This window comes from Rattus norvegicus, chromosome 4 (assembly GCF_021556685.1).
Source record: "Rattus norvegicus strain SHRSP/BbbUtx chromosome 4, alternate assembly SHRSP_T2T, whole genome shotgun sequence".
Lineage (NCBI taxonomy): Eukaryota > Metazoa > Chordata > Mammalia > Rodentia > Muridae > Rattus > Rattus norvegicus.
The window spans coordinates 153,094,541-153,165,218 of record NC_141537.1 but is presented as its reverse complement, the minus strand read 5'-3'; the positions used below and the strand labels follow the sequence as shown (position 1 = coordinate 153,165,218).

The 70,678-nt window shown below is 46.0% G+C and overlaps 2 protein-coding genes and 1 long non-coding RNA gene across 13 annotated transcripts; 2 read left to right on the top strand and 1 right to left on the bottom strand.

Moving 5' to 3' along the window:
* Positions 1–3,510: 3,510 nt before the first annotated feature.
* Positions 3,511–7,486, top strand: Fxyd4 (FXYD domain-containing ion transport regulator 4). Of its 5 annotated transcripts, none has more exons than XM_087659159.1 (9): positions 3,511–3,655; positions 4,159–4,201; positions 4,990–5,098; positions 5,906–5,938; positions 6,061–6,084; positions 6,557–6,631; positions 6,706–6,742; positions 7,173–7,210; positions 7,298–7,484. In XM_087659159.1, exons 3-9 carry the CDS (start codon positions 5,059–5,061, stop codon positions 7,312–7,314), a joined length of 264 nt encoding a protein of 87 aa, XP_087515285.1. In that variant the 5' UTR covers positions 3,511–3,655; positions 4,159–4,201; positions 4,990–5,058; the 3' UTR covers positions 7,315–7,484. The 5 variants fall into 5 exon arrangements, with proteins under 5 accessions (XP_087515285.1, XP_087515282.1, XP_087515284.1 ...); XM_087659156.1 differs by having other exon boundaries at positions 4,981–5,098; XM_087659158.1 differs by having other exon boundaries at positions 4,956–5,098.
* A 5,300-nt stretch (positions 7,487–12,786) lies between these two features.
* On the bottom strand, positions 12,787–33,937 carry Hnrnpf (heterogeneous nuclear ribonucleoprotein F). Of its 7 annotated transcripts, none has more exons than XM_087659161.1 (4): positions 33,516–33,937; positions 20,672–20,803; positions 19,130–19,190; positions 12,787–14,701 (listed from the first exon to the last, which is right to left on the bottom strand). In XM_087659161.1, the coding sequence occupies exon 4, from the start codon at positions 14,650–14,652 to the stop codon at positions 13,405–13,407; it is 1,248 nt and encodes a 415-aa protein (XP_087515287.1). In that variant the 5' UTR covers positions 14,653–14,701; positions 19,130–19,190; positions 20,672–20,803; positions 33,516–33,937; the 3' UTR covers positions 12,787–13,404. The 7 variants fall into 7 exon arrangements, with proteins under 7 accessions (XP_087515287.1, NP_001032364.1, XP_087515288.1 ...); NM_001037287.1 differs by having other exon boundaries at positions 33,886–33,922; XM_087659162.1 differs by lacking the exon at positions 33,516–33,937 and adding an exon at positions 32,814–32,916.
* A 10,627-nt stretch (positions 33,938–44,564) lies between these two features.
* Positions 44,565–50,536, top strand: LOC120102375 (uncharacterized). The gene is made up of 4 exons (XR_015686132.1): positions 44,565–44,655; positions 44,688–44,753; positions 48,147–48,326; positions 49,501–50,536. It is a non-coding gene; the product is annotated as an uncharacterized LOC120102375 (long non-coding RNA).
* The last annotated feature ends 20,142 nt before the right edge of the window (positions 50,537–70,678 follow it).

Sequence of the window (70,678 nt, the reverse complement as noted above, 5' to 3'; positions counted from 1 at the left end):
ACTTAAACCTAGACATTATCTGGGAGGAGGGGATCTTTACTGAGAGCATGGCTTCATATCTAAGGAGAAATGGAGACAACAGCTCTGTAGGATTGACTTCCAGACAAACCTGCAAGGCTCTTTCTTGATTAACAGTCAATGCCGGAGGGTCCCGCTCTCCCGGAACGGAACGACATCATCACCCTGGACAGGTGGCCCTCGGTAGTAGCATAAGAAAAGAGTCTGATGCTGGGTGTGATGTCACACGTCGTTAATCCCGGCACACCGCAGGCAAAGGCAGGTGGATCTCTGTGAGTTCGAGGTCAGCCTGATCTACACAGTGAGTTACAGGATAGCCAGGGCTACATAGAATAACTCTATCAAAAAGGGGGGAGTCCGGGGGAGAAGGTGGTGGCACACACACCTTTAACCCAACACTTGGGAGGTAGAGGCAGGCACATCTCTGAGTTCAAGCCCAGTCTGTCTATAGAGCAAGTTCTAGGGCTACAGAGAGGAAACCCTGTCTCAAAAGACAGAGAAGAGGGGGCTTGGGATTTAGCTCAGTGGTAGAGCGCTTACCTAGGAAGCGCAAGGCCCTGGGTTCGGTCCCCAGCTCCGAAAAAAAAAAGAACCAAAAAAAAAAAAAAAAAAAAAAAAAAGACAATGAAGAGGAGGAGGAGGAGGAAGGAGAGAGGCGAGAAACAAAGACTGAATGAATCCAGGATGGGTAAGCCATGAGGAATAAACCAATAAGCACTTCTCCACGGCCTCTGCTTCAGGTCCTGCCTCCAGGCTCCGGCCCTGACTTCCTTCAGGGACAGACTCTTACTGGAAGTGTAAACTTGATAAACCCTTTCCCCACTGAGTTATTTTGGGCATGGTCATTATCATAGCAATAGAAACCTTGACTAATACACCGGACCTAAAAGAAAAATGCCAGGTGCATTCTTCTTCACATGTGAATCGTGGCTTTGTGTCTTTCGATTTACATGGTTAAGAGGGAGTGTCTGTAGGGACCAGGAAGCTAGGAAGGGCCCATGAGGGGAAGAGTGCATCCCAAGGAGTTACAGGTCAGTGAAGCTCTCGGGGGCCCCAACCACACAGGCTATTGCTGTTGGCACTTGGTTGCCCAGCAGAACCAGGCAGTGAGACACTAATGCTGAAGACACCACACAGTTTGCTTGCAGGACAGAGAGAAATCAAGCTGGATCTGACCTAAAAAATGTCCTTCTGCTGACTAGATTTCATAACGCCAGAAGGCACCATGCAGGACGCTCGGGGAGAAAGGCCATCCATGACATCCCTGCAGTCAGCCCTTCAGCTGTAAATCAACCTGCCTAGATGTGTGACAGTGGCATGACGTTCGTGAGGTAACCAAAGTGCGTTTGGATTTGATTTGAGGCCTGCTCTGAAGGAGGGAATTCAGACCTGGGGCTTTAGACCTAGCCAAAAGCCCTGGCTCAAGAGGTCACAGGTTCTGGGAGGAACCTACTACGGTTGTTTTGCTTAAATGGATGTTTGTCGAGCCACATTTTAACTATTCACGTGTCTACCTGTAGATCACTGCTTCCCTCAACCTTGGCCAGAGAAGCATCTCTCTTCAGTGGTCAGCAGTTAGGACAGACTTGTAACTGGTCAGAGTTCTGAGGCCATCTGACTGCCAGAGTGCTCAGCCCTTGTTTGTTTGTTTAGTTAGTTGTGTTGTGTGGTGCTGTGTTGTTGAGATAGCGTCTTACTATGTATGTAGTCCTGGCTATCCTAGAACTTTCTATGTAGACCAGGCTGGCCTAAAACTCCCAGAGATCCTCCTGCCTCTGCCTCCCAAACGCTGGGATAAAAAGCACACACCACACCTGGCAGAATGCTCTTAACAGGGACTTCAGCATCAAGAAGGTTTGGGGAGCCCTGAGGAAGAGAAGTGGAAAGAATATTAAGAGCAGGAGGATGAGGTGTGGGGAAATGTGCTCTCTCGGGCATAACACAGCCCTTGCAGTCATGAACTTACTGCCGAGTGTTTACCTGCACAAGAGGAGTTAACAAAATCATTCAACAATCCAGCAGACAGTACTAATGCAAGAGAGAAGAGGAGAGGGAAGAAGAGGAACAAGAGGGCAGAGTTTGGATGGATATGATTAAGATACATCATAAGCACCCAAGAAATTGTCAAAGAATAAACAAAAGACATCCTAAAAAGGAAAACGCTGAGCGGTGGTGGTGGTGGTGCATGCCTTTGATCCCAGCGGAGGCAGAAACAGGAGGATCTCTGTGAGTTCAAGGCCAGCCTGGTCTACAGAGCAAGTTCCAGGACATCCAGGACTACACAGAGAAACCCTGTCTCAAGAAAGTATAATAATAATAATAATAATAATAATAATAATAATAATAATAATAAAAAGTAAAGGACAAACTGTAATGAAGTAATGAAATGCAATTTTGTGAAGTGTTCCACTTTTTAAAAAAGTACTCAAGGGAGGAAGGGTGACTGGAGAGATGGCTCAGCAGTTAAGAGCACTGACTGCTCTTCCAGAGGACCTGGGTTTGATTCCCAGCACCAACATGCCTGTTCACAACTGTCACAACTGTAACTCAAGTTCCAGGGGATCTGCCACTCTCTTCTGGCTTCTGTGGGCACCAGATACTTCAGACAGTATAGATAAACATGTAGGCAGAACACCACATCTACGAAATTCAAAAAAAGTTAACTGTTGAATCCTTTAACAACCCTTTCCACACCTACCCAAGACAGACAACCTCAACTCTTCTTCAGTGACCTCCTACACAGGAACAAGTCCCCCTCACTTGGAAAGGAGCAGAGAGGCCAAGTGTCATCCAAAGGCATGGTAGGATGATTCTGGCCAGCATCAGACAAAGCCCTCCTCTGCCTGGCAATGTCCCTCCCTCTGTGTGAGGCAGGCAAAAGTCTACCTGGGAAAGTTTCTCATTTCAGCTTAAAGAAGGTTCCCCAAGTCACAGGGTATCCAGGTCTAGCAAGAAGATGGTAAATGAACCAATGGGTCCCCATCAGACCCAGCCCCCTCTCTCTCTGAACACCAGGTTCAAATAAAAATAGTGTAGCTGCCAGTCTCTGTTATCTACGTCACTGTCCCCAAGGTACTCCACACAGCACAAGCAGGCTGGGACCCAGGGCTTTTTAAATTTTTATTTATGTGTGTGTGTGTGTGTGTGTGTGTGTGAGAGAGAGAGAGAGAGAGAGAGAGAGAGAGAGAGAGAGAGATCAGAGATAACTTCTGAGTAAGCTTTCATTCTAAATTGTAGTTTCTGGGCTCAAATTCAAGTCTTGGTAACAAGCACTTTTACCTCCCAAGCCATCTTACCAATCCTGGAGCTTTAAGACCTGGGTAGACTAAGGAAGCCCCTTTTCCTCTGGAGCAGGGACTGAAATCCAGTAGTCCCAGTTCTCCCTTCTCTCCCTCATTCCTTAGCTCTAAGTAGCCAGGACCCAGCACTGGCTCTACCCTGGGTGTGGTAAGTGAGTTACGGCCTTAAGAGCAGGTGGGGAGGGCTGCCTACAGGAGCAGAAGAGGTAGGACCAGTTCCCTCCAGACTGCTGGTGTGTGGTCCAGGGCGGAGCTCCTGGGTTTAAAGAGCAGAACCCAGCCAGGCTATCCTCAGACTTCCTCTCTGCACCACTCACCTAGCTCGGGTCATCTCCAGGGTAAGTAGATATTTGCAAGGACTTAAGTGTGCTCCTTGGAAGAGGTGGCCGAGAGACCATCTGAGGAAGGGGTGGTGGGTGCCGACTCCAGGACTCTGAGAACTGAGCAACTATTTGGGGATTGTGAGAACAGAGATGGCCTCTCCAGGCCTGGAGAGTTCTGACTTTGTAACTGTGTGGCAGCGAGTTCAGGACTAGGGGAAGTAAGAGCCAACCTTTAGCAGAAGCAGAAGCAAACAATGAGACTTAATTCAGGAGCTGTGGGTTTATAGGAAGCAGGAGGAGAAACTGATGAAGGGCAAAAGAAAACCAACTTCAGAGACTGGCCAGACCAAAAACCCCCGCGTCCAGAAGAATTTTTTTATCCAGTTTTCCATCTTCAGGTCCATGCGGCTCATATATACTGTAGCCGACTTTCAGGGCTGGGTATATGTTTGAGGATTGGCATATCATAGCTCCCTCAATTTCATCTGCGTAATTTACAAGGTTGCTATTATTTCCAGGGCACTGAAACACAGAGGCATTACCTACTAAGTCACACACCTGGTAAGTGGATGTGAGGGAACTGAGCCCAGCCAGTAGGTACTGGATCTGTGATCTCATTAGTAGACCAGAGCTAAGTACAGTAGATAGTAACCGGGACTTCAGAACGGAACCTTTGACAACAGCTGCCATTATACAGAAAGAAGGGATAGGGCTTTTTCTAAAACTCAGCTACACAAGGGCTATCACATACAACTTGTAAATGGGGCCTGGAGGAGGACCTGGAGGAGGAGAAGGGGGCTATGTCTCACACACTAATAGACCTTTCTAGCAGGTACCTGTGCTCTGAGTAGATCTGAGGCTGCTTGGAGCAGGCAGAGTTCCTGGCTGTAGACATGGAGGCTGGAACTGCACCCTCCAGACCTGTTGCTAAATTCTGAGATAATGTGTGACCCAACCTGGTTCCTCTGGGGCCAGATCTTTTCAAGAGTCAGGACCCAGACACCTGGTTAGGAAAGCCTAGCTTAGGACAAGACCTCTCACTCCTAGGGAGGACAGACATCTCCCCTGGAGTGTTTGATTTTACCTTTGTGAGTTCCCACCTCTGAGAAAGAGATGATAGTATCTTTATAAAGCTCTTCACGAAGCCCAATGTGGTCACTACAGGGTGTTCTGAACACGTAACTAGAATTAAGCAATCCACATACCCAGGTAATTAATCACTAGTGCCATCTGTAGATGTTAAAGCGGAAAGCAATCCTTTTCTTCAGATAAGCGCTTGCCCATGTGGAATTCGCATACCTAATTTTCACACCAGTTCTGCCTCCTCCTAATGGCGTGAGCTGTGGCAGGTCACAGATCCCAGACCCACCTCTGCTCTGCAGCCCACCCAGCAGCCTGCAGCCTCGCCCTGGGTTGATATGGAGGGAATAACCTGTGCCTTTCTCCTGGTGCTAGCAGGTGAGTTCTCCATACACTCCACCTACCAAGGCAGTAGACACCAGACAGCCTCTCCCCAGAGTAGGACTGGTGCCCAATAAATGTGTTCACCTTTAAACCGTGTCAGCTGCATGAAACGCTAGTACAGGAGGAATGAGGATACTGAAAAATTGCTCAACGGCCACTGAGTTGGTGAACTGTGAAATGGACAATGCTTATCAAAGTAGACTTGTTCCCTCACGAGGCGAAGAGCCTGGCTCTGTCCAACACTTCTCAGACAAGGTTAAAAATGAATCGGGGTTGGGGATTTAGCTCAGTGGTAGAGCGCTTGCCTAGGAAGCGCAAGGCCCTGGGTTCAATCCCCAGCTCCGAAAAAAAGAACCAAAAAAAAAAAAAAAATGAATCAACCATCCTGTTCAGAGCAGACTAGCAGGGCAAGCTATATGAAGGGCGGGCTGGAGAGATGGCTCAGTGGTTAAGAGCACTGACTGCTCTTCTAGACGTCCTGATTTCAATTCCCAGCAACCACATGGTGGCTCACAACCATCTGTAATGGGATCTAATGCCCTCTTCTGGTGTGTCGGAAGACAGCTACAGTGTACTCATACATAATAAGCTTTGTTTTTAAATCCACCTCTTTAAAAAAATAAAAAGATATACGAAGGGCTGTGAGTGGGAAGCCATGGGCCTCAGGATGAGTTAAAAAAGCCAAGGCCTGCCTGCTTGGGATCTGGTAGGCCTAGGGTCAGGGTCACTTCGCAGACCCCTCTAGATGCTGGTCTTTTGACCCCAAAGTGACAAATAATCACTTCTACTTCTCTCACGCAGGTCTGCCTGTCTTGGAAGCCAATGGTCCAGTTGGTGAGTAGCCACCATTGTACACTCCAAAGTGACACCTGCTGCCTGCCTGCATTTCCCTCCTGAGACCCCATATCCTATCTCCTAGATCTGGTACTTACTTCCTTATTTTTCATTTACTGCAGATAAAGGCAGTCCCTTCTACTACGGTAAGAGCCGACACCAACCCCCCCTCCCTACCCACGCTATCATAGTCAATCCTTATATCAGAGTCAATGCTTTAGACCTCCTTCACCAGCCAACTGATGAGGAGGGTACATGATCCAGTAGTCAAGGTGGGTGGGACACAAAACCTGTTCTTCGATAAGAGCTCAACAAAATGAAGGGAAAAGGGTACCTTGGGTCATGGAGCTAGGGTTGGTCCAATGAACCTTGTCCTCCTTCCTGTCGGTTTGTCTCCTTTGTCTCTCATGGCACTTGTCCCCACAAGGTACTACTATATGATGTACCTATTAACCCACTGGGTCTTTTTCACAGCCATGTGGGCAAGCACGTATTTATAGGGCAAGTGGGTGCTTGTAAAGGTGCCCCACAAAGCCACACTCCCAACCCATAAATACCTTTTGAATGAATGTGTGAGGGTACCGTGAAGCAATGTCTCCTCTTTGCTCCCACCCCTAGACTGGGAGAGCCTGCAACTGGGAGGAATGATCTTTGGGGGGCTCCTGTGCATCGCTGGAATTGCCATGGCCCTGAGTGAGTAGAGGGATTGGCGGTGTGGGGAGAGGAAGGTTCAGACTCTCGATGAATCTATGTTCTTCCTCTCCTAGGTGGCAAGTGCAAATGTAGGCGCAACCATACGCCCAGGTAAGACAGGGACCCAGTTGAATGCATCTTTGGCCCAGCACTTGTACATGGTGATAAAGTTCTAGGGTCAGCAGAGCCATTACACCTTGCCTAGCCATTGGGCTAAAAGTGGGATTTATTTGAAGATTAAACTCTCATAGGCCTCAAATGAGAGAAAAACCAGTCCTTTGATATTAAGTCACTATGGAAGAGTATTCCTGTTTGTGCCCCCATGGTAGTACACACCTGCTATCCTGGCATTTGGTAGAGGTAGGGAGATCGGCAGGCCATCCTTGGTTACATACCAAACATAAGACTAGCCTGAGCAACTACATGAGACTACGTCTCAAAAGCTCAAATACATAAATGTAAAGTATGCCCTTGTAGGAGAGTGACATGGGAAATCCTGAGGAAATGTCCTGATGCTTATCTGAGTGTTTCCTTTCTCTAGTTCCTTACCTGAGAAAGTCACTCCACTCATCACTCCAGGTGAGCTGGGCTTCTGGTGGGATTCAGGGAGAACAATAGGGTGGCAAAGGGAATAGGTCACTGAAGAACTGACCCAATTCTCCACAGGCTCTGCCAGTACCTGACGAACTGAACACAGGACCAAGTTTGGAGGCAGCTTTTTGATGACTTCCTGCTGTATCTCCCCTCTGGAGATCTTCCTCTCCAAAATGGCTTCCCTAGAGCACACTTAAGTCTTCAGTGACAGGGAAGGGTGTTCCAAAGTTGATTTTATATTAAACTGGTCTTGCTGCTCTGTCCTGTGGTCTTGTGACACCCCCCCCCTGTGATATGTGGGGAAAGCAAAGATGTGGGAATGCCTGAGTTGTCTGTCCCTATGGCTTTTTATAAGGAAGCTCATTCTCAGCTAGATCCTACATTGACAGCTTCCTAATCATCGTGTGCCTCCAATGCTCTCCCATGGGTCAAAGTCCAGCAATGGGAATGAACTTGCCATAAAAGATACCACAATGTCTTATCCAAAGACTAGAATTTGTGCCCAGACCCTAGCAGTTCTGATGACATGGATCACCTCCACATGATATAACCTAGAATGATGGCTTAGTCACTCTAAAATCCCAATTCAACCCAGTGAGACTTCATTGATTCATCTGTTTTGATAAAATTTTGTGTAGTCCTCAGATTGACACATAGGAAACCTCCTCCTCCAATACCCTGGGATGTGAGTGCATCCAGCAGTCTCAAAACAGAAGAGTTGAGCAGCAAAAGCCAGAACTCAGAGGTTCCCAGGGTCAGGGACCTCTTGGTGTCAGAGATAGCAGCCCACCTGTTGGGTAGAGTGCAACGTTGGGTGTTTGGAAAAATCAGGCAGCTAGAGGCAGAGGCCCAGCATCAGACCCTGAGGCATCTGAATTTCACCTTTCAGGTTCAGAAAAGCATGAAAACTGTGGTACAGAATTGCCTGGGGGTGGGTTGGGGGGTGGGGGGTACGGGACACAGACCTGCCCTGGTTGAGGGAACAGGGAAGGCAAATGGCCAGGGCACAAAACTGACCTGGGCTGTGCCACTGTAATTGGTGACTGCCGTGAAGATGAGATCCCAGCACTACAGCAGCTTCACAGCAGCACCCCCTTGAGGCGCTCCTTGGTGCTCTTCCGCCTGGTGGAAGCCTGCTCGGCAATGCAGGTGCCTCAGGTGAAGGCTTTAGCTAGTATTGCACCTTTCCTGGAGATGCAGGCTTTCCAGCCACACATCCGGCTTGGAGAGGCTACCATAGGTCCCCACACTTATCCTGAGAGGCTATTCCTGTATTTGCTTTGTGGCAGCAAAAGAACTCACTTAACTGTGTTTTTAGGCTACCAAACATTGCACAAGGTCCAGGCTGGCCTTGACTTTGAAGCTCCATTCCACTTGCTGTCACCTCCCAAGTATCATCACACTGGTTTATGTGGTGCTGAAGCACACACCCACGGCCTCACGAATGCCAAGTGCTCTAACAATTGGTCAACTATACCCAACCTTGTTTCTTGAAATTTAGTCACCAACTCCTATTGGCAACCATTCTGAGATGCAAGGCCACAGCGTCCTGTATATGGCTCTCTTGACAGTAAATGGTACCAAATTACAAGTTGTGCTGCAGCAAAGGTGGCAATATATGGAAGAACATATGGAAGCCTGCCTTTGAAATGGGGCAGTATGTAGAGACAGAGAGCTGGTGTTAGCCAGAGAGATGTTTAAGCTCTCCTGGGCCTTGGACAGCAAGATCTCCACAAAACAAAAAAACCTTTCTTTTCCTCCTCTGACAAGTTGTTCAGGTAGAGAACTTCCTCTCCCCTGCCCCAGGCTTCCCTGAGCTCACTGAAGTTCTCACTAGACTATTGCACCCTGGCATAAGGCAACTTCACAGGCCCTCTCCCTCTCAGAAATGGGGGTTCTGTCCCAGTTCTTCCCCCCGCCCCCCCGGAGCTGGGGACCGAACCCAAAGCCTTGTGCTTGCTAGGCAAGCGCTCTACCACTGAGCTAAATCCCCAACCCCGTCCCAGTTCTTAAACCTGTGCATTTCAACTCCCAAACCAATGACCCCATCATATGAGTTACCTGAGACTATCAGAAAGACATTTGCATTATTATTTTTAATAGCAAAATTACAGTTGTGAAGCAACAAAATATGATTTTATGGTTGGGAGTCATTACATGAGGAACTGGGAAGGTTGAGAACCACATTATCCCAACTTACATAAAAGTTCTATTAACAAGTACCAGGACTCAAACCCAGTACTGTTCTAAACCCACGTTCCCAAAGTACCATGTTGCTTCTGAGATTTAGGGCTGTTCCAACGACTCTTCCTATTTTGTAGTCCAGGCCCTTCTACTTATTTATGTTGCAGATTATCATCCACTTTTCCCCCTTGGGGCAGGGTTCCCTGTAGCCTAGCTCGACCTTGAATCCTGATCCTGAGTGCTTTTAAGTGCCACTACATCTTCTTTTACTGTTCTGGGTATGAAACCTAGGGACTTTGTTGAGCGTGCTATGTTGTTCCCCCCTAGCCTAGTACTTAAAACTGCAGTACTTAATATACAAATGAATAGAAGGGTGATGGGCAAGCACCTACTATTTCTGCACCTGGAAAACATATTTGAAAAGATCACACCAAGTCTGAGGATAGCCTGGCCTAGTGAATGTCAGACCAGCCAAAGCTACATGGTAAGTTTCTCTCAAAATGAAGAAGCTGGGGAAAATGGCTCATTTGGTAGACCTGAGTACTGATCACCAGCTCTTAAAAGCCAGGCACAGCAATGTATAACTATAACCTTAAGGATAAATGTGGGATTGAGCAGATGGATCTGTGAGAACTCTCTGATCAGCCTAACTGAACTTCTGAGCTCCAGATTGTGAGACACTGTCCTCAAAAAAACAAGGTAAAGAATGATCAAAGGCACTAACTTCTGACATGTGAATATGTACCTGCATTCACATCGCTCGCACGCACACACGCACGCACGCACACACGCACGCACACACAACAGAGAAACAGGGTGGGCTGTATTGAGTCATCCCTATTACTGAGTAACCCTTTACCTGTACCCGTGAGATCTGATCCACCAACTTTTGCATCATCATAACTTTGGTCTGCAGTGGGACCCCTGTCTGGGGTGAGGTGATATTCTGTGAAGTCTTTCACACAACCTAGTAGAGGTAGAGCCAACGCTTAAGTTTTCTGACCAGGCCTGGGAAAGCTGGTCATGGTGTCTGTTCGCAGTAGGAAAACCCTAAGACAGAAGTAAGATTTTCAAACTTAAGTCAGGGTCGCACGTAGCCTAGGTTGGTTTTGAATCCAAGGAAGAAAGGTAACTAAAAATAATCTGAAATACCACCTGTCCAATTAAGAGAATTTTAAAAAAGCAGATTGGCAGGAGTGGTAACACATGTCTAAAATGAGTCATCTAAGGACCAGGAAGAACTAGTCTGGGTCCCAGGCTTGCCTGGGTTACAGTTGAAACCTTGTGTCAGAAACAACAAAGGCAAGCAAAGCACTAAAAGATGTTAGGAGCTAAAGAAACTTTCTTCGAAGATATTTTCAAATAAAAACAAAACCAAAACCTCACTTGGCCAGGCATGGTGATACAAAATTCCATGCACTTAAGCAGCAGATGAGAGTTCAAGGCCAGCCTGGTTTGCAAAATTACAGGACAGCCAGGGATACAAAGTGAGACAAGTGTCTAAAAACTGAAAACAAAAACCTATTGACCACAGATAAAGCTAAAATGTCAAACAGAGCCAGAGAAATGGCTCAGTAGGTAATAGCCCTGGCCCAACAAGCCTGAAGACCAGAGTTTGATCTTAGGAACCAATCTACAGGGATGAAAGGTGGAGATGGAATGGTTGAAAGCTCAAGGGCCAGCTAGGCACAGTGCAGAAATCTGCCTCAACAAGGTAGAGAGCCAGAACTTGAGTTGTTCTTTTATCTCCACTTACCATGGCACATGTGTGCCTGCACTCACATGCAAACAGCAAAAACAAAAACAAAAAAACCAAATAGTCAACACTTGGGAGGTAGAAGTAGAAAGATCAAGAGTTCAAAATCAGGCCAGAGTTTGAAGTTAGCACTGGCTGGGAACCCTTGTGGGCCTTCAAGTAACTAGAAGGCAATCTTTCAAGTGTAAAGCCAGTTTTAAGTATGCTAGCAGAAATTTAAATTCTTAAAGACCAGTTTTTCCTTCAGTGCTAGGAATGAACACGAGGCCTTACATAAGCCAGTCTCCAGCAGATACATGCCCAGCACAACATGCAGTATTTTTACCTCTGTCTTATAAAATGTCCACTGTGCTGAAACAGGTTTTGATGCTTAAATGCTGTGATATACAATTACTAAGCTCCTTGGTTTCTTAACAAGAGTTAACTATAGGCAATGAATGGATGACCAGGGCTATTTGAATAGATTTAGACAGGAAGTCAGATTAGCTTTACACTAACCAACTCCTCTCTGCTACTGGACTTTCCTGATATGAGACCTGAGTTTGTCCAGCCTCTACTACACAGGTTGGGTCATAGGCAGTCCCTCATTCCTATGTAAATCCAGTCAGCACACCACCAATCTAGTGCACCCTGAGCAGTTTAAGTGGTCTGAGTCCACCAAGAGATCTTGAGTTCAGTAGCTGGTGGAACCATTTCAAAGTGCAACCTTCCGCAAGTGGGACCTAGCTTTAACTGGTATATTGGAGAAGTTTATACCTTCCTTACTGTCCCACCCTTCCCTTCACCTTTTCCCACTTCCTGTGTGCCAGGGTCTCTTTCTACCACTAGCCACAATAGTTCGTCCTAGCTCTGGGGTGAAGCAATCAGTGAAAATTCTGAAAATGTGGACCAAGTCTTTATTAGTACTGAAGCCTGAGGGAATGGTATTAGGGTTCACACTTTGGACACTTGCTGAGTTGAAGAAACTGTCAGGAGGCACAGGTACTTGTTGCCAAGTTCAGTCCTTTGAACACATCCAGAACAACCTTCTGCACCTTATTAATAACTGCCATGCATAAGCTCCAAGTAGAAACATACAGGAGCTACAGTTGGCTCCATATTTAATAGCACTTCTCAAAAAGAAACATCCACATGGATGCAATGCCCACTCGATCAGAAAAGTAAAGTATGAGACCCCTCATGACTCAAGTAGGGTTCCCAGTAACCATGGCACTCCAGTTACTGGCGAACCCAATGCCCTCTTCTGGTCACCATCTAGAGACACAAAGCTGTACACACAGCATCCTTCTATACATGCAAGAAAAAAAATGCGCAGTTTTTCAATAGTTTACAGTGTACTATATATAAGAAAAGGACTGAGCTTCCTTGTCTATGGTGGACTGTTTGTGGTCAATGTCTGGAACAAGGCATATACCACTTATTTTAAAAGCCATAAATGCCGGGCCTAGAACTATGGAGACCAAGATGACCACCTTGAGCTCATGTCATCTTCAGCTTCCCAATCTTCCTGAGACACCACCCAGCTACCACTACTTTCAAGTCCCCTTTGGAAGATGACGTTAACAAGTCTTTCTCTTCCACCCAGGTTGCTACCTTTTGCTGAGTAGATAAGCTGTGCCAGTCATTGTGAAAAAGTCTTTATTTTAAGAAAAAAATTTAGTTAACAAAAAATTTAACAAGTTTCACTTAGCAAAATACACCCAAAAGGAAATCACAGTACAAAGAAAGCTTTAAGTCAAGGCCTCACCAATTCCTACAGTATTAGTATTGTGTCTCAATTCTCAAAACTAACTTTTAAAAAGCTTAAACTTAACCTAAAGATTTTAAATGAAAATATAAACTAGAATGAACATGAGAAATGCTTCTCTTTGCATCAGGGATCTAGCACCTTGAGTTCTCCAGAAAAGTACATGCCCCCAGTGTGTTCACTGTGGTGTGCTGAAAGATCCACTCAACATACTTAAACTACTTAACTCAGATAACATCACTCTTAAGTATACTACCAAAAATGTTAATTGAGAAAAGCGGAAGAAAATAGTTTTTAGTTTACTCAATATTACATGCTAGAAGAAAAGTTTGCATGAGAAACACTGAAGAGGTAATTTTTTAATCCAGATTTCACAAACTCATGGTGCAAAGTGGGTCCCCCAGCTTCCTCTAGAGTTATAAACTGCTCTTGACTGTTTATTGGCTGCCTGTGAAATTTTCTGATTGAAATAACCCAAATGTTCCTACAATACTAATCATATCCACCCATGCTGTTCTGACCGCTGTAGCCGGCCCCGTAACAGCCACTCACTGACTGGCTCTCCAGGCCACTGTAAGTTGCCTGGGCAGCTGACACACCCATGCCCTGCATCACCTGGCTGCTATAAGCCCCATTGCTAGCTCCTGTTGTTGAATTCAGGAAGAGTTCTATGTATCTGTGCTGCATGTTGGCCCTGTCCTTGGACATAGCTGCCACTGCTTCTTCATGAGTAGCAAACTCAACATCAGCTTCTCCGGTCACTCTTCCATCAGGACCAATCTCAATATGAACTCTCACAGGGTTGAGTGGAGAGAAGAAGTTGTAAATGTCGTTCTCCGTTGCTTTGTAGGGCAGCCCTCTCATGTGGACGCAGTGGCCGGTGGTGCTCTGCACTGTGAACTCGCTGTCTCCGTATCTGTGATCATACATTCCTGAGAGACAATAGCTGAGGTCTCTCCCAAACAGGTCAGTGGTGAAGCCATAGCCATCACTGAGGCCACTGTATTCTTCATAGCCCCCATAGCCTGCACTATAGGCACCAGACCTCATCCTATCCAGGCCTGCCTGTTTCACAATGCCAATGTACCTCCGGGCTGTGCCAGGCCTGTCATAAGGCCCAGGCCTCTGCACAGACATAAACTTCAGAGGTGGATCTGAGTATGACCTAACTTCCTCCTGACTGCTCTTGAACACTTCAATATACCTGTGCCCTATTCTCTCCTTGTGCTTCCCTAAAGCTTTCTCGGCTAACTCTTGTGAGGCAAACTGAACGAAGGCCTCCCCTGTAATCTTGCCTTCCGGGTCCACAGGTAGTGTGATCCCGTTTGGCACAATTTCCAACCCTGAGAAGAACTGAACGATTTCTTCCTTTGTGCATCCAAACGGGAGTCCCCGAAGCCTCACAAAGCCATCATTGGCACTGTCGGCGCTGTTTGGACCACTGTGCTTCAACACCCAATCCATCTCGGTTCTGTGTGACTTGAACACCTCAATATACCGGTGTCCCATGCTTTCCCTGTCTTTTTTCAGAGCCAATTTTACATCATCTTCTGACTCAAGTTCAACAAAAGCCTCACCACTCTGCCTGCCTTCTCTAGTATAAATGAAATGAACACCTGCGACCCCATCATGAATTGTGCAGTCGGAGAGGAAGTTTTGTACGTCCTCAATTGAGCAGGACCAGGGTAGGCCACGGAGTTTGACCACATAGCCTTCACCTCCCTCAGGGCCCAGCATCATGGACACTTGACAGGGTTGATGTCACACAAGCTTGGGCAATTTTTTGTAGCTGAAAGAAAGAAAAAAAGCCTACTTTATACAATATTCATTTAATGCACAGTAAAAATATTCATTAAATTGTTTCCCATTTCACAGACAGAAAATGAGTAAAAATAAAACATTACAAATGTGCTAGTTATAGTCATACTCCTTTTTTCAGACAGGTACTGTTTTCTGTGAGTTCCAAGCCAGTCTAGTTTACAAATGAGATTCCCCCTCTAAAGGAGGCAGCTAGCAGCAAAGCTCCACTCTTAAGTGGACCTGATTGGCCTGAACCCCCCCCCCCATCTTTAAAAAGTAAACTCCCAAGGTGGACTTCCACACCAGGCCTAAATCACAACAAACAAAATCCCAGACAGTCAAAAAAGCCACCTGGTGGCCTTTTAAAGAAATGTAGTGCTAAAGCAAAAAGACAGAAAAAGACCAGGCAGGGTGGGTTATAGTTCTGTGGCAAAGCCCTTGCCTAATATAGGCCAGGTTTGACTCAGCATCAAAACGAAGACCTATTACCACAAAAGGCCAAAATAATCAAGACCTTTAAAGCATGGATATTTGACAGGTATGGGGGGGGGGGGACGACTAGGTAAATAGTTCCAGCTCTCTTCAACAAATTAGAGGCCTACATGGGACTCTCTCAAAAATTAAACTAGGGGATAGCAAGACAAGAAGAGTGGGTAAATAAGATCCCTTGTCACCAAATCTCAATCCCCAAGTTTCTTTGACCCCCTAAGGCCCATAGTGGAGAGCTTTAATTCTTCCCCTGTCCTCCACAAGCACACTCACTATACTTATAAATAAAAACAAAAAAAAAAAACAAAAAAAAAAACCACATTTAAAAAAATGTAAGAGCCAGGCTCGGAGGGTGGTAGCACACACCTTTAGTCCAGTACTCAGGAAATAAAGAGGCAAGTATATAACTAGTCCCAGGCCAGGCAGAGCTATAGAGCCATACCCTGTCTCAAAACATTTAAGACTAGACAGACAGCATGAGCCAGGGAAGGCAGTACACACTTGTAACCAACACGTAAAATTCCAGGATGTGGAGTTCATGGTCTGTTCTGGCTACCTAATTAAACCAACAGGAACCTCAGACTTTATTTTTAAAGTTTAGGAAAAACTTTACTCTTAAATATGTAAGAGTATTTGAAAAGGAAACATGCTATCATTTTAACCCTAATCTGCTCTACTGACAAAACTACTTACCTGTGTCCCAACAACAGTGTAATGGCTCTAATGGCACTAAACTGGCTTGTGAATATTTTACATTAAAAAAAAATCTGCATTGCCTGTGGCCTGAAGATAAAAATATAGTGCAAGTTCTAAGAGATGAGTGGGGAATAGCCTGTAGTCTTTAATATGCGTTTTAATATGCGTAACTATATAGAAACAAACATGTAAATTGAACTGTAAGTTGCAGGCACTTGGAAGTTGCCCAATTCTAAGCTTTTTTTTACCTGAAGTCCACTACAGCAAAAATAACTAATCTCATGTGGTGTTGCTATAAAAAAGTTCTAGTACTTCTCCTTGCTCACTAAGAATCAGAGCACATGTGTGCCTGCTGGAGTAATGGGCTGATGATTATGTTGCCAGTGTCAGATAGGGGTATGTACAGCTCCATTTTCAAGTCTGTCCTGTCATCAGAGATCCCATTTTTGGTCACACTTTTATGGAAAAATGGGTTCTGGTTCCAGATTTTAGAAGCAACCACCTGTTGGGAGATCTAAACATCTATTTGCTGTTGAACTCCCTAGACATTGCTACCAATAGTTTACAAATATCTAGGTAAAAAAAATCTCACTGTGCAAACCCTAAGTGTATCCTGTTTTTCTAATAGCCTTTGTCCTTCAGCCTTTTCCTCCCTCTTCATTCCATATAACCCACCTCAAACTTTCTATCATTTTAGCCTCTTCCAATCAACAACCTATATGCAGTTTTTTAATGTACAGCTAGGTTGATTCTACTGAACAGACCCTTGGCTGTAGGGAGTAGTTCTACTGTACCAGAGAGGCGGTCTTTAGTTCTCATTCAGGTGACTTCAGACATTTTGAACCAGTCCATTTGTTTCTGAAGGTTGACCTATGCCCTGCTTATTGCTGCAACCCTAGACTCGACCCACTAGAGGGCAGGAGCACTCCTCAACCCACCTTCCATAATCTATCTACCACTGTGTAGTGAATGCTGGCTCTCAGGTTACTATCAGGCCTTAAATACTACCTAGTTTGAACTGGTGGTGCCTTATTGCCTCAGATACTCTGGAGGCAAGTTAAGTTCAAAGCCAGTAAGTTCAATTTGAGATGGCATAACTTAGTGAAAGTCTGCTGGGGAGTGGGGAGGGTGGGTGTGTAAGAAAGAGTATGAGGCCTACAGTCCCAGCATCCGGGAAGAATCAGGACAAGTAGCTCCAAGGCCAGTTTCTGCCAATCTAATCTACACTGCCCTAGATATCTCAAGACAAAGCACCCCCTTCTCCAAACCCCAAAGAGAAAGCTTGTATAAACTATCAAATCCACAATATTCTTGAGCTGTCCCTTCAAGTGCCTGGGCAGCTTCAAGTTGTTCTCTACTTCCAAAGGGACCAGGAATTTCCCAAAGCAAAGCCACAAAGTCTTTAAGTTTTATGAACTTATAAACAAGGACCTGTCTTTCACAAGAGTTTACAACTCTACTTAGGGACCCAATTTAGAGAAAATCCTCTATACTCTAACCAGTCTCTTCGCACTGAATGTGAGTAGTACTAACCAGTCATTGTTTAAAAAGACCTTTGGCCAGTTTTGCCTCTAGTTACTTACTGATTTCCCCCTTTTTAAATGCAGAATCTTAAAGACCCCTCTATTGTTTCTTCTGCTCACTGTTCTTACTAAAGTTGGAATTTAACCATTCCTTCCTGGAAATCCTCTTTAGGTGTTCCAATCAGCTCCCCCACAAATGTAGCTGGACTCAATCTTTGAAGGCCTTTCAACACACAACCCTACCACCACAAATGAACATGGCAGTCTCAACTTCTATACCTCGTTTCACCTGAATCTACAAAAAAACTAATTGATCCAACAATCTCACATGAACATCCCATTCTCACCCACACAGGATCCCAGCACTCATCCTTTTTACTTGAGACATTTTTTCTAGAATCTTCATATCCATCACGGGCTAACCTAGAACTGTCTCTTCCTTGATATTCCTGTGCAGTGATACATGTGGTGGTTCAGCGTGCCTTAACCCTATATTTGATCAATTATACAAATGATCTTATAAAAATTTTACATTCCAATAAACCCATCACAAACTGAACCCACCTTAAGCAAAATATGCACTTGATGTGTGCAGGCAGGACCCTATCAAAATTAAAGCCTAGACTAGCTCACCTTAAATGTTATCAGAAAACTTCCCTTAGCAAATAAACTCCCCCAGGCAAACAAAATACTCCTCTACTGAGCCATAAATCCTCTGAGCCACTTTTAAATGATTCAACTGTGTGTCTAGTTGCTTAGGCTGACCATAATAATAAACTTAAGACCTTTTGCCTCACCACCTCCTGGTAGATGGAATTGCAGCCTTGTGTTGCCACAGGGCCTCGTTCAAAATTCCTGACTCCTATATTCCTAGCGTCTCTTAACTCTAATGAAAACACTTACACTCCCTGCTACTCTATCACAATCTTAAGATTTATCTAACAACTGTAACCCAATTATGTCAATGCCCCACTTCTAAGCCCTATTTCCCATTGGTTATTAGAACAGAGACTGAACTAAAAGAATCCTTGGATCCTACAGACATTCTTAATCTATATCCATCATTCTTTTTTACTCCTTAGTTCCTTTAATTTCCCCACTGTTCCCTGGAGGATTTGACACATCAAATAATTCTCCACCCAAATATCCTCTGCCCAACCTTGTCCAGCTAAACCTTGATAATCCTCTGGGTTATCTAAGCGCAACTACCATTCCAATAACATCTTCTCACGTCCCACAATAAGTCTGACTTTCTACTTTCATAACAACCTTCTCTGTAGTTTTAAAAGGTCTTCAAAACTACACTGGGACCCTACTTAGGACAATTTTGTTGTCCAATACTTCATCCTTAGCAGAGGGAACAGACCACAGCAGGTCAAGGATTAGCTAGGGATTTACTGTCCACCTAGGGTCAACACCTTCCTTCAGAGTATAGCAGCTTAGTCAAAGCTAAAAACATGTAAGAAGCATAAGGAACAAGTACTTTATAAGCAGTTTCAGCAACAGGGGAAGAAAGCATTCTTTTCTGTAACATGTCAACCAACACCTACAGCTTGCTTTTACTCACCCCCCCAAGAAGTTCATAGTTCTTTAGTTTGACTTAACTGTAAACTCACCAAGCATTTAAAACTGACAGTTCTTCAAAGAAAACTAAACTTTGCTTAACAAATTAATCGTCTTACAGTTAAATGTATCTTTTAGTAGCTTACCTTAAAGAACCACCACAGATGCCTTCTGTAGGAAACACAGAATGGAAGATAACAAGTTTTCCTTAAAAAATAAAAACAAACACAAAACCCAAGATTGGTCTCGTGGCCTCAGATTCCATTCATCATCGTACAGAAGGGGACCTCCTGGGAGCTAGGCTCAGAGCAAGCTAAGTTTCTTTCTCAAATCCAGAAATACATTGTAGCCCTAGGACCAACATATTTAGGTTTCCTGGTTATTTATATTTCATCTTTTCATGGGTAGAGGACATCAGCAAACAACTTAGCAGAACTAATTTAAGCTTAGTTTAAATGTAGGAGAAACTTAAAATTTAAATAGAGCAGGGATCTAGTGGGCACTTTATGCCAAGACTTCCAACCCTTTCAGTAGCATAGGCATCCAGGCCAGCATGAATTTCCTCTGGAAATGAAAAAACACTCCTGTTATTTATCTTCTCCATGCTGGAGGTGGGGAAGGGTCTCCAATGCCTTTTGCTTTATCATAACCTATGTGACAAAGCTTCTCCCAAATGGTGAGGAAAGGGGTTGAATCCTATGACAAATTATGCTGCATTCTTCGTTTTGGAAATGTGGTAGGCTATTCTGCCTGTTGTCTTAAAATAGGGGTAACTGCAGTTGCATTGTCTCATTTTCCAAAATTATGCAAGATATTGGGGTGTCGGTGCTAAAAACCCATTTTGAAAATAGTTTCAAAGACCCTGAAACAGGGCTTCACTTTAATGAGTTTCAACCATATTCCTGTCCATGAAATTCTAATGACTCGATCCCCTTTTTCCAACCTTTTACTTCTAGTGTGGTAGACAATACCTGTGGGCCTCCCTGGAGACACTATACTGCATGCAGCTAGCAGCTAGACCTACATTAAGCCACTGGCACAAGACCCGTGAACATGTGAACTGTGGAGACATGCCCAGTAAAAGAGAAGATGGCATGGCGGGTCTTTGTAAGTACTGTTAGAACACCCAGACATTTGATTTTAATTGCAAGACACGCTACTGAAACCATTTGCATCATTTTGGGCGACTGACTCCTATACTATAGCCAGGCTAGGCCTACATTTCCACAAGTTAAACACTAAAGAAAATGCACTATTAAAATAAACAAACAGGCTGAGACTTTTTTCTAACAAGCTACCCAGTCAGTGATACTGGTTAAACTGGATTTTCACTGCCTTCAGGTAGATCCAGGTAAGATAAAAGAGGTGCGCCCTCTGAATCCTGGACTAGTTAAGTTTATCGGCTGAACAAACAGGGCGGCTCAAGCGCCACCCACCTAGTTCTTTTGTTCAGGCCCGCTTGGTGGGAGCCTTGCTGCACCCTCCTCTATGCATCTTTGTGTTCCAGGAAGTCGCCGGAGTTTTCATTGGGAGCCCGCCCTCATCCTCCCTCCATTTTGTAAATGAGTTTTAACCTCCGGAACGCCGGGAGCGCATCCAGGCAGGTTTTCTTACTCAGAAAGTTCTACTCTTAAGACCAGGAGAGCCGCGGCTTCAAAGCTGCTGCCTTTTTCTGCTCTGAAACTTACCACGGGAGGAAGGTAGAAGTGACTTCTATTTTCAATAACGAACGCGGCTTACGAACCCCAACTCCACCCGACGCCTTAAAAACGCAGAGGGCTCCGGGGAAAGTCCAGGTGCATCTTCTTTTTGTTCTCAACCTGAAATGGAAGTTCAAATGACCAGGGGAAACGCTTTTGCGGAAGCGGAGCCCCTTGAGACGAGCGTTTTGGCGGGAAGCAGGGCGGAGGGCAAGGTGACGCTGCTCCGCGGCCTTCGCCCGGTAGTCGACCGCGCCGCGCAGCGAGCGCCGGCCGGGCAGGAAGGTCCGCCCCGGGGCTTGCGCGGGCTCGGGCGGGAGCTTCCGGGCGGGGGCGGGGGGAAGGGAGGCTCCTGAGCCTCGGAGGGTGGGGGAGGGGAAGATCCAGAGGGCGGGGAAGAGGGCTGGAGTAAGAACTCGCGCAGGCCGAAGCGTGGAAAAGCTCGAAGAGGGAAACTTCTAAGGTGAGCAGGTCAAGTACGCAGCCGGTAACCTGGGGCTCGGGCGGGAAGCGGGGCTCACCACGCCGAGACGGGCGTTCGAGTCCGGAGTCCGGGAAGCAGCAGCCGCGTGATCTACAGCGGCAGTCGGACTCGGGTCACGGGGTGTAGAGGAGGAAGTGCCCTGCCGGGCCCGCCAATATGTCACCAATGAGAAAAGCGTGCCTGCAGGTGTGGCCCGCGAACGGTGGGTTTGGCCGGCGCCGGAAGTGGGGGAAGGAGGGAAAGGAAAGGGGAAGACTCCTCGCTGAGTTCTGGGTAAAGGAGCCACCTGAGCAAAGTACAGACTACCCGCTACAGTTGGAAAGGCGAATGTAACGAAGCGTTGACAGACTCAGCCAAGTAAAACCAAATCAACTCGGAGTACAGAATGGAAACCTGCAGACACTCTACACTTTTTTCATTTGCCCGCCGACTCCACGATAACCTAACTTTTAAAAACTCCCGACTCGACTTGGTGGCGGCACGCCTTTAATCCCATCATTTAGCCTTGTCTCAAATTTTTTTACATAAACTAATGACCGGTATGGTACATACATTTTTTTAATACCATCACTCTGGAGGCAGAGCCAAGCTGATTTCGAGACCTGCCGGGACTACTCGAGTTCCCTCAGAGCCCTAGAGGCTGACTAGGTTTGGATCCCTAGTATCGCCGTAGTGGAAGGAGTGCTTGACTTTTAAACCTAAGTTGGCCCATATGTATAAAAATGAACCTTATAGGGGCTGGAGAGATGGCTCAGCAGTTTAGAGCACTGAGTTCAATTCCCAGCAACCACGCGGTGGCTCACAACCATTTCTAACAGATTCTGGTGTATCTCAAGACAGCTACAATGTACTCATATACGTTAAATAAATATTTTAAAAAATGAACCTTATAAAATCTACACCCAACAGGCAACCACAAATCTTAATTCAAAGCAATTGGCCTCTGAAATAATCCAGTCACTTCTCATTTTTTTTTGAGGGCCCAGAAAAAATGGGGCAAGGCACTAGTCACCTAGCTTGTTTGACACCTGAGTGGAGAACCATCCACAGACCCACAGAAGAGAAAGGGCAAAAGTTGTTCTCTGACCTAAGCACCTGTAGAGGAAACCCCGGCAAGCACTACTATACAAATACTTTAAAATATGTTGTAACTAAGTTTTTTTTTTTTTGCAAAACCTGGAGAGAAACATGAAACAAAATGGCCCACTATTGACTAAAGCTGGTGATAAGCTGCAAATGCTTAAGACTTTAAAAAAAATAACCTCTAACTTTTTTTTGAGTAAAATTTTATAGAAATACTGTTTAGGACTAAAGGGACAAAATATGAGAAATGAGCTAATCTTTCTGGTATAGATAACCATCAAGGGACTTGAAAAAAAGCAAAAACTGCCAATGTCTGGGCCATGTTTGATCGATTTTTTGAGACAGAGGCTCATGTAGAGACACCTCCACTTCAATATGGAGTTTAAGCTGAACTTGAACTCCCAATTTTGCTTTTGAACTTTTGCAATCTTCCTAACTCCAGCCTCTTGAATGGGATGCTGCACATAAGACTCCAGACCAGCTCAGCTACTTCCCTCCCACCCTCTGGACCCAAATGAACAGACCTCAAATTTCTATTTGTACTATCTTGGGTGTTCCAAAATAAAGGAATTGGAGCTGTCAATGGAGGCACTGCAGATACCTATTACCTCAACGTTTGGGAAGCTGGGGAAAAAGAACTTTTTTAAAGAGGAGAAGGAGGAGAGCCAGAGAAGGGGGGCGGGGGTTTCAAAGAAAACCATATGCACACCTTCTTGTTCTTCCAGAAGGCTGAATGGAATGTAGCTCTTAAACACAAGTCAGGCAGCTCTTCTGGCTTCTGTAGGTACATTTCATACATTGCTACACACAGGATGGTATTAACTAATAAGGAGTTGGTTTTCAACAGACAAATTCTAAAACAGTTATAAGTGAGATAGTAAGGGGTTGGGGATTTGGCTCAGTGGTAGAGCGCTTGCCTAGCAAGCGCAAGGCCCTGGGTTCGGTCCCCAGCTCTGAAAAAAAAAAAAAAAAAGAATAAGTGAGATAGTAAGATACTAAGGTTTGTCTACAAGTGTAGGAAAATATCCAACACTGGAAATCCAACAGGAGCTAAATGGCAGTTCATTTTCTTCCTTTGTTCAAAATAGCCCTTTGTAAGAATGCTCCAATTTGGCATGGCTCAGTGGTTAAGAGCACTGACTACTCTTCCAGAGGTCCTGAGTTCAAATCCCAGCAATCACTTGGTGGCTCACTAACATCTGTCATGAGATCTGATGGCTTCTTCTGGTGTTGGTGTGCCTGAAGACAGCTAGTGTTACTTATATATAAGAAATAAATAGGGGTTGGGGATTTAGCTCAGTGGTAGAGCACTTGCCTAGGAAGCGCAAGGCCCTGGGTTCGGTCCCCAGCTCCGGGGAAAAAAAAAAAAAAGAAAGAAATCTACCAATCCCAAAGCCTTGTTATAAAAATTCAAATTTGAGTATGTTAGTTCAAGTATCCAAGTAGTAGGCCTAGTAGGCCTAACATGATTCAAACCCTAAGTTCTACCCTACCACCAAATAAGCCTAGTATGGTGACCGAGCAGTGCCTGTCTGATGTGCCAAAGGCAGCTCAGAAACTCAAGCCTCTAGGTGAAAATGACTGTGGCAAAGTCTGACCAACTCCTGAAGCTAACACAAGAATTGACTTCTACCTGATCTCACACAGAGAAAGAAAATAGGGGTTGAGGGTGGCTAACACTCAGAGGCAGTGCCCAGCCTGGTCTACACATCCAAAGCTACATAACATAGCAAGATGCTGTTCTCAATAAGCAATTTAAGATGGTCCCCAGAATACTGAGTTCCAGGCCAGCCAGGGGTGACATAAGAACTACATGTATTAAAATCCACCTAATTCTAAATCCTGTCATCAAAAGTAGATAATTCATATCATAAGGTAAAACAGCACTAAATGAAAACTTTCAGGCCTGCTAGAATAGTTCAACTTTTTCATATGTATAAGGCCCTCTGTGAGGACCCTATGGCCGAGAAAGAAAAATGTGAGTTGTTTCTACCAAGAGTACTAAACCTAAGTCTCAACTGCTTAGGAAAACCTCTTGGTGCACTGTATTACCCTATACCACCTTATTCAATTTAAGTAGTTTGTCACTTTGCAAGTATCACTACTGTTTTTCAGTTTCTGTTCTATTGTGCACTTACAGAAAAGGAAAAAGTTAAAAGTTTAAGGTGTGATATCACTGTGGAGACTGAAGCAGAAAATTGAGTTCAATATGCCTGAGTTATGAAAGTCTGAGGTGAGCACAACTGCATGAGGCTATAAAGTATGGTATGTTATTTTTCATTCTAAAGTCAATGTGGGCCATTAATGTGTTATGATTTGACTTCTCTTGGTAGATGTTCTGTTTGTTGAGCCATGGTTTTGTAGCACAGGCTAGTTTTAAAACTCAATTCTTTACCACCACCTCCCTAGTAGTACAGATCTATCATCTCAGCTTTCACAAGGCTGATTCAGGAAATGATGTTGTCAAGGCCCAGGTAGACTACACAATAGGTTCAAAACCAGCCTGAGCTATGGAGACTGTCACAATGCAATCAACAAAAAGCACCTGAAGATGGGAAATAGTTATGAGGGATAGCTAGAGAATGGTAAATCTCTCTCTCTCTCTCTCTCTCTCTCTCTCTCTCTCTCTCTCTCTCACACACACACACACACACACACACACACACTCTCACTCTCTCTCTCTTCCTCATCATCCAAGACTAGTATTGAAACCCTGTCTCAAAAAAAACAAAATAAATGCATGCAATGATGCCAAGAATTTACATGGAAAAGACTGGCATAGTTCTGCCTTCCTGGGATGAGTTCGGTCAAACAAAATTATTAACTAAGAAGTGCATTTAAAAAAAAAGTGGTGACAAATGAGCTGATCATAGTTCTAAAAATGTGATAGGGCATGGCAATTTATCCCAGCCCTAAGAAGGCAGTCAGATCTGTCAAATCCAAGGCTAGGTGGGGCTCATATCAAAAAAACAAAAAAAAAACAAAAACAAACCATTTAGCCAAATAAGACAGAAGCGACAGAATTCCATGTACAAACAAAACCAATTGCTTAAAGACTGGGGATTTAGCTCAGTGGTAGAGCGCTTGCCTAGCAAACGCAAGGCCCTGGGTTCGGTCCCCAGCTCCGAAAAATAGAAAAAAGAAAAAAAAACCAATTGCTTAAAAATTAACTGAAGTATTCATTTTCCTTTTCTTCATATTGCTATTATTTCTTCTCTCTGAACAATTTTTCAGACTTTTATTTAACAGACTAAAGTATACTCTTGGCCAGGATATTCTAGTACTTTCTACAAATGTTTGTCATTTCATCACTTTTAATATTTTATTAAATGCATAAAAGAATTTGGGATACACTTCTTTTTCTACCACTGACAGTCTACTCTTCAGGAACTTTAAGTAGGCCTAGGATGCCATTATATTTAAAGCACAACCTTATAGATGTCTTGGTTTTGAAATAAACTGGTTGCAGGGCCTCAAACTTTTTTTTTAAATGTAGTGGAGGAAAAAATACTATGTAGCCAGACTCACCTCAAACTTTACAGGTATTTGAGCTAGTCCTGACTGCCTCCCACTATAAGGCATGCAACCAAAGCAGACCCATCTTTTTAGCTTTATTTTCTGGTACTAGGGAATGAAGTGGGGGGCCTTGTACATGCTAGGCAAGCACTAAAATCACTGAGACAACTCTCAGCCCTAGACTAGCTATTTTTGGTTCAATTCAGGAACTCAATCATTTCTTCCTGTCATGAACTCACCTAGAAATTATAATAAAAATCTTAAGGTATTAAGATATGCACCAACATACACATATTACACTTAGTTTCTTAAAGATGGATCTAAGATGGACTACATTTCAAGTCCAATACTCTAAGCCACTCTAAGACAGTAAAGGCCAAGAAGCTACTAACAAACATTCCAGTGTTACTCTAGCACTATGCTAGTATTTACCAAAGGGAAGTCACAGCCTACAAAAAAAAAAAAAAAAAAAAAATGAAGCTGTTTCCCACCTTTCAACTACAAAGACTTTTAACTTACTTTACCTGTTTCCCCTAATGTTCATTTCACTAAGCCTGTGCTACTATTAAAAAGTTCTAAATACTAATATAGATCTTTTAGGCTTACATTAAAGTTAACCAAAGGAACAAATTTATAAAAAATATAACACTGAAACTATCCCTCAAATTTGTTATGTAGCCAATACTTACCTTGAAAAAGTCCTTATCCTTATCCTTCAGCCTCCATCCCAAATGAAATTGTAGGCATACACACCACCAACTGGCCTATTGCTACCTTCGTATGTCTTAATTAAGATTATCTATAGTAACAATGGAAAATAAGGCAGATGTAGTCAAACTATGAAGTTCACTTAAAATGTTTATGGAAAAAGTATTACTAGACCTGACAACTGACTTAAAAATTCCATTATTTAGATTGGCTGGTACCTCTCCCCCCATAGTAGTACAGTAACTAAAGAAACTACAACTGAAAAGGTAGAATATACTCCCAGATCATGAGCCCCATTTCCCTGTAACCATTTCCAAAATGGTCAAAGGCTAGAACTAAGTAAACTCGGGTTACCTGTGGCTTGGGCCCCAGGTCTCTGAACAGACCTCCATACCATCTCAGAAAAGGATTAGGTGATACCATAGAACACTTCACAAGGTCTCATGTGACTGGCTACAGGAGCTCAAAAAAACTACTGTAAACTATACAAATACACTGCTGTGATGGAACTCAATTACAGATGTATGAGAATAGAGCTAAGAAACATTAAGAATACATAAGAGTGGATCTAGCAGGGACAATTACCATACTTTACCACACAGTTTCAGGGAACAAATGCCTAATACCACCATAAATATTTTAAGGGGAAATTACAAAACACAGCACTTAAAGATGCTCTATTATGGAATCAAAACTTCCTAATATTTAAACATTTCCTTTTTAAAATTTCACAATTTTATTTCACGTATATTTTATATGCATGCACCCACGCACACCCATAGTATATACATTCCTACTGATGGTTGTCACTCTATGGGTGCTGGGAATTGAAGCAGGATGTTAACCTGTGCCATCTCTCCAGCCCCCTTTTATTTCATACTTAAAATCTGAGTATTTTACCTGTAGGTGTATGAGCTGCATGTGTTACTTGATGCATGCGGAACTCAATCTCCTTGAAAAGAGAGGAGTTATAAATATTTGGATGTTGAGGATCAAACCCAGGTTCTGGGTAAGAGAAACGAATGTTCGTCTTCCGGGGCTATGCTATCTTTCCATTTCCAGTACCTGAATTTTTATTCTTCTACCAAAGTACTCTGGATTCTGGATTCACTATGATGTCCTGGACATTGAGGTTTTAGGCAAGCTACTCCTACCTCCACTCAATTTTGACCCAATTTTGAGTTCATACCAAGAACAAGAACAATGGTCTTCTACAAAATTAGACGTAAAAAACTTGAAAATGGCAGTTTCTGGAAATAAACTTTTTTTTTGGCGGGGAGGGGGGTTGTTTTCAAGATAGGATTGGTTTCTCTGTGTAGCTCTGGCTGCCCTGGTACTTGTTTTGTAGGCCAGGCAGGCTTCAAACTCAAGAGTCTGCCTGCCTTTGCCTTCCTAGCCTGTTATCCCCCACGCCAGTGGTGTACTGTGGAGGAAGGGAAAAAAGGGGGCTACATACAGGGACAAAGGGGGGAAAGAGAAGGGAAGGTCCTGCTTCTGTACCACCATACCTGGCAATAAAACAAGGTTTTACTGCAAGCCTGGCTGGCCCAGAACTTAACTTGCAGTTATCTTTTTGCTTAATGCCTCATTCTAATGGGGTTCCCCCACCCCCGTTTCTGGAGGCAAGGTTTCTGTGTAGCCCAGACTGTCATGGAACCCAGAGATCCACTTGTTTCTAACTCACAAGTGATGTTAGATTAAGTCCTTGTGCTACCCATGCTTGGCAAATGCTGGAATTGCAAAAGATCAAATTTCAAAGACACACACTTTCTAAATTTCTCTACTTTTAATGTCTTACAAACATGCCTGCATTGTTTTCATTATCCTGAAAACACCACAGAATCAAATGTTAAAATCTCCTTCCTTGGGGTTGGGGATTTAGCTCAGTGGTAGAGTGCTTGCCTAGCAAGCGCAAGGCCCTGGGTTCGGTCCCCAGCTCCGGGAAAAAAAAAAAAAAAAAAAAAAACTCCTTCCTTAGCTGTTCTCTTACCACCTTGCCAGTTTTTGTCTTTTCTCCTTCTGAGATCTCAATTTTGATTTGACTAGTGTAGGATGTACCAACCAAGGTTATGCCTTCATCTTTTTTCCCTTCATCTTAAAAAAACTAGCTAGCAGAAGACAAACTTCTGATAAGCCGCCCGATTTTGATACTTTTCATTTCCTCTGCACCCAAGAGATTAACTGGCATCTGCTTTCCCAAGTGCAAGGATTAAAGGTGTGTACTATCACACCTGGCTTTTTTTTTCTTTTTTTCGGAGCTGGGGACCGAACCCAGGGCCTTGCGCTCTACCACTGAGCTAAATCCCCAACCCCTACACCTGGCTTTCTTAAAGACTGGCTCGGGCTGGATAAATGGCTCAGTGGTTAAGAGCACTGACTGCTCTTCCAGAGGTCCTGAGTTCAAATCCCAGCAACAACATGGTGATTCTCAACTATCTGTAGTAAGATCTGATGCTCTCTTCTGGTTCATCTGAAGATAACTACAGTGTACTTATATATTATTTAAGTCTTAAAAAAAAATGGGCTCAAGAATCCCTTATAGCCTAGGCTTACCTTAAAACTCCAGTCCCAGGTCCCCCAATCCCCCCTCCACTTCTTAAGTTTTAGGACCATGGACAGAAATGAGATACCTCCTAAACCAAAGCTATCCTGTATTGTTGTTATATGCTGTTAACTACAGCCTTCAAGACTTGGATCTTTTAATCAAATGAAACTGATTATCCATCTTCGAAATTAAATTAGTTACATATGATAATTTCAGTTGGAAAAGCAGATTTTTAAAGTCTAGAAAACCAGGTCAAACCCAGCAACATAAAAAGCAATTAACATCATGACCAAGGGGGAGCAATACCTTAAAAGTTTAACTATTACTCTAATCCTACCACTCAGGAGGCAACCATAGGTGAATCTGAGTTACTGGCAAGCTAGGGCTACATAATAAGGCCAGGTCTTTCTATAAAGGGAAAAATTAACCACTACACATTAACAAAAGATCCTTTCTTCAATGTTTCCTAAGCAATGCTATGTTGGTCCCTTACTCAGGCAGGACCCTGTAAACTATATGCTAACAAGCAGAATGTGAAGTTGAAGGTATATTAGGAAAGAACTACACACAACACCCAGACTGTACTTACACTGGAATCCCAGAACCTAACAGGATTACTTGGAGTTCAAGCCTGAGCTACACAAGCTTCTCTCTTGGTATGTAGACAAAATGACTTTAAAAAACATTAACCAATACTAAAGCTGGTTAGTTAAAAACACTGACTGTGTGGGGCTGGAGAGATGGCTCAGCGGTTAAGAGCACCCGACTGCTCTTCCAGAGGTCATGAGTTCAATTCCCAGCAACCACATGGTGGCTCACAACCATCTGTAAAGAGATCTGATGCCCTCTTCTGGTGTATCTGAAGACAGCTACAGTGTACTTATATATAATAAATAAATAAATCTAAAAAAAAAAAAAAAAAAACACTGACTGTGGCTTAATTTGGAGTACAAAGACACCTGCCTACTTACTTAGAACCCTGTTTGGATACTGACTTAAGCTGCACATGGTGGCCCATAGCCTTCATGTTTCACTCCTGCACTCAAATCTTAGAAGTGAAGACTAAAGCATACTCCATTTTTTTTTTTTGGAGCTGGGGACCGAACCCAGGGCCTTATCGCTCTACCACTGAGCTAAATCCCCAACCCCCATACTCCACTTTTTGATTGACGTTGAAGAGCTAAATTGATTTGTACCCACCTTTAATCCCATCATTTGCAGGAGCAGTCCGAGGTCCAACTTCTAAATTCAAGGACAGTCTGGTCTACAGAATTCTAAGACAGCCAAGGCTATAGAGAATCGTAGGAAAATCAGGGAAAAAGAGCCTAGAGTGGTAGTGTATATCCTTTAGTCCCAGCACTCAAGAGGCAGAGAGCCAGAAGGATGATTTTAAGGCCAACCTGATCTAAAGAACCAGCTACAGGACTACAACAGAGAGGCTGCCTCGAAAGCAAAAGATAAATAAAATTCCTAAGTGAAAGAGATGACAGGGAGGAGACAGGCACCTGCTCAAAGCCTGATGACCTCAGTTCTATTCCAGAACCCACTAGTAGCAAAGTGAGCCAAAAGCTGTTCTCCTCCGACTCTGCATGTCACTGGTAGCATGTGCCCACCCTCAGTCACTCATGGGTTACACAAAGATCTAAAACAGGGAAAATGAGAGCACCTGCCTAGCATTTAAGTCCCTAGTTACAATCTCCAGCAATAAGCTTTACTTTGCTGGGAAATAAAGTATGGTGAACTGAGCTCAATTCTTCCTCTGCTATCAACCTTGTAAGAACTCTCAACACAAACAGTAGAGACAGGAAAAGTAGAGGAAGGCTGGCCCTGTTAAACCTAAGTCCCAGCTTTGAATGTAACCCTGGCAAGTGGATTCTTCCAGCCTCCATTTTCTCATCTGCACCTTGAGCTTTATACAACTTTGGCTTGCTCTGTAGACCAGGCTTAGCCAGGAACTCAAGAGACCCGCCTGGCTCTGCCGCTGCAGTGCTGGGGTTAAAGGTGCGCACCTCCCACGCTTAGTCAGGTTTTATCTAAGACTTTTTTAACACCACCTTTAAATAAAAACCCTTAAAAGGTACCATTTAGTAGATGTGCTTCGTGGTGCATGCCTTTAATCCCAGCAATCCACAGCACTGTGGAAGCAAATCAGGTGGATCACACTTGAGTTTGAAGCCAGCCTAACCTATATATATACATATATATACACACACACAAACATACATATATATATATATACATACAGTGAGTTTTGGATCAACAAAAGCTCAATATGAGACTCTACCTCAAGAAACAAAAAGTAATCACTTTTGCATTTACTTTTAGAATCAGGGTACCCAGGCTTTCCTCCAACTCAAACCGTAAATCTTTAAAAAAAATTACTACCAAAAATCGAGCATGGTACAGACATGGTGGAGTTGACACATTGTGCCTGTCTGCCATACCCAGTAACTACTAACGGGGTGTGGTCTGGTAATCCAATCTAGTGGAGCTAGGTTATCTGGAATTCAAGGTCATCCTCAGTGACTAGAGATCTGGAATTTCAAAAAGAAAAAAGGGGGAAGACAGATAAGACTTTCTAGTGCCTGTAATCGCAACATCAGGTAGACAGAAAAGGCAGAAAGATCAAAATTCAACCCAGGAATACTGTTAAAAATCCTCTAAAGTTGCAGAATAGTTCCAACATTCAAGAGGCAAAGGCAGGCAATGAGTTCTTAGGCTAGTCCGTTGTACATAGTTCCAGGAAAAGACAAGCTACAACAGTCTTAACATTTCACCGGAAACAGAAACTTACTTAGAAAAGTAAAAGAATGTCTAGAAATTAGTACCAAAAACTCCACTTTTTACTGTTTTTTGTCTACCCGAAAATCTGCGATATTTTTACTTTTACTAGAAACTCAAGTATCTTTGAGGGGAACCAAGGGGGTTTGAGTAACCTGGTTGTCCCGGAACTTGACTATAGAATAGACTGTTCTCGAAATCAGGTTTGCCTCCGAGCGCTGAGCGCAAAGGCATGCATTACATTACCTACCACCCGGCCTAAGCCCAACCCAAAAGTACTTCCACAGGGTTCAGTGGCTTATGGCACTTATGGCCAGGCCTAGGTACCTGAGCTCGGTCCGAACAAAGATGGAAGACCTGAACCACGTTTTCACCTCCACCCCGAAGCACGAAGGAAAAAAAGACTCATCGAATAAATGAACTATTTTAAGGTTATCTTTAACGTGATCAACTAGAGGATTTTTGATTATTTAAAAACTCCCGGCGTGAGAGATAGATCAGTGCGATAGGGACCCTCAATTCAACCCCCAGGATCCATCGCTGGAAGAATCGGTTTCTCCATGTTGTCCCCTTACCTCCACACCACTACACACAAATATTAAGGGAGACGGGCCAAAATAAAGCCCAAAAGTTTCGTAGACAAAACTGCCCAGGCTCGGGAGGCTGATTCCACATGGCGGCTACATGCACTCGGCTCGCCTGATCACTCACCAGCCAGTTGCAGGCTACAGCATGCAACTAACTGTAGCAGGTAGGAGGCCCACTTGTTTGTTCCAGGGTTGGCAGGGGCAGAAAAAACCGCCAAGGTCGCTATGTGGGTGTCTTAGGCCACGTGGGGCTGCCTCACGGATATCAGGAGGATGCCTCGGGCCAGCGGCCCGCCGTGTCGGGAACGCTCAGCAGAGCACGCGCCGAGCGAAGGCTGAGCAGGCCCTCCTCAACTTTCACCAGAAACATGAAACTCCACAAACACAGCAAAAAGTACACGGAACTGAAGCAAACAGCGGACTAACCTCCCTAGGCAAGGACTCTGCACCCCCAAATGCAAACGCGATACCTCCAGGGGACCGGGCCAACGCAGACGGGTGCTCCAGACTCCCAGCCGGCCACGAGGAGGAAGCCAGGCCCCAGGCTCGGGCCGGGCGTGGGAGGTGGGCGGAGTCGTCCCGCCCAGTCTTGTGAAACTTTAGGCGCCTCGGGCCACGTGAGCGCCCGCTTTCCTTTCTCAAAACTGCAACCAGCGCCCGGGCCTCCCCGGGGACTGGCTACAGAGCGTGACCCGCGGCGGGTGAGAAACGCTCCACCCTCACCCCCAAATATCCGGGCAAGACAGCCGCGCGCGAGCAGCGCCCGGGGGTTAGGGTACGGCCCTCAGGAAAAGTCGCGCTTTCTCCAGGCGTGCGCCTCAGACGCGGTCTCCGAGGCCCACACCTCAGTCCGCGGCCCGCCCCTACCGAACTCAACTCTAGACTTCAGTCCCCGTTCCCTGACGGCACACCTCAGCCACGCGGCCCAATCCCTGTCAGAAATGCTCTAAACTTCGGATCCCGACCCCAAACACCAGCCACGCGGTCCCAAGCTCAGTGGGCCGCCTTCGCACGGCTAGAGGTGTGCGGCTACGACCTCGGACCCGTTCTTCCGGAGTCCGAATCCCACGCCCGCGGTCCAACGCCCGATGGGCCCAGTCGCCAGCACACCCCGTTGGCGGCCCTCACCTCGGGCTTCTCGTCTCCACGCTCCTACTCACATCCGGAACCTCGCCGGCCCTCAGAGCACCTAGAGGAGGGTGGAACCCCGGGGACTTGGCAGTTGTAGCTGAGGCAGTTGAGGCTTGTTTACTGTCACCATGGAAACCCCCACAGGCGCGCTCGCGGTGGGGCCTCCGCTGAGCGAGTCAACCGCGAGGCCGGCCTGGTCCTCAACTCCCGCCTGCCGAGCGCCCACGGCGCTTCCGGAAGCCCTCCTGATCCCCGGTCCGATCCCCGCTCGGCCCACGCCCCGAGCACCCGGAAACAGTAGCCCGGGGAGCCCACTTTCCCTTCCCACAGCCGGCGTGACCGCGGGCTGGCCTTCCCCGAACCCCACCTTCAGGAAGACGAGGCGCAGTCCTCCTTCCACGACGGAGCCGGAAGGATGCAAGACGGCGGTGGGGCGGAGCCTCAGGCAGCGGACATCCGGGCACAGGGCCGCCACGGCGCCATTCTGACGAGCGCAGAACGGAGCCCAGGATTGGCCAGGGGGACGAGGGGCGGGACCAGAGGGTGTGGACCTGCCTCTGAGTACTGGAGATGACAGCGACAGCGCAGGCGCAAACTTTCGGAGATCCGGGGGGGAGGGGAGTAGCTGGGGGGAGGGGGTAGGCGAACGGGGTGGGGGGGAGGTGGGGGGGGGGAGGTGGGGGGAGGTGGGGGGGGAGGTGGAGGGGGTTGTCCATAGATAGCCTCAAGACCCGTCGACTCTGGGAGGACGCTGAATGCTGTACGCGCGTCTCCGCACCCCGAAAAGCGATCCCAAAGGATTCATTGACCGCGTGCAAGCTGAAAACTAGAATGTAAAAAGAAAGACCGCCTAAGGCCATCTCAGAGAGTCTTGAGAGATTTGAAGTAGCTCAAAGCCCCCAATCAGGGTTTTAAATTTCTAACTGCCAGCACTATCTGAATGCTGGGGTAGATTTTCTGGATGTGTAGTAATTTGGGAGGTCTCTCTGTGAGATGTCGAGATACAAGCTAAGCTGAAGATTATTTTTGAAACTTCCAGAACCGCCTAGGCGGGCGTGGGGACGAGAGCTGGTAATCTCCGTAAGAAGAAGGCCCGGGCTGCATTGCATGGTCGTGAGCTGCTGTCTCTAAACACTGGAGAAATCAAGTCACAAGGCAGTCACAATAGTCTCAGGTTATAAGTCAACTATAACGATGAAGGAAACGTTTATACAACAACACACAACAGACTGACTCCAGAAAAAGGAAAGAAAACTTTCGGAGGGAAACTGTTCAAGAAGAAAAATATTTAGAGGTCAAATGATAAAAAAAAAAAAAACAGTTGCTACAAAAGTTAGATTAAGTATTCTTGAGCAGTAAACCCAGAACCTTGTACTTAGCACGAGTTTTACAAACTGTGCCACCCCCCTCCGGTGTGTTGGTTTTGTTTTTTGTGCCTAGAGGGTGGGGCGTTAAAATTGTTAAGTTTATGCGAGTTGCCGCCGCTCTTTCAATGGAAGTCAGGACAAACCTTTAATATTCTGTTCCCTCCTTCCACCCTGTGGGTTCCTGATCAAACTCTGGGTTGAAAGTCCTGTGTAGCAAGTACCTTTATCTGCTGAGACATCTCACCCTGCTCCTGGGGTGGGTTTTATTTATTTTTAAAGTGTGTTACTATTGGCAGAGAAAGGTGCAAGTGGCTTCTAACCCTGTCGAGGTCAGAGAGCAACTTTTCTCATTTTACTTTGTGAGTTCCAGGGATCAAATTAGGTTACCAGACTGTTACAGCCAGAGATTTCATTCTTAGGCTCACTCACCTGTCTCATTGTAGCCCAGATTGTCCTTCAACTCTTTTCTTTTCTTTTTTTTTTTTTTTTGGTTGCCCCCCAACCCCCAAAGAGTTTCTTTGTTGTAGACCTGGCTGTCCTGGAACTCACTTGACTCCATCTCACAGGGATCCACCTGCCTCTGCCTCCTGAGGCATAAAGTGAGGGATCAAAAGTGTGCTCAATCACACCGGGGCTATTATTATTATTATTATTGATGATGATGATGTTGTTGTTATTGTTGTTGTTGTTTTAGAAAAAAGTAAAACTCTGAGAAGATATGTCAAGGAAAAGAGGAGTTACAATCTGTACTAGGGAGTACATCTTAAATTTAAATTGAAACTTTAAAGTTTCCAGATTCATCCTGCATAGTGGCCCAAGACTTTAATCCCAGCACTCCTGGGCACAGGCAGGCATGTCTTTGTAAATCCAGGTCAATCTGGTCTACAAAAATCGTTCCAGGCCAGACAGTGCTACACAGCTCTTCTACATGTCTCAAAATAAGAACTGAAGTGATGTCCCAGGCCTTTCATCCTAGCACTGGAGAGGCAGAGGGAGGAGGATCTCCTTGAGTTGGAAGCCAGCCTGGTTTACATACTGTGTTCCAGGACAAACAATTACATGGTGAGACATTACCAAAAAAAAGTTACTGAATATCTTACTCAGGTGGATTTCTGTGAATTCCAGGATAGCCAGGGCCTCAAGGTGGGAGGGACCCAGTCTTTAAAAATGAAAAAGAAAAAAAGTATAACAAATAAATGTAATTTAAAAAGCAAAGTTTGAAGGTAACAATAAATAGGGGGAAGGGGTCACAGTTTTTGGCCCAGGTTATTCAGATGGTTCAGGGGGTAAAGGCACTCATCACACAACTCTGGCGACGTGAGTTTCATCCCCAGAATCCACATTCTTAAGAAGTCAGGTGTGGTAATTCATATTTGTATGCTGTATCAAGATGGGAAGTGAAGATTTTCCTGGAAGGTCAGTGGCCTGGACTGTGCATCATGTTAGAAATGAAGGATCCTGCCCAAAAAGGTGGGAGAGAAAACCAATCCCTGAAAGTTGGCTTCTATGGCCATTTAGGTGCTGTGATATACACACACGCACACCCAATAGACACCTCACAGAAGGTAATCAAGTTTCAGGATCAGAAAGCTAACAAAACTGTTCTCCCTTTACATACATTTCTCCAGAATACTGCTCCCTGTTAGAGTTTGCATAGTTTGCGTATGACTGTATGTTGCCTTGACCCAATTTTTATATCCTGGCTAGGTGCCACTCAGCTCCTCATGTTGCCACTGAAGAATTCCAGGAAGCCCCAGCAAGCTCCCTTATCAGGGTTCCTTTACTACCCATCCCTACTCATATGAGAGCCCAGAACCAGACAACTAGAGACAGCCACAAAGCCTCTAGGATTTACTCAAATGGGCTAATCGGCAAGCTTCAAGCTGTGCTCTGCTTAACCCTATCCCCCGACCCTGCCCCCCCAACAACAGTGAAAACCTGTGCCCTTAGCTCCCCTTGCTCCTTCTGCCTCTCCTTTTGAGATAGCGTCCTCTCTCCACTGTGCAGCCAGGCAGCCCTTGGCCTAGACATCTTCCTGCCTTCTGAGTGCTGGAATTATTCACGTGTGCTGCCGTGCCTGGCTTTCCTTGAACCTCTTGACTTATCTAAGTAATCCCGGAACAGGGTGCTGCATTCGCCCCATGAAACTCAGTACATCAATCTCCTTCCCTGAATACCTGATTTTGCTATGTGTAGTTTCAGTTACCTCTGACAAGCCATGGCCCAGAATTGGGGAATTCTAGAGAGAACTCATTTTGTATTGTGCCTTGTTCTGAGCAACAGTGACATCTCAGGTCATCCTTCTTCCCACTCAGGCCCTCAATCTTCCCTTCATCCAGCACATTTGCTGGATAATTAGTTAACTTCCTATTAGTAAGATACAGGGGACAAAGAGGATTGCTGCAAGCCCAAGGCTAGTTGGTCTAAATAGTGAGTTCCAGGCCAACCTGGGCTACAAAGAGAAACCCAGTGAAAAAACAAGATTTCTCTGTGGTTAAAAATACCTGCTATTGGGGCTGGAGATATGTCTCAGCGGTTAAGAGCACTGACTGCTCTTCCAAAGGTCCTGAGTTCAAATCCCAGCAACCCCATGGTGGCTCACAACCATCTGTAATGGGATCTGATGCCTTGTTAGAGAGTGACACATCTGAGAAGGACCACAGTCATCTAACTTACATTGCCATGCGTTATTTTTAGACAGGATCTTCTCCTCTCTTCTTTTGTTTTCATTTTTTTTCTTTGTTTTTGTTTTCGAGACAGGATTTCTCTGTGTAGCCCTGGTGTCCTAGAACTCAATTTGCAGACCAGGCTGGCCTTGAACTCACAGAGATCCACCTGCCTCTGCCTTTGAGTACACTACCAAACCTGAAAGACAGGATTTTTTTTTTTTTTACGCCGGCCCCAGATGGCCTTGAATTCCCTATTCAGCCAAATCTGGCCTCAACACTCTGGATCTTCCTTCTCCATGAGCTTTGGGAGCACTGGGATTGTAAGAAGTACCACCACACCCAGATAGTGTTTCCAGAGTTTCTCTGCAGAGCCCTGGCTGTCCTGTAACTTGCTCTGAAAATCAGGCTGGCCTTAAACTCTTAGAGGTCTTCCTGCCTCTGCCTCCAGAGTGATGCGATTAAAGGAGTTAGTCACCAATGCCTGATCCAATTGTTAATCTTTACTGTGGCTGAGTTATAAATTTTTTCATAGTTATGTACGTATGAGAGAAAAGGCATATAGTGAGGCCTAGTGGCACAGCATAGATAATGAGTCTAGTTACTTTCAAGAATGGCACAGGAAGGTTGAAAGGTCAAGACCCACCTGGGAAACTGTCTCCAAATAAAAATAGAAGGGTGGGCAGCGCTCTCCGTTAGCCCCAACACTTACAGACAGAGGCAGGAGGGTCTCTGAGGTCAGCCAAAACTATTTAGTGAGAACCTGTCTCCCGAAAAACTGATGCAGCAAACTTTTGTTCTACTGCAGCTTCATTTAAAAAAAAAATTTACTATTTTAAAGTAATGTGCACGTGTGTTTCTGCGTCCAGTATACTGAGATGCTAGTGCCTAAGGAGGCCAGATCCCTTGGAGCTGGAGGCACAGGAAGTTGTGAGTGGCCTGATATGGGCTCTGAGAATCAAACTTTGCGTCCTCTGCAAGAGCAAACCTGTTCTTATTGCTGACCCAGCCCTACTGCAGCCTCTTTTTTTGTTTTTTAAAGACTTCAGCAGACTCCAGGGTGGCCTCAAACTCACTATGTAGCAGAGAGTGACCTCGACCTGATTCTCCTGCTGGGCCTCCAAAGAGTAGGGTTGTAGGTGTTAGCACAACCGTCTTTGGTAGGTGTTTTGTTTGGATCTGGGATTTCCTCTGTACTGGGCAATCTTCTGTCTCATCCTGAGGGCTGGGATTACTGTCGTGTGCCCTTGTGCCCATCTCCATTGTGGCCTCTCTTTTACACCCAGCGAGGTTGGATAGGTGGAAAGGACACTGACCTTTAGAGCCCTCCCTTAGTCTCACATTTCTGACTGAACACCAATCCCTGGCAAGTGTAGGGGACAGTGATTTGGACAGCCAAAGGGAGGTACTTGAGCCTTACTCCTGTAGGAAAGAGGGCTGGAGGACAGAGCCAGGCCAGCCAGGAGGGAAACTTCAGGGCTCCCTGCGAGAGCTGACAATGTGCTCTGCATTGGCTAAAGCCCACCCTTTGGTACAGATGGAAGGGGAAACTACACCCCTGAATGACAGACATTCTACCACGGAGCTCAGTGTCCAGCCCTGGAATCTTTGAGTTCTTGTTTATCTCTACACCAATAGCCCATGATCCTCTTGCCCCTTAGACAATAGTGTTGTTTGTTTTGTTTGTTTGATCGTTTTGGTTTTTCCAGATAGGGTGTCTCGGTGTGGCCCTGGTTGGCCTGGAACTCTTCAGGTAGACTAGACTGGCCTCCAACTCATTGGCCTCCAGACCACTGGGATTAAAGTTGGCACCACTCCTGCCTGCAGCCTAGTCTCGAGTCTTAGGATTACAAACTAGAGGCACCATGGCAGCTCTTTCCTTGTGCTTTCATCAGGAGACATTCTTTCTCCTTGTTAGGACTTGATAATACTTTTTAAAACTACTTCATGAGGGGTTGGGGATTTAGCTCAGTGGTAGAGCGCTTGCCTAGCAAACGCAAGGCCCTGGGTTCCGTCCCCAGCTCCGAAAAAAAAAACAAAAAAAAACAAAAAACAAAAAAAAAAACTACTTCACGAAAGTCATATTTGGCCTTGGGGGTACAGGCCTTTAATCCCAGCAGCAGAGGCAGAGGCAGAGGCAGGAAGATCTCTCAGTTCCAGGCCAGCCCTGGTCTACAAAGTGAGTTCCAGGAAAGCCAGGCTCCACAGAGAAACCCTATCTTGAAAAGAGAAAAAAAAAATCACATTTGAATGAAAAAAAGAAAGAAAGAAACACAAAGTCAATGACTGTCCAAAGGTGTGGCAGAGAAGGCTTATTGCAGAATCATCTGGAAGGGTTCAGAGTGAACTCGATCCTGTGGCAGGCTGTATGTGGACAGGGGCTGGGGTGAGGGGAGAGCCAGGAGAGTAAAGGGTAGACAAAAGGGGCAGGAAACCAAAATGGCTGGAGCACATATAGAGGAGGGGAACTGGGGGAAGAGCAGCCCAGCCCTGAGCTGCAGAAGTTCAGGGTAGGGGGACTGGTATGACAGCCAAATCCTGGAACAGGAAGAGACTGAGGGATGCTGGGAAAACCTGATGGCCAGGTTTGATTTGATATGTTAAATAAACACCACTTCAGTTAGCCCTTTGTCCTTGGGGTGAGACCTAACAGTGTCTGCAGAAGTGTTACTGTTACATCTTTGTAATGATGCTTTTGATAATGTCGACCTTGGAGTTTTCTGATCCACAACAGAGAGGAAGAAAGTCAGAGATAGCTTTAAATTAATGATCAGTTAAACAAAGTAGTTTGGTATATGTGACAATGAGAGAAGGGTCAGGGTTGATCCCAGAACTGAGGAGGCAGACGCAACAGAATGACAATCTGCAGAACAAAATGCATACCTGTATACATCATACATACATGTATACATCATACATACATGTATACATCATACATACATGTATACATCATACATACATGTATACATCATACATACATGTATACATCATACATACATGTATACATCATACATACATGTATACATCATACATACATGTATACATCATACATACATGTATACATCATACATACATGTATACATCATACATACATGTATACATCATACATGCATACATCATACATACACACATATACCATACATCTATATATATATCACATGTGTACACCTATATTATACATATACATGCATAATACATACAAACATACATTGGACCTGCTGATAATCCCAGGCTGCCTGGATTACAGAGTGAATTCCAAACCGCTTTGGCAGTTTAGTGAGACACTGCCTTGCAAAAATAAAATAATAATAGAATAAAAAGCATGAAGCAAGCAAATCTTGGTGAGTTTGAGGCCAGCCTGGTCCACACAGTTAATTCCAGACCAGGCAGGACTACATACTCTACCTCAAAGAAGCAAATTAGCTAGGTCTGGTGGCACATGCCTTTAATGCCAGCACTCTGAAGGCAAAAGCAGGTAGGAGACCAGCCTGGTCTACCTACCAAGTACTAGGTGTGTCAGGACTCTTATCTTGAGATTCTGGCTCAAAACGAATTTTGTTGAGGAAAGAAAAAAAAGAGGGTTGGGGATGGTAAAAGATTCAACTAGGACACGGTACCAACAACAACAACAAAAAGACAAACAAGCCAGAGAAGCCTAGGGTGATGGCTCAGAATATAGAGTTAGTTGCTCAAGCACGAGGGCCTCAGTTTGGATCCCCAGCAAGCACTTAAAAAGAGTGGCCCAGTGAATTTCCAGACATGGGACTTTGGAGACGGGGAAACATGAGCTTCCTGGCTGGCCAGTCTAGCTGAAGCCCAGGAGCTCAAGTTCAGCAATAGACCATCTCAGGAAATAAGCTAGAAAGAGACTGAGGAACACAGGTGACATTGATGGGTGACCTGAATTGGGGCGGGATGGGGGTGGGGGATAGGGGTGGGATGGGGGAACTCAACCAAATCAAATAGATAGGACTGGAGCCTCCTGTGGACAAAACCAACTTTCCTCACAAGCATAACAGAATGCCTGTCCTCATGACTTGCTGGCTGCCCACAGAACATCCCTAGATGTTGCAAAGTCACTATGTCTGCTTTCTACAGAACATTTCCTAAACCACAATGCCCCTGCTGGGGATGGGGATTCAGAGATTGGGCAACATTTGGAGGACCAGCACATTGTTGTCTGTGGCCTGAAGCAGTTGCCATTCTCTAACTATAGTTTTGGTGCCTGGTGTCCCCCCTCCCTTCACACCCACTCCTTGGAAACGCAGGGCAGGGGATTGAGTCACTTGGTGTAGGAGGCCCGCCTTCTACACACCCCACTACCAAACCCAGAAAGCTTCCGTGCCTGCTCCTCCGTTGTGTAAGGACAAATCACTATAGCAGCCCATTGCATACATTTCCTGTGGGTGTTTCTCCCTCGAAACCGTAACAGATAAAGGAAAGGTCAGTACCGGTGCTAACTAGCTGACATACCCCACCCCACGCTTCAGCAGCTGGGGCTCACTGACAAGCTAGGGAGTGTCCTCCTCTGTCCCCACTTAATTTCCTCCCTCCGTTTTTTGTTTTTTTTTTTTCTACAGGCTTTAGCGGATGTAGCTCAAGTTGTCCCTAGACTCATGCTCCACCGGCTTCCACTTCCTCAGCTGAAGCGCAAGAACTTCCAGTGCCAGCACCAACTTCACAGAGTTCTCCCAGCCGTGCTCCTGAGAGGTGACAAGTATTGATTTTATGCCTGTCTTTTTTTTTTTTTTTTGGAGCTGGGGACCGAACCCAGGGCCTTGCGCTTCCTAGGCAAGCGCTCTACCACTGAGCTAAATCCCCAACCCCTTTTATGCCTGTTTTGAAGTACTGAAGCCTTCTGAGGTGTTGTTGTCTTTGTTTGAGACAGGTTTCATGTAGCCCAGGCTGGACCCAACTTTCTATGTAGATGAGGATGACCATGACACCATGATTTTTTTTTTGGAGGGGGGGGGTGTTGAGACAGAGTTTCTCTGTGTAACCCTGGCTTACTCTGTAGACCTGGCTGGCCTGGAACTCAGAGACCTGCCTGCCTCTGCCTCCCAAGGGCTAGGATCAAAGGTGTGCAATACCATAGCTGGCTTCCACTCCGCTAACTTTTAAAAAAGAGTATTCAGTTGTATATTTTTCTAGATTGTTGTATCATAGTCTTATGATTAAGTTGTGTGTCAGTGTGTTCTAGAGGGAGGCTAAGGCTACAGAGTAGAGAGATGGACTGGGAGTTTAGAGAACCTGCAGAGGACCACAGTTCAGTTCCCAACACCCATACACCCATGTAGTGGCTCACAACCATCTGTAGTTCTGGCTCCAGAGGACCCAATGGCCTTTGCTGGCCTCTGTGGGCACCAAACATACACACATTGTACACAAATATATATGCAGGCAAAACACTCATATGCATAAAATAAGTAATCCCCTTTTAAGCTCTAGAAGGCTGTATGGAAGCATGTTAACAGTGGTTTTGCACTACTCTTCCTCTAGAATCATCAGACAAACTTCAAAACAGCTCTTTCTCCTTCACTTGTTGTCTAGACTCAGTGGCCTCCTTGCAGCTAACTCATTTGCAGGTCATTTGTGTGCAGGGATAAACTGCTTCTCTTGACTCCTAAAGGTCTCCAGTGGCCCTTACAAACAGGCAGTGCACCTAGCTACCAGCAGAGTCTGGGGAACAGGGTAGTCTTCTGAGAAGTTCTCACTCTCTTCTGAAGACTTGGGGAAAATATACCAAAGATCATGAGCTATGGACTGTTGCTGTCCTTATGCATGAGACTCATCAGTGTTTCTGTGCTTCCATATACAAAGAGCAGTTTTGGAAAACAATAAGGGTATACGAAACTAAAATCAAGTTGAATATAAGGGTGCCTGACTTTAATCCCAGCCAGTGATGGATCTCTAAATTTGAGTCCAGCATGGTCTACAAAGCGAGTTCCAGGACAACCAGGGCTACACAGAGAAACCCTGTCTCAAAAACACCGAAAAGAGAAGAAAACGAAAATCACTCCAGCTATTTAGGAGGCTGACACAGTAGGACCGCAAGGCTGAGGACAGCCTGGCAAACAAACAAAAATCTCAAGGGGAAAATAAAAGGAGAGCAGACAAAGAAAACAGGAAGGAACAAAGCTCGAATCATAGAAACATAAAAGGCAAGCTAAAGTGGCAGAGGTGTAAGTCCGTGGCAGAAGCCTCGCCTTGCAAGCCTTTCCCATCTCTAGAACAGTAATGGGACCACCTTGAATAATGAACAACAATAAATATAACTTAAAACATACTACTTGTTCCTGGAATGTTTTTATTTTGACACATGGGGATGAACTACCTGTGAAATGTTCAAAAACTTGTCCCTGTCGCCCACCCACTCAAGGCCTGAACCTGGCTTTCAGTCCGTACAAGTTAACTCTTACATGACCTATGCACCGGGAAGTTTGTGTTCCAGGAACTCAGACACGTCATGAGATCAGATAGCTGTACTCAAAGGGAGCAAACGACCTCCTCCACCCTGTAACCAGAGTTCCGAGAAAAGCCACAAAGAACATCTGTGGGACCCCAGATATCCCTTTTGCCCACTCAAAACTTGCTTAAGTTTTGAATAAGCTCGGGGACCAATCATGTATCGCCCCGCCATCCTTTTCCCGCTCCTTATCCAAAACCCTATATAAACTCTGTGTTTTTGTGGTTCGGGGCCAATCCCTCTGCCTCCTGCAAGAGGTACGTATTGACCCAGAGCTCTGCCCGAATACAGCTTGTTGCTTTTTGCATCGAACTCAGTCTCTTGTCATTCTTGGGCGCCGCTCCTTCCCAAATTGAGTGAGGCTGAGGAAGCCGGACTGAACATTTGGGGGCTCGTCCGGGATTTGAGCGAACGCCCCATGCGACAGAGACTCTCTGGAAGTTCGGAAGCTGTTTCAGTTTTATGTGTTCAGTGTGTTGCTTTTGTGTCCTCAGTGTTGTGGTGTTAGTCTTGAGTGTCGTTGTTGGTGGCCTTCTACTGTGGTATTTTCTGGGACGGCCATAGAGGGGCTCCAGGTAGGAGCCAAGGAGCAGCTGCCCAGGGGACCATGAGGACGCCGGTGGCTGTGGGGAGCGGACGTGCTCAGAACTCGCAGGCTGCGGCCCTGGAGGGACACCTCTGAAGGATTGAGAAGACGTGGAATCCTCCCTGTGGGGTGACATGGAATCCGACCCAGGTGAGAGGGAAGACATGGAATCCTTCCCTAAGGAACAAGGCGTGTGGGAGACGTGGAATCCTCCTACTTTGGTCCTTTTTGTGCCTCGAGAGGAGCATCTGCTCCTCGTCGGAAAGACTCGAGAGTGAAGTTGCTTTCGGTTTCTTGTTTGAGCGCCGCCCCCGAGGCTTTGTCTCGGCGCCTTAGTGTTTTTGTCTCTCCGGTTATTTTGTCTTGTTTTCTGTATTTTGAGGCGGGGATGGGACAAAAGGTATCCACCCGCTTTCCCTTACCCTGGATCATTGGGCCGAAGTGAAAACTAGAGCCCACAATTTGTTGGTGGAGGTCAGGAAGGGACCATGGCAGACTTTCTGTACCTCTGAATGGCCGACTTTTGAGGTAGGATGACCCACTATAGGAACTTTTGATATAGCCACCATTAGCAATGTCAAGGCCGTAGTGTTTCAAGAGGGGCCAGGAGAATATCCTGACCAACAACCTTACATTCTGGTCTGGGAGGATTTGGCCTTGAATCCTCCACCGTGGGTCAGACCCTGGGTAAGAAACTGGAACCCAGGGTACTGGCTGCCCGAGAGGCAGGTGATAACAAGAAAAGTAGAGACCCTGAGTCCCATGGAGGGACCCTCAGCCCCTCCACCCAAGATTTACCCCAAGATTGAGGAGCTGCCCAATTGGCCAGCTCCCATGCCTCCCCCATACCCCCAGGGCCTCGATGATGCTGCTGCCAGTGCCCTGGCAAGGGGACTGGCAGCGGCTGGAACCCGCAGCAGGAGGGCTCAGAGCCCTGAAGGGCCTGACTCGCCCACCACCCTCCCGTTGCGGTCGTTTGGGCCACCTGTGGACCCCCCTAGGATCCAACCCCTACAGTATTGGCCTTTTTCATCAGCTGATCTTTATAACTGGAAGACTATCCCTCTTTCTCTGAGAACCCAGCTGGCCTTACAAGCCTTCTGGAATCCCTCATGTTTTCCCACCAGCCTACGTGGGATGATTGCCAGCAATTGTTACAGGTCCTTTTCACTCCTGAAGAGGAGGAGAGGATCTTGCTGGAAGCCAGGAAAAATGTCCCCAGGTATGGAGGTGTACCTACCAACCTCCCCAATGAGACTGATGCCGGATTTCCCCTGAACCACCCGAACTGGGACTACAACACAGCCGAAGGTAGGGAGCAGTCAACCGTCTGTCACTGGGCTCTGGTAGCAGGTCTCAAAGGGGCAGCACGGCACCCCACTAATTTGTCCAAGGTAAGAGAGGTGATGCAGGGGCCTGCTGAGCCCCCTTCAGTGTTTCTTGAGCACCTGATGGAGGCCTACAGAAGGTATACCCCATTTGACCCCACGGCCGAGGGTCAGGCGGCAGCGGTAGCCATGGCCTTTATAGGTCAGTCGGCTTCTGATATTAGAAAGAAACTCCAGAGAATAGAGAGACTGCAGGATTATACCCTGCAGGACTTAGTAAAGGAAGCGGAGAAAGTGTATCATAGGAGAGAGACAGAGGAAGAAAGGATGGAGAGAGAAAAGAGAGAGAGAGAAGAAAGAGAAGACAAAAGGGACAGAGAAAGAGACAGGACATTGACCAAGATCCTGGCGGCTGTAGTGGAGGATAAGAGAGAGAGAGCTACAGAGAGGGTACCTGGGCAACAAAGGAAGAGAAGAAAGAGGCCAGTAGCCTACCTATCTAAGAAATTGGACCCAGTGGCTTCGGGATGGCCATCTTGCCTAAAGGCGATTGCCGAAGTGGCTGTCTTAGTAAAAGACTCCAACAAGTTGACTCGAGGCTAGAGAGTTACGGTCGTGGCCCCGCATGTCCTGAAAAGCATAATCCGGCAGTCCCCAGATCGCTGGATGACCAATGCCTCCATGACCCACTACCAGAACTTGTTATTGACAGATCGAGTGAACTTTGCCCCCCCCCCCCCCAGCCATTCTGAACCCTGCCACCTTGCTACCAGAAGCAGAGGAATGAGTTCCCATCCATGATTGCCAAGACATCCTGGCAGAAGAAACCAGCACCCGGAAGGACTTGACTGACCAGCCATGGCCGGGGTGCCCTAACTGGTTCATGGACGGTAGCAGTTTCGTGGTGGAGGGTAAGGGGATGGCTGGGGCAGCAGTGGTAGATGGGAAAAGGACTGTCTGGGCTAGCAGCCTGCCGGAGGGCACCTCTGCTCAAAGAGCTGAGCTCATCGAGTTAACCCAGGCTTTGCGGCTGGCCAGTGGGAACTGTGTCAACATCTATACGGACAGCTGTTATGCCTTTGCCACTGCCCATGTACATGGAGCCATCTACAAACAGAGGGGGCTATTGACGTCGTGGGGAAAGGAAATCAAAAATAAAGAGGAAATCATAAGTCTTCTCGAGGCCATCCATTTACCCAAGAAGGTGGCCATCATCCACTGCCCTGGACATCAGAAAGGTACAGATTACATAGCAAAGGGCAATTGTATGGCTGACGAGGCTGCCAAATGAGTGGCTCAGGGCCCAATGGTTCTGGTTGCTCGACCACGAAAATATTGGGACCTGGAGGCCATCTTCCTGGAGACCACCGAAAGGTTTCAGTATACTCCAGAAGACCTAGATAAAATCAAGAAAAAGGTTGGGCCCTGTCTAGAGAAGACACCAGGGATTAAGACCAGCCCTGATGGACGCATGATCCTGCCCAGCAAAGAAGTTATCATTATGTACAAAATCTCCATCAACTAACCCATCTGGGCTCAAAGAAACTAAAGGAACTTGTCCAAGGCTCTGATTACTACATCCTGGATTTGCCTGAGGTTCTACGGAAAGTAACGTCCGAGTGTCAGGCCTGTGCCTTCACTAATGCAGGCCACCACCATAAGGTAACCGGGACCAGGCTAAGGGGAGATAGGCCAGGAGCTTACTGGGAAGTAGACTTCACAGAGGTAAAACCAGCCAAATATGGATATAGGTACCTGCTAGTGTTTGTGGATACTTTCTCTGGTTGGGTAGAAGCTTTTCCAACGGGAAAAAAAAAAGAGAGAGAGAGAGAGAGACAGTGCAAGTAGTAGTAAAGAAGATCCTGGAAGAAATATTCCCCAGGTTTGGTGTGCCCAAGGTTATTGGATCTGACAACGGACCTGCATTTGTTGCCCAGGTAAGTCAGGGATGAATTGGAAACTACATTGTGCATATAGATCCCAGAGCTCAGGACAGGTAGAAAGGATGAATCAAACCCTAAAAGAGACCTTAACTAAATTTGTCTTAGAGACCAGTGAATCAGACTGGGTGACCCTCCTACCCTTTGTGCTGTTCAGGGCAAGGAATACCCTGGGAGGACTTGGGTTGACACCATTCAAGATCCTTTTTGGGGCCCCTCCCCCGGTAACGAGAGCAGGCCAGATGACTTGTGACTCTGATCTTATACCTTCAAAGCCTCTGTTTGCCCGACTCAAAGCCCTCGAACTTCTGAGAAACCAGGTGTGGAACCAGCTGAAGGACTCCTATGAGGCCAGGGACCTATCCATACCTCACCAGTTCCAAGTGGGAGACGCGGTCCTGATATGGAGACATCGTGCGGGGAACCTTGAACCACGCTGGAAGGGACCCTATCTGGTACTGTTGACTACCCCCACCCCAGTGAAGGTGGACGGGATCCCTACCTGGGTACACTCAGCGGGGGGGGGGGAGGGCGGCAAAGAGTCAGAGCAACCCCCACCAACCCATGACCCTAACCTGGCAAATAGTTGACGTTGACTCAGGAAAAGTTATAAACAGCTCCCGAACTAGTGCACTGCCAGGAACCTGGTGGCCGGAGCTTGGATTTTGTCTTTGGGACATAAATCCTACGGCCAAAACTAACCCCCCTAACCTGATCCGGAGCTATGGGTTTTATGCTTGCCCTGGGACTTCAGATGAATGGAAATGTGGGGCGTCTAGTGAGTTTTTCTGTAGACATTGGACCTCCAACGATGGAGATTGGAAGTGGAAAGTCAGTCCTACCGACCGGGTAACTCTCTCTTTTGCAAACACTGGACCTGGGAGATACGTCACCTCCCTCTTTATGCAGGAAAATCTTGTCATCCCTCAGATCTAGATTATATAAAGGTCCAGTTTACAGACATAGGGAAAAACACTCCTGTTTCTACTTGATCCGACTTTTACAATAAGTATGGAAACCAACCTGGATACTTGATCCAGATTCAACACACAATGGAAAGTTTGCCATCACCCCCAGTGGGCCCTAATAAGGTCCTGCCCGATCAAGGGTCTCCAAAAGCCCCAGCACCACCTCCGCGGCCAAAAAGCCCCAGTAACTTCTCTGGCAGCTCCACTGGCGAAAGCGCCCATGTCCCCTCCCAGGGGACATAACAGCAGTACTAGCTCGCCAGTCACTAGCGTACCTTCTACTCTGTCTACCCTTATGCATACTGTGCCCCCCACCCTCATTACCAGGCACCCTTCCACTGGAGATAGACTGTTTAATCTCATCGAACTCAGTCTCTTGTCGTTCTTGGGTGCCGCTCCTTCCCCAATTGAGCGAGGCTGAGGAAGCTGGACTTAACACCTGTTATTGCAAACTAAATGAAGTTTTCTCATAGATTTTAATCATGAAGGTATTCCTGTCCTTCCCCTCCCTGCAGTCAAGGCAGAGGTCTTTTGAGGTAGTTACACAGTTCTGTCTCCAGTCGGGAGGTGGGGGGAGAGTGCAGTATCCCACAGTGTTAAAAGGTTTCAGACAAGAAGATGAATAGTCATGTTTACATGGATTCTCGTGTCTCTATTCCAGCAGTTCTCAAACTGTGGATCGTGATCTCTCCGGCAAACCTCAGTCTCTAAAAACATTTACATTACGACCATAACAGTAGCAGAATTAAAGTTTTGAAGTAGCAAGGAAAAATAATTTTATAGTTGTGGGGGGGTGTTCACCATAACAGGAAGAGAACCACTGGACTCTTTAATTATGTCAATAAGAATCTAAAGGTATTTGGATTGTTCTGGTTAGGTTTTGTTTTGTTTTACCAACTCTACACAAGCTAGAGTCACTTGGGAAGAGGGAACCCCGACTGAGAACATGTCCTCACCAGATTGGCCATGGGGCATCTTCATGATTAATGATTGATGTGGGAGGGCCCAGGGCCCAGCCCACTGTGGGAATTGCCACTGCTGGGCAATTATATAAGTTGAGTGAGCCAAGGAGAGTGAACTAGGAAGCAGCATTCCACCGCAGCTTTGGCTTCAGTTCCTGCCTGACCTCCCTCCATGAGCAACTATAGCCAGGAAGTGTGAGCCAAATAAACTTTCCTCCCCTGCTTTGGTTGTGCTGTTCTATCCCAGCAGTACAAATAGCAAATACATTGCCTATGGGAAACGTAGATTTGCTGGGCATGGTGGCACACGCCTTTAACCCCAGCACCAGGGAAGCAGAGGCAGGCAGATCTCTGAGTTTGAGGCCAGCCGGGTCTATAGAGTGAGACCTGCACAGAGAAAACCTGTCTCATCAAACAAAAACAACAACAAAAAAATCACTTTACAGTTTTCGTTCTTGCTCATTTCCAGCCTTTTACTGATTGACAAAGCAAGGGCGCACGCACACACAACCAGAGTCAACATGGCGCGAAAATAAGATTAAAATGAGACCAAGCACGTTCCTCCTTTCCTTCCCTGGCCCCTCTCGTCCTACCTCCCCCTCCCCTTCCTAACGGTGTGGGTGGCAGAGGTTGATGGATCTCTGTATGTTTGAGGCTAGCCTTGTCTACATAGTCAGTTCTAGGACAGCCTGGGCTACATAGAGGGATCCTATTTCAACCAACCAACCACCAACCAATAAATAAATAAAACAGAAGGAAAAAAATGGCAAACAGAAACTTCTATTTCACATTCTGCTTTTTCCAGTTTTGTTCAGCCAATCAGAGGCCAGTGCGGAAGACAAGATCTGCATGTCCTCTTTCCCTCACACATGGGTGGGATGCTTCTGGTCAGCTCAGCTTTATGTATTTTATCATCCAAAGCAAGGGCTACAAGGCCAATGCCACATTCTCCTCAGGATCTTGTTCCACATGTGCTACTGTAATAAAGTCTCTACTCAGTCATCAATATTGGGGGCATCCCTGCATTTATGTGGAGGACCCCATTCATCGAGGATGCGTACCACTCCGTGTTACCTGAAGGAAAGCAGCCGCCTGGACTCCTTTCCGGGGACTTCAACCTTCAGCTAAGCCCTGGTTTTGTGTTTTATCACCCAGAGCAAGGGCCACATATTTGCCATGCTATAACTTATAGGGGAAATAACCATAACAAGATTGTCCCTCCAGATGCTCCGTCCTCAGAGGGATCAGCTGTGTGTCTTGTCCTCCTTGGTAGGGGCCATGTTTGGTTCTCTGAAGCCTCTGTTTAGGTGCTGTGTTGGGTGACTTATGGAGCCATGTGAACTTCTGTTCACTGCAAGTAGAATGCAGATGGCAGGCTAAAGAAACAATTACACCCAAGCCTACCGTGATGCGCCAATCAGTATCCTGGAGTCACTCACAAGAGCATGGGTGACTCCTGGCAGCCATGTTAACAAAAGCCTCACCCCAGTGTGTGACCACTCCTGAAAGCTCAGACAGCAGCACTGAACAGTCTCTTCCCTGAGATTGTTTGCTCATATACCCTTGGTGGAATCTTTAATTTTCTGTCCCCTATTTTTCTTGAGCCTGGTAAATTTTCTTCAAGAGTCTAAAAGCCTCCTCCTCTCAGGGAAAGTTTCAGTTTGGAAAAAATAGCTACAGAACACTGTCAAAAAAAAAAAAACTGTAAAAGCAATGAGAAGCAAATGTGAAGTGGAAACTCATCATTTCTACTGGGATGTTGGCTTTCCTTGGTCCTGGCCATACTTGGCAGAAGCCCTGTTTCCATGGCTAAATTCTTGTGGGTTGTTTTGTTTTGTTTTGCTTTGCTTTGTTTTGTTTTGTTTTGTTTTAATTTCAACACAGAGGTTCTCTGTGTAGCCCTGGCTTTCCTGGAACTTGCTCTATAAACCAGCCTGGCCTTGAACTCAGAGATCCAACTGAGTGTTGGGATTAAAGATGGGCACCACCACAGCCCAGCTATGGTTAAGTTCTTGTAACCATGGCTTTTTTTCTGCGGACATGCACACTGGGAAAACATGTTCTTTTTATGTGCCTCTAGATTTTTTTTAAAACTCTGACATTGAAGACATTCAGTGTTTCTCCTGTTTTGTCTTTTTTTATTTTCCCATGTGTGTGTGTGTGTGTGTGTGTATGTAGGCTAGGGATCAGTGTTGGGTGTCTTCTCATGTCTCCTGCCTTATTTTTTTAAGCCCGATTCTCTCACTAAGCAGTCTGGCCAGCAAACCCATGGGCTCTGCTGCGTCTGCTCCACAAAGTGCTGGAGTTACAGATGTGCTCAGTCAGGCCTGGCTTTCGTGTGCTGCTGTGGCATCCACACCTGGCAGGCACTTCACTGACCTAGCCATCTCCCCATGCTCAGTCCTCCTTTATACATGAATAAAATAATGGTGGGTGCAAATGTCACCTTTTCCTTGTCCAGTCCCCTACTGATGGACATCTAAGATGATTTGGCTACTAAGAATTAAGCCACAATAATATGGATGTGCAGGAATCTGTGTTGTAGGCTGACTTTCATGCCTTTTGGGTTTATTATACGTAGGGAACATAGGAAAGTCTCAGTGACTGACGTCCTGAGTGGATGTATCATAGACATGGGCACAGCCACAACACAGATCCATGCCCGGAACCCACGGGAAAGTGGAAAAGTCTTCTTTGGATGGAGCTCAGAAGGATAGAGCAATGAAGAACAAAATGTGAAGTGTAAACTCATCATTTCTACTGGGATGTTGGCTCTCCTTGGTTCCGGCATACTTGGCAGAAGCTCTGTTTCCAAGGGTAAATTCTTCCCAGTCCAAGTTCCAGGGATTGACCAGCACGTACACAAACTTCTAGGAAGCCAGCCTACAGGGACCTGGTGCCGAGACTCGCAAACTCCTCCCCTGAAGGTAATAAACAGGCTGAGGCTTGGTTGCAGGAGCAGTAGGTGACAGTCCCTTAGGTGCACACTCTCTCCTGACTCCAGCTTTTCTGTACATATGTCTGTGTGCATTACCTGCTTTATTACCTGGCCATCCCTAGTGAGGGATCCAGGGTCTGAGCCAAGAGGGTTTCGGCAATTATCCTCAGCAATTATGTAGCTGGGGCATAAATTTAGTTTTTCAGGGACCTCCACACTGATTTCCATAGTAAGTGCACTAACTTACATTCCCACCAACACTGCTACATTTGTTGTTTTTCTCCATAACTGTCTTAGTTAGGGTTGCTGGTGCTGTGATGAAACACCGTGACCAAAGCAAGTCGGGGAGGAAAGGGTTATTTGATGTATGTTTTCATCATGGGATAAACAGTCAGGACAGGAACCCAAGCAGGGCAGGAGCCTGGTGGCAGAGCTGATGCAGAGGCCATGGAGGGGTGCTGCTTACTGGCTTGCTCCTTGTGCCTTACTCAGCCTGTTTTCTTATAGAACCCAGGGCCAGCATCCCAGGGGAGGCACCGCCTCCCATCAATCACTAATTAAGAAAACGCCTTACAGCTGGGTCTTATGGAGGCCTTTTCTCAGTTAAGATTCCCTCCTTTCGGGGCTGGGGATTTAGCTCAGTGGTAGAGCGCTTACCTAGGTAAGCGCAAGGCCCTAGGTTCGGTCCCTAGCTCCGAAAAAAAGAACCAAAAAAAAAAAAAAAAAAAAGAAAAAGATTCCCTCCTTTCAGATGACTCCAGCTTGTGTCCAAGTGACATAAAACTAGCCAGCACAGTGACAGACAGTCTGACTTGCTCTGTTTGGTTTACATTTCTCTAATGGCTATGGGAATATTTTTTCCTATACGGTCATTTTTTTTCCTTTGAAAATACTTATTTTTATTTTATGTGTATAGGCCTTTTGCCTGCATGTATGTTTGTATTCCGTGTGTATGCCTGGTGCCTTGGGAGGCCAGAAGAGCACATTAGATCCCCTGGACCAGAGTTAGGGATCACGCTGAGCCAACATGTGGGCGTTGGGAATTGAACTTGGGTCCTCTGGAAGAGCAGCCAGTAATCTTCCGTGCTGAGCTGTCTCTGCAGCCCCTACTCATTTACTTTTAAAAGTAGCCACCTTTCGGGGTTGGGGATTTAGCTCAGTGGTAGAGCGCTTGCCTAGCAAGCACAAGGCCCTGGGTTCGGTCCCCAGCTCTGAAAAAGAAAAAAGAAAAAAAAAAAGTAGCCACCTTTCCAGTTGAGCATGTAGCTCTACATTAGAGCACGTACCCAAGCATGTGCAGGGTCCTGGGTTTAGCCCCAGCACCAAGAAACAAAAACAGGAAGCAAACAAAATCCCCAGAAAATAAGCTTGGGTTTGATGAGAAGTCTAGAGGCAGAGGCAGGAGGATCTCTGTATTTCTTTCTAAGTATTATTGTTCAGGTGCAGTTGGATGCCAGCCTGGTCTACGTAGGGAGTTCCAGGACAGCCAGGCTACATAACAAAAACACACAAACCAAACCGAACAATAACACCGGAAAGGAAATGTGGCACCTAAGCTGGCTACAGTAATCTCATACTCAGGAGGCTGAGTCTAGAGGACTGTTTAAGACTAAGGCCGGCCTACATTGCATAGTGAGCTCCAGGCTTTCAAGGGCCACAGAGTGAGACCTTGTTTCAAAACCCACCTGCGCCCGTTTTTGTCTACTTCAAGCAAACTAAAGTCATTTGGGAAGAGGAAGCTCCAACTGAGGAATTGCCTTCATCAGGTGGGCCTATGAGCAGGCATTTTCTTGACTAATGGTTGATATGGGAGGGCCTAGCCCACGGTGGGTGGTGCCCAGGGTAGGTGTTCCTGGGCTGTATGAGAAAACAAGCTGCCCACGCCAGTCCAAAAAGCTGAGGGATGAGCTGGACATTATATTTTCTTCTTTTCTTTCTTTCTTTTTACTTTTGCTGTTTGAAACAGGGTCTTAGGTTTCAGATTGCCTGTAGCCTGGGCCTTAAACTCATGAACAAGCAGAGGGTGTCTTTGTACTCCTGGTCTTCTTACTTCCCTAGTTATCTCCCTAGAGAGCTGGAATCAGAGGAGTACCCTGCACCTTGCTATGTTTTCAGAAATAATACAAGTTCTAACCAACTTCAAGTTCAAGGACAGCCTCGGCTACAAACCAAGTTCAACAGAGGCCAGATTTTGCGATCCTGAGACCCTATTTGATGTATTTCTTTCTAAGTATTATTGTTCAGGTGCTGATTGAACTCAAAACCTTAAGAATGCTAAGTGCATTCTCTACCATTAGAGTCTTTCCAGATTCTATTTACTTCTCTAAGAGACACAGATGCATTGACTAAGATAGCCAGCCTATAAGTTCTGATCCTCCTGCCTCAGCCTCTTGCGCTGTTTTCCTACCTTATCACTTTGATCCAGCAAAACCCAGGTCCTTGCTACTGTTCCCAGGTACTTGGAGGTGGGCTGAGCAGGGGTAGAGAGCTAGGGATCGCGGGGCTTCCCCAGGCTCTACACAGGAGGGAATTGTGGACCAGGCCCTATCTGGAATGGCGCCTGGGAGTTTCCACGGTGACAGTAAACAAGCCTCAGCCTCCTCAGCTACAACTGCGGAGTTCCTCCTCTAGGTGCTCTGAGAGCTGGCGAGGTTCCGGGTGTGACTAGGAGCACAGAGACAAAGAGCCCGAGGTGAGGGCCGCTAACCCGGTGGGCTGAGGACTGTGCCCATGGGATGCTGAACCGCAGGCATGGGATTTGTAGCCCCGCTGAGTCCTGAGAGAGGGAGAAGTAATTGGCCCCAGCGAGACAACAGTGTGTTTGCCCTGGAGAAAGGAGAGGAGGAACACTAGGAGAAACCTATCCTGAGGAGGTCTAGCAGACACACTATGCCCAGAGACCTATGGCTGTGTAAGTTCTTGGGGGGCAAGTTGGCTGCACTTATCCATCAGGATACCTTCAAGGGAATTAAACAGCAGCGGGAGCAAGCGCTTCATAAGTTCGCAGTCCTGTGCTTTTGCACGGCTGCTCATGGGAGGGTGGCCCCATCAGAATGCTGGGTGTTCTAACTCCGCATTACTCCTGTGAGACCAGGTCTCAAAGATTGAACTTGAAGCTTGCAGTTTTCTCGAAGCTGGCTGACCAGCGTGCTCCAGGGATTTGCTTGTCACTGGTCCCAAAGCTGTAGAACCACGCACAGCTTCTAAAGGGGTACCTGGGATTGGAACTCAGGTCCTCTTGCTTGCATAGCAACTGGTCTTCCCAGTGAACCATCCCCAGCCTATAAGATGTTGTTGTTGTTGGCCTTGTTCTGTTTTAGACAACACACATTTGCACAAGGCTGTGAAAAATTTGTCCTCTTGGCCAGGCATGGTGGCCCATGTCTTTGGGTCCATCACTGGGGAGGCAGAGACCGTGGATTTGAGTTGGAGGCCAGACTAATGTACACAGTGAAGTCCAGGACAGCCAGGAGTCCATTGGGAAACCCTGTTTTAAAAAACAAAACCAAAATAACCAACCGACACCCTCACCTTGTCATCCTACCTCTGCCCCAGAGATGTGTTTATCATGTGAATGCTTTCTGCCTGCATGTATGCATAGGCACATGTGGTACCAGTGCCTGAGGAGGTCAGAAGAGGCTGTCAGATGGTTGTAAACCACCTTGTGGGTGCAGGGAATTGAAAGTGGGAATCCTCAGCCTCCTCCAGCTTCATATTTCCCAATCTTCCCCTGAGGGGATGCTTTCGAATCTTCGAACTTTCTTTTACAATGTTTTATTTCTAAGCTAGAAATAATGGTGCACACCAGGGTTTACAGCACTCCTGGGGCTCCTGTGGGAGGATCTGGAGTTCCTGTCTATCCTGGGCTACATAATGAGCTTTCGGCCAGCCTGAGCTACATAGAGAGACTCTGTCTTCACAAACAAAGCCTTGGAACTGGAGAGAGCTCCATGGTTAGTTCTTGACCTATCCCATCAGATCGCTAGCACCCACCATGGGCTGCTGAGAGGCATCCAACTCCAGCTCCAGGGGCTCTCGTTCTCCTCTCTGGGCTCCTGGGGCACATACACACAGAGACACATTAAAAAAAACCTCCTAAAACAAAATCCCAGGGCTGGCAGGATGATAGCTCACCTGGTAAAGGCACTTGTGGCCAAGATGGACCAACGACCTGCGTTTGATCCTCAGAACCAATATGGTAGATAGAAGGAGACTTCTGTAAACCTTTGGACTTCATATGTGCTTGATTGATGGCCCATGGCCCTTCTCCACACCAGATAAATAAAATATTTTTAAAGTGTAAAAGAAGAAGTGATAAATAAATAGGAAAAATCCCCAAATTTATTACTCACTTTACTCCAATATGAGCAATTTTCTTTGTGTACTTTTCACCAACTCCTGGGTTCTTTTCTGTTTTTCTGGATTTTTTTTTTTTTTTTTTTTTTTTTTTTTGAGCTGGAGACCGAACCCAGGGCCTTGTGCTTGCTAGGCAAGCACTCTATTACTGAGCTAAATCCCCAACCCCTCTTTTCTGTTTTTAATGTCTATTGGGGGCCCCAGAGAGGTGGCTCGGTGGTTAAGAGCACTGACTGCTCTTCCAGAGGTCCTGAGTTCAAATCCCAGCAACCACATGGTGGCTCACAACCATGTGTAATGAGATATGATGTCCTATACTGGTGTGTCTGCAGACAGCTACAGTGCACTTATATAATAAATAATTAATCTGTAAAAAATAAAAATAAAAAAAAGAGCTTGCACTGCTCCTTCAAAGAAGTTGAGTTCAATTCCCAGCAACATGTCAGGTGCCTGTAACTCAAGTTCTAGGCCAGAACCTCTGCCCATACATACACATAACTAAAGATAAAACATGCTTTGGATATGCTTCATTGAATACTTTCTTTTTGAGACAGGATCTTGCACTTTATCCCTGACTTGTCTGGAAGAAGAACGTACCTGTCCTCCCTCTCCTGAGCGACAGGGCTACAGGCACGCAGGAGTATGGCTGGCCTGCTAAGGTTGTTGTATACATTACGTTGGGCTCACTAATTTCCTTGGCCTCCTCGTTTTTTTCTGTTGTGTGAATGCAGGGTGGCATAAAATGAGTTGCCTGGGAGAAACTTTTTTGTGTCTCCCTGATGTTGCAACATCAAGGCTGATAAAGGCTCCTCCCAGGAGGCCTTCCCCTGCCTGCCTTCAGAAGCCTGTGCAGAACTGATAACCCTCCCTAAGAAGAGGGATGGGATGCCCGGACAGTGGAGGCAGTGGAGCTGGGATGGCCTGAAGGCTTAATAAGAGAGCTGGGGGCAGCAGCTAGATGGCTAGAGAGAGCCCATGTTCCTGCTTCACAGCTGAAGAGGTCCTGGCAGCCTCACAGGCGGTCCCAACAATTCATGCCTGGTTCCCCACCCCTATTTGGGGGTACTCAAAGCTCGGCTGGGTGAGCCTCCTCCCTCAGCTCCCAGAGCGGATAGTGCACAGCCAGTGCTTCTAACTAAAGAGGACCTGGTGCTCCTCCCCAGGATTCTGATGTCTGCTCTCTGTTTGCTGCTAGGCTCTCAAGTAGCCCAGCTTGTCACCAGTGCCAAGTTTCCAAGCTCAGAGAGAGATGGCAACTGCTGTTTAACTGTTGAAGAAATTTCGGGGGTCTGGGAGCCTCTCATAGCGATGTCCCTGATGGGTAGGTGATGCTGGACCCCGCCCCTCTTCTCCAAGCCCTCTGGGTCCTGAGTGATAGTGGGCCTGAAGGCTCACACTCTGGCTCTTCACTGCATTCTCAGCTGAGAGAGGTAGCCTGAGTTGTCACCACTGAGTTTTATGGAAAGAGCCAGACACAGGGTGTCTGTCAACTAAAGAAACAGCTAAACAACTTAAGAGAGGCCAGGGCAGAAAGAGAAGAAAAAAAAAGGAACTGAAGACAAGAAAGCTGAGAAGTTATAAGACCTAAGTGGCCAAGTCAGAACCTGCAGGTGCTGGTCCCAACCAAGTTCCAGAGAGCCTACCTCCCTACAGGGCCGCTGTAATGCTGATGGCTGCCAAGGGTCAAGGTCGTAGTAAGGAAAGTCTGCACGGAGATGGTAACATTGTCCTAACAGCAGCGTTTCTGCCTGCCTGCTATTCACGTCTGCGGCTGCCAGGTGCTGAGCGGAACGGAAACTGTGCAGGCTCGCATTCACTCCCTACCTGCTCCTTCCCTCCCACTTCTGCTCAGGTGGAGCCGAACAGCACACAGCATTTAGAAGACTGAGGCAGAAAAAAGAACCAAAAAAAACAAACAAACAAACAAACAAACAAAAGGGGCTGGGGATTTAGCTCAGTGGTAGAGCGCTTACCTAGGAAGCGCAAGGCCCTGGGTTCGGTCCCCAGCTCCGAAAAAAAAAAAAAAAAAAAAAACAAACAAACAGAAGACTGAGGCAGGAGGTTACGATTTTGAGAATTGACTGGGCTATGTAATGAGAGCTTACCCCTACCACACCAAAGTAAGCGAAGGCAAAACTTCCAGCTGTAGTTTTGGTTTCCAGAGTGTGGGGCCCGCCTTTAATCCCAGCACCCAGGAGGCAGAGGCAGGCAGATCCCGTGAGTTCAAGGCCAGCCTGGTCTGTAGAGTGAGTGCCAGGACAGCCAGGGCCACACAGACAACAACAATAAATAGAGGGAGCAGACCCCACTTCGTGGTCGCACACATTCTCTCTTGCAGAGTTTTTATTTTATGAATATGAGTATTTTATATGCATGTATGTTTGCTCACCATCTGTGTTTCTGGTACCAGGAGAGGTTGCCAGAGGGCATCTCATCCCCTGGATGTGGAGTTACAGATGATTGGGAGCCACTGTGTGGGTTCTGGGAACCAAGCTGAGGTCCTCTGCAAGAACAACAAATGCTCTTAACTGCTGAGAGCTAGCGCTTGTGCTTCCCCTGTCCCCCGTTTATATGTGTTTATCTATGTGTGAGGGGACCAGAAGAGGGTGCCCTCTATCACCCTCCACCTGTTCTTCGGATCAGGGTCTTCCCCCCTCCCTTCCCCCACCTTTTTTTTAACCCAAATAACTTCCTGTCTTTGCTCCACTGGCGGCTGGGATTAGAGGCATACTCAGGACACCCAGTTTGTTAGATGGGTCCTGGTCTTAACCACCAAACCATCTCTCCAACCCCTAGTAAGTTTGGTTTTGTTGGAGATGAAGTTTTGCTTGTGCCCAGGTGGTCGCAGAAGGCATTAACCCCTGCCTCTGGCTGGGCTTACTGGGGCCCCTCCCACACCTGATTCTGTAATCTTTATTGGATGCTGGATTTTTTTTTTTTTTTTTTTTTGGTTCTTTTTTTCGGAGCTGGGGACCGAACCCAGGGCCTTGTGCTTCCTAGGCAAGCGCTCTACCACTGAGCTAAATCCCCAACCCCGGCCATGGTTTTCATACACGTATGTACTGATCAATCAGTAAATTCTCTGCCGTGACCTGAGTGAGCGTGTAGCTCAACAATAGATGTCATGACTTTTGGGGGGTGCCTTTTGTTTGTATGTGGTTTTTGTTTTGGTTGTTGTTGTTGTCTTCCTTTCTTTCTTTCTTTCTTTCTTTCTTTCTTTCTTTCTTTCTTTCTCTCTTTCTTTCTGTATAAATTTATTGGGGAATGGAGGGGAGTGAGGAAGAAAAGGGGTAGAGGTAGACAGATGGCAGCAGAGCCAGGAGGACAGAGAGGCCAGAGGGAACATGTTGGGGCAGAGAGAGAGAGAGAGAGTGAGCTTGTGTTGTTTTTCTTTTTTTTTTTCCTTTTCTTTTTTTCAGAACTGGGGACTCGCTAGGCAAGCGCTCTACCACTGAGCAAAATCCCCAACCCCTTGTGTTGTTTTTCAAGACATGATCTCTCTCTGTAGCCCTGGCTATACTGGAACTCACTCTGTAGACCAAGCTGGCCTCAAACTCAGAAATCCACCTGACTCTGCCTCCTGAGTGCTGGGATTAGAAGGGTTTACCAACACACCCTGAGGTGTTTTAAATTTCTATTCATTAAAAAGAAAATGCTCAGGGCTGGAGACATGACTCAGTGGTTAAGAGCACTGACTGCTCTTCCAGAGGTCCTGAGTTCAAATCCCAGCAACCACATGGTGGCTCACAACCATCTGTAATGGGATCCGATGCCCTCTTCTGGTGTGTCTGAAGACAGCCATAGTGTACTATGATAAATAAATAAATAATAAAAAATTTTAAAAAATGCTCTGATGTCAGTGGTTGTCTTGACACTCCCTTGTAGCTGATGATAGCTGACCCTGAGCTCCTGAATTCTCTACCTGTATCTCTCAAGGACTGAGACCACAGGCCTGAGCTACTGCTCCCATTACCAACACAAATTGTAGAATGCTTTTGTGCTGCAGATCTGTGGACCTCGATCACCAACTTTCTCCCATGCAAGTGTGTGGGCTCTAAAGTCCGGCAGTCGTCCAAGCCGCAGCTCCCAGCAGCCTAGAGAGCATAGTGTTTCCGCCTCTCAAGGCCTTGAGCTGGGACACGGATGAGCTCATCTTTGTTCCCTGACTCCAAAGGATACTCTTTGCTGCCTGGTATCTAGGCTCTTTGAAACAAATTTTCCTTATATTTCTCCCATTTTCAAAAGTCATTTCAGAAAATAGGGTTAATCGGGTTGCAGATTCTCAACCCAGTTTCTGCAGAAGTGGAGAACTGAAAGCATCAAGCATTCATTTCATCTTGATCTGAATTCTGTGTCAGGAAGCCTATGAAATGGTCTGAAGACAGAGGGGCGTGGTGGCACCTGCCTTTGTCCCCAGCACCCAGGAGGCAGAGGGTGGATCTGAGTTCAAGGCCAACCCGGGTAACAGAGTAAACTTTCAGGACAGCTAGGACTAACCACATGGAGACTCACTGTCTCGAAAAATTAAAAAAAAAAAAAAAAGAAAGAAAGAAAGAGAGAGAGAGAAAGAGAGAAAAGAAAAAAAGAAAAAAGCGGAGGAAAGCTTCTTTGGAACATAAGTCAAACAGACTTAACATGGATTGGTATTAAAGCTAGCGACACACGTAAGCAGCATTTAGTCAGAATAGCCCACACTGTGAAGCCAGTTTTGTAAGAAACCCCCCCTTACCTCAGTCTAACTCTGTATAGGTAGCCAGGCAACTGCAATCTGCTGCTTCACAAAAGTGGAGCTCACTAGACGCTTGTAAAATCCTCCTTTTTCATTGTCTTTCAGCATTTTGGATGCCTTAAGAGGTCTTTCTATGACCTACAGACTTCCTTTGCGGTGCTAATCTACATTACAAGGTTTTATACTGTGTTCTAGTGAGGACATTTGAAAAGCATGTGCCTTTGAAAAATTAAAGTTATTAGATCCATACTCTTTTAAAAATTGATGATTTCTACTTTTCACTAATTGCGTGATAGTTTATGTCTGTCTGTCTGTCTGTACATATGTGTCTTGTTACTTTTCTATTGCTGTGAAGAACATGCAAAGGCAACTTAATGCAGAAACAGTTTATTGGGTGCTTACATTTCCAGAGGGTAAGTGACCCTTTAGATTTTCTGGGTTCTGTGTGTGTGTGTGTGTGTGTGTGTGTGTGTGTGTGTGTGTGTGTGTGTGTGTGTGTATCCTGGCTGTCCTGAACTAGCTTTGCAGTTTGGTAGCTTTTGTAGTATGGGTTTGGCCTCAAATCCATAGATCCATCTGCTTCTGGCTCTGGAGTGCTGGGGTTAAAGGCTTGTCATGCACCACTACTGCCTGGCTTTAGAGCTGATTTTATAAGATTATTAGATAAATGTGGTGGTACAGAACTATAATCCCAGCATTTGGGAGGTGGTTGCAGGAGAATCATGAGTTTGGATTTATCCTGGATTCATTTTAAAACACTGTCTAGCCAGGCATGGTAGCATACACCTTTAATCCTAGCACTCAGGAGGCAGAGGCAGACAGATCTCTGTGAATTCAAGGCCATCCTGGACTATAAAATCTGTTTTAGGTAGCTGGGTCACTTACACAGAGAAACTGTCAGAAAAAAACTACAAAAAAAAACAAAACCCAAAAAACAAAAACAAAAAACCCTACAAAAACCTACAACAAAAAAACAAAACAAAACAACAAAACCTACCCCCCCCAAAAAAAGGAAGAAAATGACACGACTCAATATTTTCCCTTGGAGGGGGGTGCAGTTTAATTCACTTGATAGACCAGGCTGGCCTTGCCTCCTCCCCTAAATTAAACCAGACTTAGTCATGCTCATCACTTTGATTTATTACACTATAGGGATGCAAACCAGAATCAGTAAGAGGGAAAAGTATGCATGAGGTACAAGTCTGAGGAAAAACCAGTTGCAAAACTCTGTGGTGGTAAAATCCCATCATGATCCCAGCACTTCCATAAGTGGAGGCAGGAGGATCAGAAGCTGGAGGCAGTTTGAGATGGGGGGGAAATGAGGGAGGGAGGGGAGAAACAACCAAAAAAAGAAACAAGGTGAAACAGAAAATAAAATCAAATATAAGCTTCCTAGAGCTGCCCCAAACCCACAACTGGAAACTTATTTAAGTGTTGCCTCCTGGAGAAGCGCACCTGAAGCCAGTAGTCTAAGGTTTTCTCATTGGAGTTAGTCCAGTAGGCATAGAGTATCTGTGTCATTGACAGGAGCCAATGAGTTTCCACACACCCATGAGGAGAGTGGGTTTCTTGTAGCTGTAAGAAGCAACTAAGGGGTTGGGGATTTGGCTCAGTGGTAAAGCGCTTGCCTAGCAAGCGCAAGGCCCTGGGTTCGGTCCCCAGCTCCGAAAAAAAAGAATAGAAAAAAAAAAAAAAAAAGAAGCAACTAAGGGAGAAAGGGCTTAATTTAGTTCACAGTTCAAGCCCACAGTGGGCAGTCACAGGGAGGCAGATAATCATGTTAGATCTACAGTAATTAAGAGAGAGTACTGGATGGGTATGCATGATCAACTTTTCAGACGGGGTTTCTCTGTGTAGCCTTGGCTGTCCTTGAACTCTGACTGTAGACCAGGCTGGCCTCGAACTCATAGATCTGCCTGCTTCAGTCTCCTGTGTGCTGGGATTACAGGTGTATGGTGGTGGCCAGCCTGGCCTATTGCATCAGCATATTTTGTGGGCTGACCTAGGGGAAGTACTTCCCCAGGCAGCTGCTTTTGAGGAACGGGAACCCTTTCAGCTTAAGCTGTCTTCCTATAACAAATTGGTTTGGTCTGTATTAATGGACTATGAATAACCCAGAACTGTGAGCTAGAAAAAAAAAAATCCCCACCTAAAGTTGACTTTGTTGCAATATTTTATCATAGCAAAAGGAAGGAGCAGCCAGCTATTCAGCATAACGCACACTGCTTGCATAATGTATGCAATCACCTTTATTATTTAGGGTAAGTTTTGTATCATTTAGGGCACCAGTCCACACACATACATACTACCTTAGCTCCCAAAGGCCAGCCAAGGACTCCCCTTGCAAGTAGAGCTTTCTAAACAGTATCTCTCTCAGGCCTACACACACACACACACACACACACACACACACACACACACACACACACACACACCCTGTGTCTGTATAGGCCAGTGGATTGGGCTCAGTTAGCTGTCCCCCAGGCCTCCAGGGATCCTCCTGCCTCTACTGGCCCCATGCTGAGATTACGGGTGTGCATTACTTTCTCAGGGTGCTGAGGGGCCTAACTCGAGCTTCCTACTTGCACAGCAAGTACTTTTAAGAACTGAGCAGTCTCGGGGTTGGGGATTTAGCTCAGTGGTAGAGCGCTTGCCTAGGAAGCGCAAGGCCCTCGGTTCGGTCCCCAGCTCCGAAAAAAAGAACCAAAAAAAAGAACTGAGCAGTCTCTTGAGCCCTAAATTTGCAGTTTTTAATTCTCTTAGGGAAAAAAATATAAATGGCATAAACATAATTTTCCGTGTGTATTTCGTCTTCCACCCCATGGGTGCTAGGCTTTCCCAGCTCTTGCTCATGACTGCTATTTTTAAAGGGGGCCTACAGCAATCTTTTGGACGCGTTTATGGTGCTAGAAGCTATGTATGCCATAGTATATAGTATATAGTATATAGTATATAGTATATAGTATGGTCTCAATGCAGGTTCAGGCAGGTGTTGGGTGTCAAGGGCTCAGCAGTTGTCTGTCACCACAGCAGTTTATCACTGAGGCAAGTTCACAAACCCATATTTCTGTCTCTGTGAACTTGGTAATACATTTACAACCACCACCAACACCACACAAATAAGTGGTGTGCCTGGTCACTGCTCATCTGGGTTTAGCACAAGTGTTTGTAGACTGTAGAGTTAACAGCTAAATGTGTACTTTTGTGCTTACTCACAATTAACGTACTCCAGGAACTAGGGATCTGTGTCATGTTGTTACACTGGGGCTCACTAAACCAAGATAACCATAACTCCTTCGTGTCAACAGTAGTCGTGTCATATATGACAGTCTGAATTGTGCAAATTCCAAAAAATGTAAATATTTAAAAGTTGTGTGTTTCCCTAAGTTCCGAATACTTAATGTTTTGGGCTTTGTTTCTTATATTCAAAATGGCCTCTGTATACTCCAGGCTGACCTCATATTCAAAACTAACGAATACAAATTGTTATTGCTATAAAGTGCCTGTTTAGCACAAGACACACTTTTTTTGTAATGGGTGCTTTGAGATTTTCGTGATTTGCTATCTCTGCTTCTATTTTAATACTCAAGTTACCTTTTTAAAGCTCTAATATTTATTAGTTTTTTTGTTTTTTTGTTTTTTTTTTTTTTTTTTAGCGTTTCTGGAATCGGACTCAGGGTCTTGCACATTCTTTGCAAGCACTCCCCCCACTGAGCTCTGAGCTCTGTTCCAAGCCCAGGACAAGATATGTTAGTACTGTTTTCTGAAAACAGTCATACCTTTCTTGTTTCTTTGCGTTCTGAACTTTATTTGTTTTTGTACAAAGGCCTAGCACGCGCCCATCTATAGGAACAGAAACTGCGTACTAGGTTCGTCCTCCATTTCCGGATCTGATCTGGGACGGATATGACCCTCGCGGCTTGAGCCGACGCAGAAAGAGCGACAACCCAGGCGGATTACTCATCCTGCTTTCCCGCGTCCAACCAGGGAGAAGGAGCGGGATCGGACGCGCATGCGCTTTCCTAAGTTTGTGTAGTTCCGTTCCTCTGGTTTTTGTAAAAGTCACCTAGGGAGAAGAGGCTGAGTCACTTCCTCCATTCTTTTACCTTGAGGCGCTGGGAAGGGAACCTCAGGGCCTCGCGAGCACTCCAGCCACTTTCTCGTTTCTGTTGCACCGTTCTGCTAGGCCAGCATGTCGTAGCATGTTATTGTCATCACTACTTCCGCCGCGATCGCCAGCGCCACGTGGCTCCACTCCTAGGAGAACACGGCTGTCAATCTGATTTTCGTCCCCGGGGCCGCACGCGTCCCTTAGAACCTGGGCGCGGCTGTTTCTGCGCACGCGCAGCGATGCTAACACCATTGGCGGGAGGGTACAGCTCGCCCCCTGGCGAGCAGCGCCGGGAACACAAACGACACTCAATGATACTCTTGCGCACGCGCAGTGCAAACTCGGCCCCAGCGCGGGATCGCAGTTTGGCCCCTAGGAGAGGGCGCGCTGCGCAATCAGCAGCCAAGGGTTTGTGCGCAAGGCACACGCGCCTCCCCATGAAGGAAAGCTGCGCGTGGGTCGAACGGTGCGCATCATGCCACTCGCCTCCGCTGCGGGGTCTCCTCTACCTTGAGGTTTTTGGGTTTGTGGTGTCTCTGGGCTTTTGCGTCATACTCCGTAATGGAGGGCGCCAGACCTAGTGCGAGCTACTAAACTTAGGGGATAGAACCGGATAGCGGAAGTTCCTAGAGCAGGCTCCCGGAAGTGATCCAGCAAGTTCCTAGTCCGGTAAACTTTAACTCTAGTTCCCCGGACCGCGAGAAGAGGTGTACGGGTGTGGAAATGTGAGACCACAAGGGTTTCGTGGAGAACGCGCCCCTTCACATTTTGCCCCTATTCCTCTCTTAAGGTGTTGATGTAGAAAGGGAGTTTACTCTGGAGCTACATATAAGTGACTGGCCCAGGATGACAGATTCGGGTCATTTCAAATTCCATTTTTAATGTAGTAATGTTTTGATCGAGTGATTTATATAACGGAACCAAGTTATAAAACAAGAAAGACACGTTTCAAATCCTGTGTTCCTCACATTCAATGCTGACCCCCGAACCCTACCTTAGGGAGAGGCAGCTGTGTACATGAATAAATACGTTTGCTTTAATAAATTGGTTGCTTTAATTAATTTGACCAAGATGGTTTGAGTCAGTGGTCTTTCTTCCATCTTTGGGATTAACACTTTCCCACTAAATTGCAGGAGGGTCCTTCTAGGATATCTGGCAACGCGCGCGTGCGTGCGTGTGTGTGTGTGTGTGTGTGTGTGTGTGTGTGTGTGTCTGTCTGTCTGTCTGTCTGTCTGTCTGTCTGTCTGTCTCCTGTATTCTCGGTTGTATAGCAGATGTCTCTGGCTAGCTAGATCTGTGCCCACCTTACATACTCTTAACCATTAAAAATGTGCATATCTGCTAGGCTGGTTGCACACACATTTAATCCCAGCACTTCAGAGACAGATGGCAGGCAGGTCTTTTTTTAAAATTTGAGATCAGCCTGGTTTACAAAGTGAATTCCAGGATAGACAGAATTTTACAGAAAAATCCTGCCTCAAATGAATAAACAACAGATAAATAAATGTGCTCTTCTGTAGGGACTAGTTTTCTGCCTTTATTCTTTCTTTTTTTTTTTTTTCTTTCTTTTCGGAGCTGGGGACCAAACCCAGGGCCTTGCGCTTTCTAGGCAAGCGCTCTACCACTGAGCTAAATCCCCAACCCCTCTGCCTTTATTCTTTAAGATTGCCTTGACTAGTTAATCCTTTTTATTTTGGTGTAAACTTTATAATTGTCAATTCTCTCCTTATCTCTACCCTCAAACTGATGAAATGTGGTATTGCTTTAAATTATAAGGTTGACTTAGAATGGTCACATTGATAACATTGATATTAACTTTACAATTTATGAACACTTAGTCTTTGATGGGATTAACCTTGCTTTGTTTTGTTTGTTTTGTTTTGAGACAGGGTCTCTCTTCATAGTCCTGGCTATTCTGGAGCTCCTTATGTAGACCAGGCTACCTTAAACTCACAGAGATCCTTCTTCCTCTGCCTCTCAAATGCTAAAAATTAAAGGCATGCACTGCACTTAAGTATAATTTAATTTCTCTCAACAATAATGGTCATCTTCTATGGGGATTTTCCTGTTTGGCTTACAAAAATTATTTGTATTTGAGTATTATTAGTGGAAATTTAGATATTTATGGAATATTGAACTTGAATCTGGTGACCTTATTGCCAGTTCTGATATTTTATGTACAGATTACTTTAGATTTTCGCTTTTTAGTTCTTTTTTTTTTTTTTTTCGGAGCTGGGGACCGAACCCAGGGCCTTGTGCTTCCTAGGTAAGCGCTCTACCACTGAGCTAAATCCCCAGCCAGATTTTCGCTTTTTAAAAGACTTACTTGTTTTATGTGTATGGACGTTTTGCCAGTCCCCTGGAACTGGAGTTAGAGATGATAGTGAGCCACCATGTCGCGCTGGGAAATGAACCTGAGTTCTCTGCCAGAACTAGTGTTCTTCCTGACTGAGCCATCTTACCAGCCCATAGGTTTTTAGCTGTTGGGATAGGCTGTTGCTACTCATGTTTGAGAAGGTTCAGTAAAGAAGGGTAAGGTTTCTATTGTGGACAACAGAAAATATCCAGAGGCATCTGGAAGAGTCCAGAACTGGGAGAATAGAAAGCAGACAGGACATGGCCGGGGCTAGGGGAAGTGGAAGACAGGAGAGAATAGTGAGGATAGTGAGAGAGAGATCGGGGTGGACACATTATACAGATCATAAGGATGAGTAGTAGCTGGGGGAGAGATTCCTTTTGGGACCAAAAACCCTTTCACAAGTTCCTAAAGGATGCTGGGGGTTTTGTTTTGTTTGCTTTTGTTTTTCAAGGCAAGGTTCCTTGGCTGTCCAGGAACTCTGTAGACCAGGATCGCCTTGAATTCACAGAGTTCTGCCTGTCTGTGCGTGCGTGCGTGCGTGCGTGCGTGCGTGCGTGCGTGCGTGCGTGCGTGCGTGCGTGCGTGCGTGCGTGCGTGCGTGCGTGCGTGCGTGCGTGCGTGCGTGCGTGCGTGCGTGCGTGCGTGCGTGCGTGCAGGGTTCTTTCCACATTCAAGTTCTGGAGATCAAACGCAGGTCATCGGGATTGGTGACAAACACAGGTCATCAGGATTGGTGACAAGCACCTTTACCTGTGGTACCATCTCTCCACTCCTCATTTTTCTCCACTAATTATTCCTTAATTTCTTATACAATTCACCAGGAAATGTATCTGAGATCTGCAGTTTCTTTTTTGGAATTTATTGTCATTATCATTTTTGAAACTGTCTTGTGTATCCCCCCACATTATGTAGGTAACTGAGCTTCTGATCCCCCTGCCTCTTTCCCCCTGGGTGCTTGGATTTAAGCATGCCTTACCAAGCAGTAGCTATCCTTCTTACCTTTCGTTATGTAGAGTTTTTAAAGTTACATACTTATGATATGTCCTTTAGAATGTAGGTGTCGCTGTTTCTTCCTAGGGACACCATTTATCATCCTTAGGTGAAAGGTGCTCTCTGTTCAGCGATCGAGTGAGACTTGTACACAGTTCACATGACCCTCAGTCACACTAAAGGCTTTTTAAAAATTAATTAATTTTTCCATTTTTTAAAAATTGGGTATTTCTTACTTACATTTGGAATGTTATTCCCTTTCCTGGTTTCCTTGTCCATCAGCCCCCTAATCTCTCTCCTTCCCCTTTTATAAGGGTGTTCCCCTCCCCATTCCCCTCTAGCCACTGCCCCCCTCCACAATCCCCTACACTGGGGGTTCAACCTTGGCAGGACCAAAGGCTTCTCCTTCCATTGGTGCCCACCAAGGCCATCCTTTGCTACATATGCAGCTGGAGCCCAGGGTCAGTCCATGTATAGTCTTTGGGTAGTGGTTTAGTCCCTGGAAGGTCTGGTTGGTTGGCATTGTTGTTCTTATGGGGTTGCAAGCCCCTTCAGCTCTTTCAGTCCTTTCTCTAATTCCTTAACCGGGGTCCTGTTTTCATTTCAGTGGTTCGCTGCTAGCATTCGCCTCTGTATTTGACATGTTCTGGCTGTGGCTCTCAGGAGAGATCTATATCCAGTTCCTGACCGCATGCACTTCTTAGCTTCATCCATCTTATCTAGTCACTAAAGGCTTTTTATAGTTAGTCTTGCTTCTAGTCTCTGTGTGAAGCTGAATCAGAGGTCACCGGAGACTAAAAACCTTAGCTTTGTCCTGTTCCTTAATATGTCAGTGGATATCAGAGATGACTTCCTCCCTCATGACCTTCTAGCCCGTTGATTACTTTTTCTTTTGATTCTCTTCTTTGACTTCCAGGGTGTCACATGCTCTTTAAGGTCCTTCCTGGTCATCCACAGTTGTAACCTTCCTTCCCATGTCTGAATATCTGTATGGTCTGTCTCATCCTCACTCTCTGTCTCAGCCTCCAGTCTGGCAGTGTCCCCTGTTCTCATCAGTCCTTCTGGGGGCAGATCTTGGTGGTCTCCTTAGTGACGCTCCATCTGTTCTCTCTGCATATCCTCTTGAATGTTCAGAAGACACAAACTACGTGATCACACCTTGCCTGTCGGCCTCCTGTCCCCAAGGTCGCCCCTTTCTCTTGTTTAAAATCTCTCCTTCCACCATGTAGGTTTGGGAGACTGAACTCGAATTCAAGTTGTCAGCTCTGGTGGCAGCCACCTTTACCCCGTGAGCCATCTCACGTGCAGCTGGCTTCACCTCTTCTTTGTCCTCACTGTCTTGGTGATAGAGGCCCAGGCACTTCTGCATGATTCAGACTTGGTCTCTAATCCCT

Excerpts from the sequence above, each read along its gene's own strand:
- Hnrnpf (XM_087659161.1), bottom strand. The coding sequence starts at position 14,652 with ATGATGCTGGGCCCTGAGGGAGGTGAAGGCTATGTGGTCAAACTCCGT.
- Fxyd4 (NM_001368663.1), top strand. The coding sequence starts at position 5,059 with ATGGAGGGAATAACCTGTGCCTTTCTCCTGGTGCTAGCAG. Across the intron at positions 6,632-6,705 it reads TGGAATTGCCATGGCCCTGA|GTGGCAAGTGCAAATGTAGG; the intron begins GTGAGTAGAGGG and ends TTCCTCTCCTAG. Across the intron at positions 6,743-7,172 it reads AGGCGCAACCATACGCCCAG|TTCCTTACCTGAGAAAGTCA; the intron begins GTAAGACAGGGA and ends TCCTTTCTCTAG.